Raw genomic sequence first — 72,089 nt, 5'->3', positions numbered from 1 at the left:
GAGTCAACAACCTCCCTTAGCATCTATACCACTGGCCCACTATTCAAACAGTGAATAATTTTTCCCCCCACATATCCAATCTAAACTTACTTTGCTGCAGCTTCAAGCTATTGGTCTGCATCTGTATCCTCTCTCCTGCAAAAGAGAAAATGTCCTTTCCCTCTTTTTTTGGCAACCCTTCAAGTATTTGAAGACTGCTATTATGTCCCCTTTTAAGTGCCTTTTGCACTAGCTGAATATGCCTAGCTCCTTCAGCCTCTTCTCATATGAGCCTATCCTCATTCATCCTTTCTTGTACCTTTTTGCCTTCTTCATTTCTTTAGAATTTATGCTCTCATGGCCCAGGACTTTTTCTTACTTTGGATTTATAAAATAAATGAGTCTTATTAAAAATAGAAATTAGATAGGTCATGTAGAGAGGTTATGATTTGTTACTCAGAAAATGAAGGGAACTATTATAGAACATCTAGTCTGTCATGAGGATTCTTGCTTCTGGTTATATTTAGAAAGCAATGTGATAAGGAAGCTCAAAGTAGCATTTCAATATGTTATCAATTAGAATTGTATACACTAGTTCAAGCCAAACAGTATTAATGATGCTGCTGCTGCTTTAAACAACTCTGAACTAGACTGTTCAAGACAGGCATTTGTAGGGGGTTTCAAATTGTTTAGCTATTCAAACATGGGACAGCTAAGACAGCTTTTCAGGGACCCAGGACTGAATTAGAGGAATAGAGCACAAAGGAATATAAACAATATCTCATAAAGTGAAATTGGAGATAGTGTGCATATCTAGACAAGGCCAGGAAAGGATGCAACTTATTAGGGCCAAGAATCCAGAAACAGGGAGATGGGTACCAGATTAGGAAGCAAGGTGGGTCTGTTGATTGAGTGGATAAGACTGGAAAGTAGACCAGGCCATGCTGTACACTACTATCATTATATTACTACATTATTGACTGGATGAGTAGGGAGAGTTAGGGCCCTAGAGGCTCTGGAGGATGAAGTTAGAGAAAAATAAGTGGTGATGGGAGAACTGGTTCAAAAAGGGGCTGATGACACAAGAAGAATGGAACACTTGCCCATTAGCCAGCCTTGAAAAAACTCTTTTTTTCTGAAGTGTCTGCAGAGACCAGACTGGGATGACACAAAATTTGTATCTGAACCCAGAGAACTTTATGACCACATTGGAGAGTTTTTCACAGAAACTGCAAATCATCACCATGGTTAGTCCTGGTTGTGTTCACATATAACATAGGCTTGTAAATAGCTCGGCCTTGATTTACATGGTATTTTTTGCACAGTTTCAATTATGCATGGTCAATTAACTGTGACCCTTTATTTTTGTACATGGTATGGATTCACTTTTACATGGTGCAGTGTGGTCACCAAGATGCACAGATGCATCTCGAATCAACTGGTCACTTCCTGCCCCCCCCTCCCCCCATCATGCTGCTCTCAGTGTAGCTAGTAAGTATGGTGTGTTGTGGTGGAAGGGGAGGGGGGAGGGAAAGGTCATGGGAAGCAGATCAACCCTCCCTGTGGTGAGGGAGGGAGTGGGGTAGGGGCTGGGGCCTGTGCCCCTACTGGCTGGGCAGACCTGGCACTGAAGTTAGTGCTGAGTTGCATCTATACATGCATTAATGTGCTTTAACTAATTGAGCCTAAATTTGATACTTGAACTTGAAGGTATCAAATGTAGGTGTGCTTAGCCTATTTTGACCATTGTTAATCCACATTAAGGGCACACACACGTAGACACATGCCCATAATTTACATTAAATTAATCTAACGTATTAATGCGTCTCGTGTAGACACACCCATTGAGTCTCTGGAAGCTTGCTGACAGGTGGTAGAAGTGTGGGTATAAAAGTAATTGGAGTGGCCTGTGGGGACTCTCCCCTACTCATCCAGTCAGTAATTCAGAAATCTGAAGATGGTGGGTACAGTATGGCGTAGTCTATTTTCCAGCCTTATGCACTCAACCAGCAAACCCATCTCATTACCTAATCTGGTGCCCATCTCCCTGCTTCTGGATTCTTGGCCTTAACAAATTTCACCCTTTCCTGGCCTTGTTCAGCTATGGAAGCTTTCCCTAATTTCTCTTTATACTTGGATATTGTTTATAACCCTTTGAACTCTACTTCTCTAATTCACTCCTATGTCCCTGACAAGCTGTCTTAGCTTCCCCATGTCTGAATAGCTAAACTGTCTGAAAACCCCTGAAGTTGCCTGTCTTGCACAGTCTAGTTCATGATTGCTTAAAGTAGTATGTGCCCTTTGACTGTTTGGTGACCTTGGGTCTCTTTAAGTGGGAACCTGGTGTGTGTGCTGCATGAATTGATGGATGTATTTGGAATCAGCTCCACCTGAAATGACCTGGAAAGGGCTGCTTTGTGAACCCAGAGCAGGCGTAGCTGTTTGATCTGTTTTGGGGCCTGAGGCATGGTTCAGCCATTATTCAGTATCAGTTTGGATTGTGATGTAGCCCAAATGAGAGCTATGCCTGTGGGATTATGATTTGGATTGTGACCAAAATGGAGATGCAGACACTGTAAGTAAAATGCTTATGGATTTGTTTAGGCATAATAGGAGATTTGTTAGAAAGGTAATTGTGTTATCAGGTTTTCAGGCCCTAGAGCTGTATTAATTAGATTTCACTTGCTAGTAGATACTTAGTCACCTAGGATTAGATTTTATTCCATCTATTACAGGTGTAAATTAACTTAGGCACCTCAGAGTGATTTTATTCCATCCTGCACAAGTCTCCAAAAAAAAAATGTTAATACAAATGGTAGATGAGTCCTTTCTCCTCACTGCTTTTTTGTAATTGAGTCTTAGGTGTAAGATGGTGAATGTTACAAAAATAAGTACATTAATGGCTTTTCAGACTTAAGCAGGGTGGAATAGAATTGTGTTTAGGTATCTAAGTTCACTTACCTGCCTGGTAGCTGGAATAGAATTTGGTTCCTAAATACCATCTAAATCCCCTTTAAATGCAATCGAGCTGAGTTATGAGGAGCAGAGCCTGGCAGCTTGGAGTGTTGCGTGCAGCTGCTAAGTCTGGTGTGGTGGAGGAGGAGGGGAGAAAAGAGGGTATGGAGGGTAGATCAACACCCTCTGTGGTGAGGGAGGAGTTGGGCAGGGGCAGGGCAGACTCTGCTCAGTCAGGATGGGGCAGGCACAGGACAGAGCCATGGCTAGTTCATGGCACATTATATTATTTCTCCAATGGTCAGGAGATGATGGACAACAAAGGTGACCAAACTGTGGGTTGTGAAACCCACGTGGCCCCGTTGGACAGATCTAGAGTTGTTCCACTGAGAAGCAGGATGAACACATAATGTTGGGGCTGTAATATGGGAAGCATAGGTGTTTCTGTCACCAATCAGCCCTTGGCCACATGAGCGAGGGACAGAAGTTGCACATAAACCAGTTTAATTGATCAGAAGCTGGTTTAAACCTGTAACAGAACACAAGTTCATTGCACTCGAACAACTTTCAAAATGGCCAAAATTGTTTTAAGATAAACCTGGTTGGATATAGTATCAGACTTAACTGATTTAGGTGAAACCAGTTTATGGAACTTCTGTCCCAGACCTCTTCCTGATTCAAGTTAACTCACAGTCCCCCAGTATCTCAGGATGCTTTGTAGCTGTGGGCTGTGCTGTCTGCTTCAGCAGAGCAGGGTTTGCCCCACCCCTCTACTCCCTAGCCAGAGCACTGTCACTGATCCAGCTGGGTGAGAAAGGGGTGGGGTGAGAAATCTGGTTCTAAACCCCAGCCAGGGTCTTCCTGGCAGGGGCAGAGAAGCCCTTCAGTCTTTTCCTTTATTCCATACTTGAGTGGAGGGGTGGGTGGCATGACCAGATGCTAGCCAGGCTGGCATGCTGAGGTAGAGAGGAGGAACCTTCCTCCCCTACCCAGCTCATCATGCTGGCTTGGCTGGTGTCTGGCCACACTCCCCTCCACTCCACCTGAACAGGGGAAAAGCCAGGCAGGGGTGCTTTACTTCTGCCAGACGGACCCTGGCTGGGGTCCTATGCAGGACTGGGAGGGGGTTTGACATCCCCATCAGTATGCAAGCCCCAGGCTGGGGTGTGGCTGCATGCCCCCTCTTCCACTTGAGGTGGGGGGACAAAAGCCTGGCGGGGACTGCCCCATCCCAGCGGGGTGTAGGGGGGCAAAAGCCTGGCATGGGCTGCCCCCCCCCCCCACAAGTAGACCCCGGCTGAGGTCCCCTGTGGCCAGGAATGTGGTTTAAGCTCCTCCTCCTCCCCTTTCAGCATGGTGATCTGTGCCCAGAACAGGGAGTGGAGTGGGGTATAAGCCTGTCAACCCCCACCCTCCCCCACTGGCACAGACAGACTCAAGCTGCCCACCTCAGCATTCTGGCCCCAGGCTGGGGCCTGGCCATACCCCTTCCACTCAAGCAGGGAAGAGGAGGAAGCCTTGGAGGGCTTCTCTGTTTCCTTCCCTTTGGCAGTGGGTGGGAGGCATGCTCTGGCACCCCCCACCCCCCAACTTCTGGCATCTGCCACTGGAGGCATGTGGCTGCATTTCCAGAATCAGAAGCAAATGTCTGTTCACTTGCTTCTCAGTTCAATCTATGCAGTTGACTAACCTGCAAAGACTGAATCAATTCAGCCTCTGGCTTTTTCGTTGTCTGTACTTAGCCATGAAGATTTTGGTAAGCCAAGCCTAAAGATGGGATATTTGAAAAAAAACCAAACAACCTCTGGCATATACCTTGAATCATGTTTGGCATCTTGAAACTGTCTAGAACTCATGAAAGGAAAAAGAATTAATAGATTTGCCTCTACCATTCAGCCACATATCTTTAGGCAGCTACTTCCATATCTCATCTGAGGTACAGGTAGCCTGGTCCCACTAATCTGTTTATAATTTAATCCATCTTGAACCCTTTTTTGTCTCACCTGTGTTCAGTAGCAGAGCACTCCCAGAATTATTATGCTGCTCATTCTCCCTGAGACTAGGCCCTAGCAGGCTAGAGCTGTGTAAATAATTGACTTTTTTTGGTTCACCAGCTAAACAAAAAACCTGGAAAAAGGAGATTATTTCAGGTCATCCTATCCTGCAATATTTTCTTTCTTTCTTTTTGTGTGGAAAGAAAAGTAAAACAGGAAAATCAGCCTTACATCAAGCCCGCAGACTATTTGAGAGAGGCTAATGAAAGGGAAGAGTCTAATGTCACGAAAGACTTGGGTATTGCTACTCTCTTCAATGAAATTAGCCCCAATATATTTCTAAGGGGTAATAAAAGCACTGGTTGGAAAGAAAAGTCCAAGGTACAATAGTGGAAATTCTGGGAGTGCTGGTAGCTGAGTGATTCCTGGGAGTGCTGGTAGCTGAGTGACTGCCTGTGTCTGACAAAAGCCTTAACGGGGGGGTGGAGACTCCCCAAGTAACTAGGGAGTGAGCAAGCAGGGGCAATAAATTGCAAGTCAGTTTGCTGCACCCCTTTTTGAAGGAAAGCCTTTAAGGTAAGTTCTTTCTTTAATTATGACTAACTAACATATATTTAGCATAAGTAGCTAAAACTCAGCAATTAGACTTAAGCCCGATGTTTAACTAAAGTCCAGAGTAAGGGGAAGTTTGCTAGAGAGTTTTCCTTGAAACTCTCTCATCTTCTTTCATTGTAAGCTTGGTGATAAGAAGCAGGTTAGCCTGGAAAAAGGGAACTTTTGGGGGCCAAGAAGCAGTGAACAAGCAAGCTTACAAAGTAGTTTGCTAAGGAAGGTCTGCTTGGAGCGAGGGGAAAGAAGAGAGAGGCAGAGGATTAAAAGACCCAGAGAGATGAGTGGAGGATTTTGTAATGCCAGAAGCACTGCCAACTCTTCTTCTGCTTGCACCTGTGAGATGTCTTTCCAGGCACAACCACTCACTATTGAAGCTTCTACCCATGTCCTGGTTTGGTGGATTCCCAGGAAGGTGGCAGCAAGTAGAAGTCTTCATCTCCACCTGCAGTGGTTTGCCTGGAGAACAGATGTGGAGCTGTAGCAACAGAGGAGGAGGAGCATGTTCTTTTGGTGGAAGATGCCAGGCCAAGCACCCCAAAGTCTGGGAGGATTAAGACCATGCCACCAAGAGAAAGTGACAGTTGATGGTGGTTGGAGATTCTTTTGCAGGGGATGGAGGCATCTATCTGCTGGCCTGACCTGGTGTCTTGGGAGGTCTGCTGTTTGTCCAGAGTCCAATATGTCAAAGAAGGGTTACCAAGATTCATCCAGCCTTCAGACTACTATCCCATGCTGCTTATCCACATGGGCACTCATCGTACTGACAGGAGCAACCCTGAGCAAATTAAAAGTGACTACAGAGCTCTGGGTGCAAGGGTAAAGGGGACAGGGCTCATGTAATTTTCTCCTTGATCCTTACGGTCAAGGGCCTGGGCAAGAGTGGACACATCCTGCAAATCAATGTATGGCTGTGTAGAGAGTGTAGCCAGAAGAGCTTTGGCTTCTTCAATCGTGGATATTGTTCCAAGAGGAAGGATTGCTAGGAAAAGACAGGATTCACCTGACAAAGAGAGGAAAGAGCATCTTTGCAGACAGGCTTGCTAACCTGGTGAGGTTGGCTTTAAATTAGTTTCACCAGGGGATGGAAACCAAAGCCCTGAGGTAAGTGGGGAAACATGTGACCTGGAGGAAATACATGCAGGAGGGGAGGCCTTCTCATTCTTGCTGAGAAAGTAAGACAATTGGCTAGTTACCTTGGGTATCTGTACATTAATGCACAGAGCCCAGAAAACAAGCAGGAAGAATTGGAAGTCTTCCCACCGTCACAAAGCTGGCATGTGATTGGACTAACAGACTTGGTGGGATAGTTTGCGTGACTGGAGTACTGTCATGGATGGGTATAAGCTGTTCAGGAAGGGGAGAAGAGGCAGAGGAGTTGTTCTTTATGTAAAAGAGCTGTATGATCACTCAGAGCTCCAGTTTGAAACTGGAGATAGACGTGTTGAAAGTCTCTGGGTTAGGGTCAAAAGGGACATCAATGGGTAAAGTCATGTTGAGTGTTTGCCATAGCACATCAGACCAGGAGGATGAGGTGGATGAGGCTTTCTTCTAACAGTTAGTGGAAGTTTTGTGTTCACAGGCCCTGGTTCTCATCACCCTAAACATCTGCTGGGAGGGCAACACGCAGTCCACAGGCAATCCAAGAAGTTTTTGGACAGTGTTGGGGACAACTTCTTGGTGAAAGAGATGCCAACAAGGCGCTGTGCTCTTATTGGTCTACTGCTCACAAACAGGGAAGAATTGGTGGGAAATGTAGAAGTGGATGGCAACTTGGGCAGCAGCAACCATGAGATGACTGAGTTTAGGATTCTGAGGAAAGGAAGGAAGGAGAGCAGCAGAGTAAGGATGCTGGACTTCAGAAAAGCAGACTTTGACTCAATCAAGTAATTGAGGAGCAGGATTCCTTGTGAGGCCAGTCTGAGGGAGAAAGGAGTCCAGGAGATCTGGTTGTATTTTAAAGAAACCTTAATGAGGGCACAGTAATGAACATCCCAATTCAACGGAAGACTTTCATGTATGGCAGAAGACCAGCTTGGCTTAGCAGGGAACTCTTCAGTGAGCTAAAACACAAAAAGGAAGCTCACAAGAAATGAAAATTTGGACAAATGAATAGGGAGTATAAGGTTATTACTCAGGTATGAATGGATGAAATCAGGAAGGCCCAGGCATACTTGGAGTTGCAACTAGCAAGGGACATGAAGGGTAACAATAAAGGTTTCTAAAAGTATGTCAGCAGCAAGAGGAAGAACAGGGAAAGTGTGGCTCCTTTACTGAATGGGGAAGCAACCTAGTGACAGATGATGTGGAAAATGCCTCAATGCCTTTTTTACCTCAGTCTTCACAGGGAGGGTCAGATCCCAGACTACTGCACCTGGCAACACAGTTTGGGGAACAGATGAGCAGACTATTTAGAAAAGCTGGACACATACACGTCCAGGGGGTCAGATGCAATGTACCCATGGGTGCTCAGAGAACAAGCTGATGTGATTGCAGAGCTGCTGGCCATTATCTTTGAAAACCCAGTGAGTGGGAGAAGTCCTGGACAACTGAAAAAGGCCATATATAGTACCTATCTTTAAGAAAGGGAAAAAGGAGGATCCAGGGAGTTACAGACTGGTCAGCCTTACCTCATTCCCTGGAAAAATCATGGAACAGGTCCTCAGGGAATCCATTTGTAAGTACTTGGAGGAAAAGTGATTAGGAACAGTCAGCTTGGATTCAGCAAGGGCAAGTCATGCCTGACCAACCTGATTGCCTATGATGAGATGACTGTCTCTGTGGATGTGAGGAAAGCAATAGACATGATATACCTTGATTTTAGCAAGGGTTTTGATACGTCCTCCCACAACAGTCTCACAGGTAAGCAAAGGAAGTACAGGTTGGATAAATGACAGTAAGGTGGATAGAAAATTGGTTGGATTATCAGGCTCAAAGCATAGTAATCAATGATTCAATGTCTAGTTGACCACTAGGGGTTGGTCCTTGGGCTGGTTCTGTTCAATATCTTCATCAACAACTTGGAAGATGTGATGGAGTGCACCCTCAGCAAGTTTGCATATGATACCAAGCTGGGGGAACTGGTATATATGATGGAGAGTATGGCTAGGATTCAGAGAGACCTTGACAAATTGGAGGATTGGGCCAAAAGAAATCTCACGAGGTTCAACAAGGACAAGTGCAAAGCCCTGCACTTAGGACAGAACAATGCCATTCATAAGTACAGGCTGGGGACTGACTGGTTAAGCAGCAGCTCTACAGAAAAGGACCTTGAGGTTACAGTGGACATCAAGCTGAATATGAGCCAACGGTGTGCCCTTGTTGCAAAGAAGACAGCAGTATACTGAGCTGCATTAGTAGGAGTGTTGCCAGCAAATCAAGGGGAGTGATTCCTTCCCTATATTTGGCATTGGTGAGGCCAAATCTCAAGTACTGTGTCCAGTTTTGGGCCCCCCACTACAGAAAGGATGAAGACAAATTGAAGAGAGTCTAGTGGAGGGCAATGAAAATGGTTAGGGTGCTAGGGCACATGATTTATGAGGAGAGGCTGAGGAAACTGCGTTTATTTAGTGTGGAGAAGAGAAGACTAAGGGGGAGTTTAATAGCAGCCTTCAACTACCTGAATGGTGTTTATTGAGAGGATGGAGCGAAACCATTCTCAGTGGTGGTAGATTACAGAACAAGGAACAATGTTGTCCAATTGCAGCAAGTTAAATGTAGGTTAGTGTAACACGCTCTTGCCTGGATTATCTCAGCACAGCAGCTCAGGTGACCAGGCTACAAACAGTGCATCTGGCACTCTTCAGCCAAACGGCCCACTCCCATTCCCTATTGGTGTGGATCCCAGAGGCCACATGTTTAAAACTGGCCCAGAGGCCAGGAGGAAGTGGGGGATGTGTCTTGACACCAGAGATGGAGCTTAATGTGGTCCCCATGCCCGGAAGCAACCTGATGCTTCCCCTGCTGGCTGGTGAGCCTAGAAAAGCAGCACAGGCATGGATTAGCCAGGAGGCAGCCGGGACAGGAGAACACACCCTCCTCAGTCAGGATGCAGCCAGGAGAAAATCAGGCACAACTCCTGTAGCCAGCTGGGAGCTAGCTTTATGTACCAGGAGTGAGCAATCCAGACTGAGCCAGTAGGTTCCACCAGCCCATGGAGTATTGAGGTCTAAGGGAAAAAAAACAAACCTCTTGATCCCACTCATAGACAGGCTGGCATGCTGAGGAGCTCATACACCATCACAGTGGAAGGAACACCCAGAGTATCAAAGGTCAGATTCTGATGGGAGAGTGCTGCCTACTGGGCCTGTGGCACCCAAGGGTGAACCCTGGAGGGACGGCCCATGAATCTCACACACCCCTGCAGTGTGGCTGCATGCCCAAAGTGTGCCAATGGGGACAGTGATGATATTCAACCCCGAGTAGGCCTGGCGGGGAACACTCTGAGGCCCTAGTACATTTGGCCATCTGGCCAACTGGGAAGGACCCGAGGAAAAAGGGCCAAGTAGCCTGAAGGGGATGAGGAGTTAGGGGAACAGACCCTCAATCCCCAGCACTTGAGATCGAGCAGCTCAACACGGTGGGCAATGGTGTCCTACCCACCCCTCAAGACTAAGCTCTTTTTTGTTTATCTTGTTTTGGCCTTTTTCTTGGAGAGCAGCAGAATTGTAAGGAGATCCCTGTAGCACCTTTGCTCCATCAAGACATTGAGTCAGAAAAAAACCTGAGACTACATCAGGGCATGGCCTGGATCTACAGTAACACCCAAGTGGAAAGAGGTGTGGTATAGAGAAGGAAAACTCACCAAGGAAGGCATTTTTGAGCCCATGTAGGAACCACTGGGCAATACCACCAGAGGTATCAGGAACAATGAAGTCATGGTGAGTGAGTAGGCTCAGGTGTGGTCCTCCGTAGGTGGCAGGGCAAGGGCCTGTCACAGTTAGATATTAGGAAAAAAACTTTCTTACTAGTAAGGTGCTGGAACAGGTTACCCAGAGATAGGGTGCCCATATGACCCCAGTTTTCTGGGATAGTCCTGGATTTTGGAGGCTGTCTCAGTGTCCTCATCATTGGTGAAAATTGAAGTCCTGCATTGGCAGGAACCCACCCACCCATGCAAGTCCTGTGTTAGGAGCTGGGCATATATGGGCAGGTTCTTGCCAATCCTGGAATTTTGCTTCAATTTTCTCCAGGAAGCCCAGCCAATGTGCTGGTTTATGGTATGGATCCTACTAGGCTGCAAGCAGAGTGTCTTGTGAAGTATAATAGGAGTTGGGAGAGGGTTGCACGTAGGGAACTGTGGGGTCAGGGCTCTGTGCTTGTGCATGTGTGTGGTTGGGGGGTGTGTGTGTGTGTACACTGTGTGTCCTGCCTGGCCCCACTCCTGGGAGTAGCAGGGTTGTGTGTTTGCCACGTTGTCTTGCCTGTCCCCTCTTCTTTGAACCATGGGGTCAGGGCTGTGTGTGTGTGTGTGTGTGTGTGCGTGCGCGTGCGCGTGTGTGTGTGCGTGTGCACACTCTGGTGCTCCCCATCCCAGATTTCCTTACCCCATCCCAAATTTCCCACAAATTATTATGGTCACCCTATCCAGAGAGGTTGTGGAATCTCCATCCTTGGAGGTTTTTAAGACCCAGCTAGACAAAGCATTGGCTGGGATAATAAAATTGGGGAAGGTCCCACTTTCAGCAGAGGGTTGAATTAGATTTCCTGAGGTCCCTTCTAACCCTAATTTTCTATGAATCTATGTTGTTCTGAAGTAGCACTTTTATTAGACTAATATAAATGATGCTTATTTCCCATCTCTAACTTTTTATTGTGGTTACAGTAATTAATTCAGTCATCGTTACTATTACTACTGAAGGATATGTTAGTTATTTTCATTTTTCCTTCCATTATTTTATTGTAACAATATTTGCACCATTTATAGTACCATCATCATAGCATTGTCACAGTAATGTAGAATACAACTCTCTTCTCTTAGAGCCCCTTTATTCTTTTATTAGAATGCAAGTTTATTAATCATAACTCTGGCAGTTTAATGCTTGGATTGTAGCATAAAATGTAATTTATTAAAATCTGTTCCAGGCAGCCTGAGTCAGGCAGTAAAATATTTATTACTATTTTCTGCAGTTTTGGCTTAAAGAAAACTGAATTAAAAAATGAAAAGTTGATATATTTCATTGACCAATGAATTGAGAAAAACTTATAGAAATATGTGATGTATGTTGTAACAAGTCAGCCCTGCTCCACTGCTCTTGTATTTGTCATCAACATCTAGATTTACAAGAACTGCCTTATCTTATAAAGAACCTATCTCTCTCCTTCTCCAAGAAGGTGTATAAACTGAGGTCTAGAACTAAGGCACCAGCTGAGGTTGAAATTTTTTAGCTGTCAAAAACCTGTTGTTAATTTATGATGTGAAAAGATACCTCTCCTTAAGAACAAAATATGCTCATGTGTTTGTGATGCATATTATGTGCACTAGTTTTGAAAACTCAACATTTTTATATAGAGATGAAATGATCCAAGTGTAAGGATATTTATAAGTCCTTACAGCCTACTTTGCCATTAATCTGAGAAACGTGTAGCCCGGGTGGTATGCGTCTGGTATCCCCTCTGCAATTGAAGAGATGTCTAGAGGTGTGCATGTGCCATGAAATCATAGCTGCTTAGCCTAGGCCAATTCACTGTCCTCCCCTACAGAGCAGAGCAGAGCAGAGCAGAGCAGAGCAGAGACTGTGGTCACACGGTAGGCTTTAACTATTTACAGAACTTTATTTACAGGACCAATACACTTAGTAAACATATACATATATTCAAGAACTATTTACACATTTATATTACTAAAGCAGTAAATTGTATTACTCATTTACACAGGCAGAAACTAAATGGATATGATAGACAAAGGCGTTTTATTGGCATGAACCTTGACTCCCAGTGGTCGTCTTATTAGGGTACAGTCCCTACATTCCCAGGCCCTAAAGGCCTGGCATGGGAACAAACAATGGTGGCACCAGGTTCAGCAGTGGTTCACTAAATCAGACACAACAATAAAAAAAAAAGTGATTAGAGCATTCATAAACAAAGTAGCAATAGCTCAATACCCCCCTGCCCCCACCCCGCCACAGGCATAGCAACCACTTGAAACCAAAATGATAATCACCAGGCTCTCCACAGCATTTTAGCAGCAGACCACTTATCAGACAAAACAAAGCAATACATAAACATCTTATAATACAATATCAAATTAAATAAATTCACAGAGACAATACAACATATGGCCCACCCCGCATATATATGGACCCAGGGCAATCTTAAATGTTTACATGAACCTTAACAGTTACATCCATCACCAACAATACACACACATAGAGGAGTATTACCAAGGGTAAACAGGTAACCCCTAAGGGACAATGCTAACTACCCCTAGTCCCTCTGACTAGGTAGAATTTGGGGGGCACAATAGCTCCCCTAGATACTGAGGCCCCTCCTCCCCTGTGGAGACCTTGGCCTCTCCCCCTGTGGGGACCCCAAATCCCCCCTACCCAGGTGCTCACAGATCCTTAGCACTCTGGTGGGCCTTGGCTCACCTCTCTCTTCTCTGTAGGTGGAGCTGGTCGAAGTTCTCACCTTGCTGGGGCTGTGGCTTCATCCAGTTGCTGTTCACAGTGAAAAGGTCCAAGGTGCCTTGTGCAGCTAGCAGAGCCTGCCCACTCTCTGGGACCTTCTGTGCACCCTCCAGTGCCCCAGGACATCTGCCACTGGTGGGGATGTGGGCCTGTGCTGCCTCATGCAGCAGTGGAGTTTTCTTCTGCTCTTTCCAAGCCTCATGCACTGATCCATGCACTGTGGTACCTCTGCTACTTGCAGAGTCAGGGACCCACACTGCCTCATGCAGCCTTGGAGCCCCTTCAGCTCTTTCTTGGGGCTGTGCACCTATCCATGCACCATTGTACCCCTGCTGCATGCAGGGTTGGGGACCTGAGCTATTGTGTAGAGTCCTGGAGTCCCTTCAGCTTTCCCAGCCCCTGTGCACTACTCTGTGCACTGAGGGGCCCCTGCCTCTCACAGGGATGGGGGTCTGTGCTACCTCATACAGCCGTGGGGTGCTGTCAACTTGAGCCCTGTACACCAACCTGTTCACTGAGGGGCTCCTGCCTCTAACAGGGGTTGGACCCCTGGTGCCTCATGCAGCCATGGAGTCCCTTCAGCTCTCCAGCTCTGTGCACTAACCTGTGCACTGAGGGCTCCTTCCTCATGCAGGGTTGTGGACCTGTGCTGCCTTGTGCAGCTGCCGAGGTCCCATCTGCTTTCTAGACCTTCTCCAGCCTTGTGCACTGACCCATGCACTAAGGACTCCTGCCTCTTGCAGGGTTGGGGACCCACACTGTCTTGCGCAGCCACCAAGGTCCCGTCTGCTGCTGGACCCTCTGTGCACCAGTCTGTGCATTGATGCCACAGCTCTTCCCATGGTGGGGCTGGGATGCGGCCAACTGCTGCCTCCCACTCCCCAGAGGCATCTTCAGGCCGCTTCTGGAGCAGTTGCTCTGCCCCACTGGTCAGCTCTTGCTAGCTCTTCTGCAACTCTCTTCATTGTCCCTTGTTGAAGCTGCCTGTCTGCTTGCCACATGGGCTTTTATTCCCTCTGGAGGCTCTTCCTGCAGATTGGGAATGGACCAATGGAAAGCCTAAGGGTTTAGTTCCCTCTCAGGTCTTCTTTTGCACCTTACCCTTAGGTCAGGGCAGGGCAAGCCTCTCTCCTTCTTCTGATTGGTGGAGAAGGGGAATGCCCCCACCAATTAGCCTGAGCCATTTGGCTCAAACCATCAAGCCGAGCTGCCACCAGCAAGCCTGCCACACAGGTATTTATTTATTATCCTTGAAATGAACCAGATTGTCCAAAATATCAAGTTTTGTGAACAATGGTCCAGGTGAGGGTAACCTCAGCCTTTATTTTTTCTATTGTTTCCTTCACTTTCATATATGGATATTAGGGCTGTACTCTATTCCCCATTATTCTAAAAAAAATGTGACTTTAAGTCCAATTTTAATGTCTGCACATTGACTATCTATACTTCACATAAGTAAGCTATGCAACAAAGGTAGAAGATTATAGACATGTCCTGTATGTAAGAGATAAAGAGAATAAGGAGTGGAGTAGATGTCTGGTGCTTGAATAACTACTTTTATACTACCAGTGAGCCTGGACCATGAAATCTGCTATGGACCTCCAAAGTTTTGCATATTTTCTATTCTGATCAAGGTTCTAATATCAGACCTGGAACACATCTTTAGTATACATTTCAGCTAATACAGAAATTTTATATTAAGCAGATTGCCTAAAATTCCTTGTTATTGGGGACTATTACTTTTTGAACTAAAGTATATTAGATATGAAAACTGTGAATATTCCCACCTATAAGCAATATATGTTCAGCAGAACTGGAGACAGCAGTCTTCAGGAAGACAATGAGTGTTTACAGAAGTTATAGAAAGACACATTAATCATTCTGTAACTTTTTGTGCTTTACACAAAGTGCTTAAACTTAGTGTCATCAAAGATACCAGGATGTTCAGTATTTGGTGGGGGATGTGTGCCTCCATGCATTGGCTGAGGCCAGGAGGCCCCTTCCCTACCTTCCGGCTGGCTGCAAAAAGTCAGCCAGAATTCATTCCTGTGTGTGTGTGTGTGTGTGTGTGTGTGTGTGTGTGTGTGTGTGTGTGTGGAGGAGTAGTGTGAGGGCAGCTTGGGGACTGTGCCCTTCCCTGCTAGAGCCATGGGGCACCGGAGGCCCTCTCCTGCTGGGGTGGGGGGCCCCACTCAGGGCATCCCTACTTCCTATCACTGCCCAACTGCTTCTCCTCCACTGCCTGCCAGCTGGCTGCACAGGAAGGAGGGGTAACTTTTGTAGGGAACTGTATACAACTTCCCTAAGGAGCTCTAATTTAGAGCACTTTCATTTACTACCTGGTTTAATGAGGGTTACCTTGTCACATGAGTGGCCATTTTAAAAGCGCTCTGCAGCTGTGCATGTGTGTTATGACATGACTGCAGAGTGCTTTTAGGGACCAGATTGCACAAAAAATGTCACTTCTGTCTACACCCAACATGAGCTTCTGGCCCTTGTGAGCCATCTGCCTGCCAGCTCGCTAAATCTGTTCCCTAATTTCTTCTCACTATTATCTGAAGGAAACAATAGACATGGAAATAACATTCCATGTTATAGGAAAACAATAGACATGGAAATAACATTCAAAATGCATCTATTTTAAAAGTAAAAACCGAGCAGCAGGGAACCTTGATGCTGAGAAAAACTAGTTGTAATATTCACCTCTTTTTCCTTTCAAATATATGCACTCAAAGTAAATATGTACCTGTTAGCAATATCAAGTCTAAATTTATGTTCTGTCTCTCTCTGAATGTGACTTCATATAAGCATGGTAATTATAACAATAGGGGAACATTTCTCATGCATTTTTCTAATGCTGTTATTTCATAATATATTTTTTTCGAATTTTATGGAATACTCTGGTGCTGTGAAAATGTAAGCATTCACACTGTTGCTTGCTGGTACAGCCTTGATGGATATAAAACCAAAAGATGGAACCCTTAAAATCAGTGGGCATTTTGTCATTGACTTAAATGGGAGTGGACTTGGACTAGTGTCCATAAGCGTACATTGTTTAATCTTTTGATAAGAAAAAATATTGTAAACTGGATAACTACAGGATTTTATACATAGCTCATTTGAAATTAATGAGGGATTTGCCATTCCAAGACTTCAACCATAGATTTTGGAGGCTAGACCTGCAACTTCATCACTTTTCCTAGGAAAAGTCCTCACAGGTGTCCTGCCAAGCAATGTCCTCTGTGAGCCATATCCACGCATCTACCTGCTGGTCTTCTGTGGCCATCACTAGTCAGCTAAAGAGCAGGGTCCAATCCTCTTGCAGAGCTGATGCATCCCCAGGGCCCTGGCTGTGGGTGGCAGTGACCCTGAGGCCACATCCTGGCTGCCAACTGTGGTTTTTCCTCAACATGCAGCTGCAGGGCCTGCAAAGAAGATGTTTGTGAGAGTTTGCAACAAGCCTGAGATAAGGTTCTCAGTAACAAGGGCTATGCACTGCCTGGCCTCAGATCAGGGATTGAGCATGCACAGGTGCCCAGGGACGCTGGTAAGTTTGCTGGGCAGGCCCAGGCCCAGGCAACCATTGGCTAAACCCCCTCATCCCCATTCACTGCCCTGAAGCCTCAGGGCTGCTGGGTGCTGGCTGCAAACAGCCTGCCTCCCCCACCCTGTTACTAGGCTAGGACAGGCCAGGCTCGGCTGCTGGCAGCACCTGCTGTGATAGTTCTAGACCACCCTTCTCCTTCTATAGACTAGCCTGTCTCCTGTGCTGCCACCTAGCCTACAGTGCTTGGGCTCGGGGAGTACCTGGCTCCCAGACAACTAGGATAAGGAGCTGTCCATGCCCCCACCCTCCCCACAGGAGGCTTCTCCCACTGTGTGTGCCCCAGGTGGTGCACAAGGAGCTGCTTGCACAGACTGAGGGATACCTGACCCACTGTGCCCTGCTGCTGCTGATTGCCATGGTGCCCTAGGTGTATCTGTGCACCTGGAATGGGACCCTGAACATCAATGGTGTGGGGAGCAAGCCGGGGCTGCCCCTTAACCTCTGCCACTGCCCGAAGGGCTCCCTGTTGCTGCACTATGTATGCCTGCCCCCCACAGCTGAGAAAAACATCACTGCTGACATTGATGCATGAATGTGATAGGTCTATGCACACTTAGCTGCTGGGGCACAAGCTGCTTAATAAAGTTTTGCTCTGTTTCCTGTCTCCCTGCATGCTGTGGCGGGGGGAACATGGGGACCAAGGGACCATGGAAGGCCTAGGTGGGGAGTGGGGGGTAGGGGTGGAGAGGGTCTTCCCCCTCAGTGCAGGGCTTACCAGGTGGGTAGGGCTGGCACAATGGCTTTCAGCTCTTGGCTGTGTCCTTGGGCACCAGGATGCCATCTGCAGGTGCCTGGCCAGAGCCCCACCTGGAGAGGAGCTGGCACTGCTAATGGCCAGCAGTGACATGGCCAGCCACACCTTGTGTCTGGGGCTGAGGCTGTGGAGCTGGTGTGGCAGGCACTGACCTGGGCTTCCTGAGCTGCTGATGGAGTGTGGGGGTGGGAAGCTCAGTGGGACACACTGCTGAAACCTCCAAAAAACCCTCCCACAGTGACACATCACTGTGGGAGCCAGGCCAGGCCAGGGTCTTGGGCAGGTTCCCCATGCTTCTGTACACAGCACAGGTGTGGCATGGGTCCTGGGGTGCAAGGATCTTAGGCAGCTGCTGCATAAAGGGCATGGACTTGCAGGAACTCCCTGACTGAGTATTGCAGTTGGTGATGGTAACCCACTGTGCCCATAAGACCTTGACTTTTATGTGGCACTGCCGCACCAGTTTTGCCCATGCTCCCACTTCCGGCCTGACAGCCCCTCATAGATGTGGGCATTGGAGTGCCCACCCTATGAGAACTGCTGTTGGACTTCCATTTAGCCTCACAGCACCATGAGGTTGCCAGTCCCCTCCTTCAACCAGTTGGGGCCCTGGGTAGTGGCATCTGACACCAGCAAGGCTGCCACTGGGGCTCCTATGCCATATCTCTGAGCCATTATGTGGCTGTCTGTGTGGTGCTGGACCTGGGCAGCTGTCTGCAGTGCCCAGTGCAGGGGCATAGCATGAGACTGGGAGCTGTGTGGTGAGGCGATGCCCTGCAGCTCCTACAGACTCTGGGAAGGCTGCTGGGGGTGGTCTGAAGGCAGCTGGTGCTGGCCTTAGGGGCAGGAGCTAGCTGCAGCTGCACCTGGGGGCTGGCAGTTCTGGCAAGAGCCTGCAGCAGCCTGCAGAACTGGGTGATGTGGGCCTGGCAGCTGTGCAGCACTCTGGTGCCAGGCAGGCTGGCACAGGTAGCTCATGGCCCAGTGGCAATGTGTAGGGTGTGCATAGGGATGCACATGCACCCCCTGGGAACGCTGGTGCACCCCCTGACAACCAGCATTCCCCATTTAGGCAGGGCAGGTGGGAACACTGATTCCCCCTCCCCCCCCCCCGAGAGTGTCAGCTGGGGAGTGGGGATGCCAGAAGAAGCACTGCTAGTACTTCCGGGCGTGCCCCTGGCCCTTCCAGGCACACTGCTGGCACTTCTGGGTTGGAGCATGCGACTTGGTGGGGGGATCTGCCCCTCCCTGTCACTGACTGGTCACTGTGGGGGCAAATGCCCCCCTCCCTCGGACTCAGGAGGCACCAGTCACCCATGCTGTGGCCTGTGCAGGGGCAGAAGAAGTCAAGAGTGACCCAGGCTACCTGTTGTTGGGCCCGAGGGCTGAAAATGTCTGCAGGCTTTTAAAGGGTGAATGGCTGGGGCTGCCACTGAGGCAAGTCAGCCCTGGGGCAAGAGAGGCTCCCAGCTCCAGGGCCCTGGAAATTAGTTTAGTCTGGTCCCCTATGTACTCCCAGGTGGTGTCTACATGAGCATTACTGCATCGTAAGTACTTATTAGTAAATTTTCTATTTGCATGGGCAGGTAGCAAATTAACTCATGAGTATCAATTTTTACTGTGTGGTAAGCATGTTCATGTATAGATGTGCATACTTACAGGGCAGTAAACTAGGCTACTGAGCAGTAAAGCATCTTGTGTTGATGCATCCAAGGACTGCAAAAGAGAGAAGGTGAAGGCCAGACACAGGCATGGGAGTACCAGGCGGCCACCTGAGGCCCAGACAGAAAGGGGGCCCGAAAATGGTAATTTTTTTATCATCATCATTATCTCTGGTGAAGGGGGGGCAATACTAAAAGTTTGCCTGGAGCCACCAGGAATTTCTGTACAGTGCTGGATAAGATAGAACAATAACATCACTGATGCTGACTGCAGCAAAAACTATTAATTCAACTAATCCCATATCCATTTTTTAGTTAAATAAGGAGCATGTGGCTCAATAAAGATTTTTTTCATGTATGAAGCAAAGCTATCTGAATCAAGTTGCTTCCATGCTAGTAAACTCTTAAGAATTTCAGAAACATGGTTTTCTATTAATTATACCCTATACTTATACAAAGTACATGTTAAATTCTGCAAAGCGGTAAATACCTACAATAAGGTGTTTGTTCCTTTGTGATTCAAAACTTAAAGCTATATTATAGCATTCTAGCTTTTGTTTTGTTTCTGTTGTCTGATGACATATCCTTGTCCTAGATCTTTACATTATACTTTAAAAACATTATATTGTGTAGCCTCTTCCTTAAAATCCTTCCCCTTTTACTAAAACATGAATGCCAGAGAACCTTGTTATCTATGAATTCTAAAAGTATTAGAGACAAAAAATGAAGTTCTTTAGATATTGGGGTCCAAATCATTGAACCCACTGAAAAGCATAGAGAAACAAACATTCAATTTTGTCCCTAGGATGACTGCATAAGTATATAGTAAGAATAATTTTTCTTTAAGGCATATTAACCAGCTGGGTATAGTTCATAAATCTTCTGTTATAAGTGCTGAGTCAAAATTCACCGCAATTATGACATGAAAGCTAATTTACCTCAGACCCAAGTAGAACTAATTCAACAGCCTTGCTTTTATATGTGCATGTGCACCTTTATATTGTTACTATGTAACAATAACATTATATATCTATATATTTATAAATACTTCTTTCTTTGGAATATGACATAAAAAGCACTGTTTGGGGATTTAGTACTGTTTTTGGACTAGTCATTATTTAATATTTTTCATGTCTGATTCTGAGCTCAGATTTAATTGAATCCAGACATAGGCCAATTAGAATTATAGATGGGCCAGTTTCTCAGCTGCTATGAACAGGAAAACTCCATTGACTTCAATGTCAGCCCTCTAATCTGCTTCAGATGAGCATCTGTAATCTGTGTGAAACACTGAACCTACTTAAGTCATTCAGAGTTTCACCATGAACTTCAAGGGAAGCAAAGTGCAGCTCACTGGGTGCATCTACATATGCACTTTACTGTGCAGTAGAATAATTAGCTCCACAGTAAAGTGTCACCATCTATATGTGCACCAATATTACATCTCAGGAAACTAATTAACTCCACCATAAGGTAGGACTATTTTATGATGGAGTGATTTACTGCACTGAGATAAAAATGAAGATGATGACCACAGGCAAAAATTGTTCCTGGGGGGCCTGCTCCACCCGAGCTCAAATTGCTGCTGTCCCAGGTGCACGTGTAGATATTGCACCGAGGAGCAGTTTATGCTGGCTCAGACTGCTCTTGAGTTTGTTGCATCACATTAATTTCATGTGTAGATGCACCCACTGAGCTTAGTAAGTGATATATAAATAGAGTTTGCTAGCTAGAATTAGTTAAAAATAAAGAACATTAGAATGGAAGTGTCATAGTGGGGCAAACCAGTGGTCCATCTAGCCCAGTCTCTGACAGCAGCAGAAGTGGATGCTATAGAGAGAGAACATTGAACTCGATATCTCTCAAGTGATCCATACGCTATTTAGTACTCTCTCTGGCATTCACCATGATAGATTTAGAGATGCCAGAGGAAACATCTCCAACTGTTCTGTTTAATAGCTATTAATAGGTCTATTATTCATGAATTTATCTAGTCCCTTGTTTAATTTGGCTATGCTATCTGCCTTTATGAACCTTTGTGGCAATGGATGCCACAAGTTAAGTACACATTACATAAAAAGTGCTTTCTCTTGTTAGTTTTAAACCTGTCATCTACTAATTTTAGTGAGTGTCCCCTCATTCTAGTATTCAAGTACTAGTATGTCTTTTTCCCTTATCTGCTGAAATAGGACTCTGAATATTGGAAAGCCATGCCTATATTAAATGTAGGGAGGTAAGCCAGCCAGAGGAAAAATAGGCAAATCTTCATCTCTGTCATGAATCAAAAAAACACTCTATGAATCCTCTCGGGCTAGTGATATCATAAAGGTTGAATATAACTGAGGACATATTATGGCTTCATATATTTGTCGTCTTTTTTTTCTAACCTGGCTCATTTTTGTGGCAACTGTTCAGAATTAGGCACCATATTGTTCATAAATCAGTCAGTGCTCTACTCTCACAAGGAATATTGCAAGTCAGTCGTGATTGCATTTAAATATAAAGATGTAGCGCAAAAAAGATGAGGACAGATTGGAAAATAAAGAAAAAGTTGAGAGAGGGAATGAATGAGAGAGGAAGCTAGAGGTATATAAAATAATAAATATAGAAAAAATCATGTAGGTGTTCCATTTTCATTATGTAGAACAATGGCAAGAGAAAACCAATTAGATTGAGAGGTATCAAACTCACAGATGCTTAAATAATGTTTTTTAACATGGCCCATTCTGAGAAATTCATTGCTGTAAAATATAGAAGCTAAGAAGTTAGTTGGATTCCAAGTCATTTGGAAGACTGCATGGACCATGGAAACCTCCACATTAATATTAAAATATAAAAAGGAACAAAGCCCTAACATTATCAACTGAAACCTAAATTCAGTAGCGTAACTTAAGGTAGGGGCAGCAACCTTGGGTGCTGACTTGATGGGGATAGTGGAAAGATGGAAAAATAATAGCTCTTGCCACAGTTGCACAGGCATACTAGTAGCACCTTGTGTCATCACTGCCCTGGTTCCCCAGCTTCTCTCTCATGTTCCTGCTTATATTGTAAGCTTCTAGGGCAGTGTCTATCCTTTTGCTCTCTGTGGATGCATCTGTATGAGGTGCTTACTGTGGAGCTGTTTAAGTAGCCCCTCAGTAAAGTCTCAACATCTACATTTGTGGCCCTATTAGGCTCGATTTATTAGTACTAATAAATCAAGTACTATGCGGTGGAGTTCTTTAGTGCACAGTAATACATGTGTAGCTGCTGATGGGGCTGGCTGGGGCATGAGGGTGCCTCTGTGCAGGGGCTGCCTGCTGGCTAGCATCACACTGGAGAATCCTTGTGCCCTAGCCAGCCCCTCTGCAGCATGTTGAGTCTAGTTAGAGCAGCCCTGGGCTGGCAGGCCAACTCCCCAGACCCCTTACCAGTTGGAGCTGCTCCAACCTGGCTCATTGTGCTGCAGTCCCAGGCACATATGTAAACGTGGTACCCAGGAGCAATAAACTCCGGCACAATATGTGCCAGAGTTAATTGCTCCATGGTAATAGCACATGTGGATGCACCCTGTCAGTACAAAACCTAGCACAATGAATCAGTCTGTGGTTTGAGTCAAGAGCTCCTAAGCACCCCTGCATTGCAACTATTAAGTAATAATGTAAAACCTCACTCTACAGGCACAACCAACTGCATATTAGCTTAAGTTAGGAAGCAACTTTCTCCTGAACTTTCTCCTTTCTCCTTTCAACTTTCTCACTCTACAGTTTGGGGTTTTCTTGAATCTTGATCTGAATGATCTTGTATTGGCTGCTATGTAAAACCAAGCTGGCCAGCTAATTTAATCTAAACTGCTAGATTTAAAAATAAAATAAATAAAATAAAGGCATTTCTCATTTTTTGGTGTTCCTACTCCTTGGCAATAACCCAGTCCTTTTTGCAAGACAAAATATTATATTTATCTCTCAGTTTGGTGGTTTACCTTCTCAAGAACTAGATAATTGCCTTGAAAAAGACCCCATCCTATTATATCTTTAAGATATTATTTTTGGAGAGAGAGGATTTTTTATAGAACACAAAAACATCAACTCCAGTGATCCATTTAAAAATATGTCACTGCCGAGAGTTATCGGCAGGAGGTGGGACCCTGATTCATCTTTTTGCATGGATTGCCTCTCATTCTGTAAAGCATCATTTACAGTTCAAAACAGAGATAAATCAACATGGCTATGCTTCTGCAGGCATCCTTCACCTTCAAACCATATTATGCTGTGTTACTTTGGCAGCAGAACACCCCACAGTGATACACTGAATGCTGGAATATAATTCATGCTGTTTAGATATTAGTATGAAATACCTGACAGAGTTTAAATTTAAAAAACATGAATATTCACAGTACATTCTAGACAACACTCACTGACTTGCATGCTGTAGTAACAAACCAAAAGTATTTGAATTCAGAGGAGTACACATAAAATATAACTATTCTTTCTTATAGTGCATTTTATAAGTCTTAACATAGCATTCAGTATAATAGTTTATTAAAACAAGCCCCACACCACAAATTGGATCTGCTCCATCTTTTAAACTTCAGAGGAACCCATGTTTGGTTCTGAATTTGCATCACAGACCTGCTGTTTACAAATAGGGCTCATTTCACTTTGGTATTGAAAATAAACCAAATGGTGACTGACAATCCCTTTACAATGGAGCTGTAACTCCTCATCCTGTAGTGGAGCTGAAGTTTATTCTTTGTGATTTGGTTCCTTTGATACCCTTCTCCTGTAAGCTGTTACAATACACCCCCTCCCTCACCCTGCATGAATTGCATATGTAACCCTAGCACACGGTGCAACCCGCGTGCCACATCCAAGTGTTGGGATCCTGGGGTGCCTAAGTAGCATAAGCCTCACTTGGCTCTCCTAGGAGCCAAAACACTGCTTTCCAGCAGGGAAAGCCCTTTTACATTTACACACCCTTTGCAACCACCGATATAATTATTTACAAATATTTAATTATATACAATCTAATTATATACAGAGTAAGCTATAATTACCGCAGATACAAATGACAAATTGCTACCAAAGTAACTCTATATACAGTGTTCAGAAGGAGTACTAGTGGTATGGGGATAGTCACTTGGGTTCCTATGGGGTTCGCAAACTGATAGCCTTTCAAGTGTGATATAATTTAAAGGAGAATTATAAACAATAATTAAATGTTAACTCCCTAGTAAATAAGTTGCCTAATATTTGTTATTAGAGCTATTAGATACTTATTTACAAACACTACTAATGATCTTTATGTACAATGAATTTACATATATACACTTGTACACTGAGTCAAGGATTGGAGGCGGGGTGGGGAAACAACCAATTCCCAGCTCCTCCCTCCACACCGTGGCAGATCTTTCATGGCTGGGGTCCTCCCACATCGGCCCAGGCATTGCTGTACTGCTGGCAGCTGCTCCCACGCCTGGGTCCCTGCAGCGCATAATGTTCACTGCGCTGGGCTGTTGCCTCTGCACAGTGGGATGCACAACTTGGGCTGCAGGCTAAAGCAGATATACTTCTCCCATGGGTGAACACACAGGTGCACTGGGTGTCGCTTCTGCAGCCTGTGTCCTTCTTTTAGGTCACACGTGCCAATGAACTGGGGCTAGTTCGCCAAGTCTTGCCTTCCTTTGTCCGAGCACTCGGATGAGCTGGGCCTGGCTTCCGCAGCCATGAATTACACACACGCACCCCTTGCTTGAATTACATACATGCACACTAACCAGGGGGCTTGATTCCCTACAAGGAAGCTCATGTGCTTCTCAAGCAGCTCCTTCCAAACCCCAGCTTGGGTCCTGGGGCTGTGAGTGCTCCTGTGACCACTGAGGCTGGGCTTGCATGCCCTTCACCCTGCAGTGTGATCCCTTCTCTCCCCCTCTCCTTCTCTCTGGGTGGGGAACCCCCCCCCCCCGCTTTTAAATAAACCTCTCAGCCAATCTAGAGGCTGGGATTTTTGTGGGCTCTCCCTAACCGTCCCTCTCTGATTTCAACCCCCTACCAGTGGTTATTCCAATGTTTCCTTTTATCAAGATGTCCCTGTCCAGGACAGCTTTATTTTGCCCTCAGTACAGGTTCCCCATTAAGATGAATTTCCTTTGCCCTAATACAGTGTCTGACGGGACAAGCCTCATCGTGGGACACCCTCTGGTCAGGTAAGCAACCTTTCAATGTCAGTTACACATAGTTTGCAATTTAAGTGGTTATTGAAATCTATTTATATGTTTCTTTCTCCAAAAGAAAAACTTCAGTCTTTAGACAAAGTCTTCTTGGATGTTTGGGAGATGTGACATAATTCTGCTCAACTAAATGAGAGAGCATATGTAGATAGATCACAGAAAATTGCTGCATTATTATCTGTGTAGAACGGAGTTAATTTTATTAGCTCCTAAAAGGAAAGTAATTATAATTCTTGGTATTGATGTGACTAGATCAATGAAGATCCATCCTCAGCCTTCACAAAAACTGAATCTTAAGCCAAATATTTGGGAAGAATAAATAAAAATTGCATGTATATTTGTGCTTCCCTGTGTGAGCCAGAACCAAATTTGGGTTGTCTGAATTATTCCGGTTTGGAGTACAGTGAAATAATATGATTTTTTTGTTATTGTTGTTTTTTGTGCTAAGGTGTTACCTTGGAGGTCTAAGTTGTTGAACAGGTTTTCATTGTACTAGATGCTGCACAAACATAGGGTAAAAGCTTTTCCTGTTGGGAAGAGCTTAATATCTAAATAAATTAAATAAAACTAAACTCCCTCCACTCCACCACCACGTTTCTGACTCAGAGAAAAAATAACAAAATACTGGGACATTAGACATTTCCAGACAAACTTCAATGTATTGCATGGTAAATTCAGATTAACTTTCACTAGGCCTCGAAATCTTTAGACTCTCACTTTAATGAGATTTCTCAGTCATTACTATTCATCATAAGAGGGATCTTCCAGGGTACCCTGCAGAGTGTCCTGGGATATCAAGAAAACTGGCTCTCTTCTGGCTTAGCCACTGGTCTATTGGATTAACTTGAAAACTCCCTTCAGTTCTCTGTACCTCAATTTCCCCTTCCTCACTTTAGCCACTTTAAAAGGGGATAGGGAGTTGCTGCTCAAGAGCATACAGCAGCTGTTACAGTCTGTTGCATCTTCATAATCCTGTAGCCTACAAGTTAGCTAGAGTGCTCAAACTTCAACCCTGAATGAAGCAGGGTTAAAGGTGGAGCACTTGCATCATAATAGTTTTTACCTGTATCATTTGACATTGTTGTAATTATTTTGTATCACCCTTAACAGCGATTATAATACTGACCTCCTCTGCTTACCTCTTTAAGATCTACTAATAAAACGCATTGTAGGTTTGTATTAAGGTATCGTATTAGTATTATTTTTCTTGTACTCTGATCACTTTAACTAATTTACGTACAGCCCCTACTATATTCATTTTATCTTTTTCATTTTATTTCCAAAAGACATCTTGCTAGACTACAAATGACCTGACAGATCTATAGAATAATTGAGAGTAGCCTGTAAAAGGAGCTATATTAGTATGGATTATTTTGCAAGAATGGGTACTCCTGAATTATTTTAGTAGGGGATAGTCTATAGTGAGAGAATTTATACAAATAAAGGGTTTTAACAGAAGTCCAAATTCAACTTTAATGACATTTGTCTGCTATTATAATATGGGGAAATTATATTGGGAATATCTATATTTTGGACAGGAAATGTTTATGTGCACAATAGTTATTTTCATATTCTGTAATATGGGAGGAATGTACTAAAATGCTATGGGGTTTACAGTCTCATGAAATGCTTGATCAAAAAGCTGCTTCTCTTAAATGGGCCTGGTGGGGGGTTCTGCAGGAAGTACAATTACCTCTGAGCTACTGCTGCCTACTTTTTTTAGTCTTTCATCATACACGTTTATTGACCTTCATGGTACTCTCCAAAACCTATTAGTACTTCCAGGCTTTCCCATAGATAAGGGGCAGAATAAAATTTGAATGAATGAAAAGAGAGAATTATTTTTGTGGACTGGACATTTGTTATAGCTGTGGATCGATGTGGATTTTCATTTGGTTTTATAACATGTAAATCAATTCAAACTCCTAGATTCAGTATGCACTTCATAAATCAGAATAAATGATAAAAAATACTGCATGGAAGACATTTACACACCTCACATCACAGCTTTTCCAAATGCTCACATAATGGAATGTATGATAGATTACTTTCAGAAGTAATGGAGGTAACAATAACCAAAGGTTATACCCCTGCTGGATATAGTCATATATTAGAAAGAAAAAAAAAAGAGAAGTTATGTTAAAGACAATTCTACAAAACTGAAATCAAACAACATTTTGCTATTGACTTTTTTTTAGGAATTTGATAAGGTTCATCCTGTGTATAAGGCTGAAGTTTAAAAGTTATTAGGATGATCTGTTGTGAGTGAGGAAATACTGAATTGTATTAGCATTTAATAGACCTTCTGTCCATCCTGAATATAATAATCACAGAGTCTGCAAACAGTCTCAGTGAGGGACAAAAGACAAGCATATAGACAGATGTCCTTGCTGCTTACTATGGGACAAATCTCCAAAAATGTTTCCTCCCTGAGACCTACTAACAATTTGTGCCACATTATCATGATGGTTGTCTATAATATGGTTCTTCCATGATAGTCTTACTGGGTTGGTGTATCAGTCTGTCTTCCAGGTATCCCACAGTGAACTGCTTCAGCCTCAATCCTGACCAACTGACATAGCTCCCAGTTGTGGGGATGACCCATGCACCCTCATGCCTGGGAGACTTCAACTACTGGCTGAGAGCCTGGGTTGGTCATGGGAGCTTGCTTCTTTCCAGTGCAGGGGGAGCTGTTTCATGGGCTGGGAACTGTGATTGTGTGGATCATACATTAGATCCCATTGAGCCTTAGCCTGCACACGTAGAGGGGTCCTCAGAGATCTGGTGGGATAACTCTTATGACTGGAAGACCAACATTGAGGGCTACACTCTGTTTTGGAAGAAGAGATTTGGGTTTTGACAGGGCTGTGGGTAGGCTTGTAAATCATCTTGAATTGATCAGTCTTTTTGCATCTGGTGTATTCTTCATTAGAAACAATGTATCTGAAAACAATGAAAATAGGACCTATTCTGCACTACAAAATGTTGCTAGTATAGCTATGTAAGGTACGGGTGTAAAAATATCACACCTCCATGCCTTTAAAAAGATGCCCTTATCTAAAAAGAAAAGCATTGCATAATCCATACACACTACCATTGCTTTCCAGTTGTTCAAGGTGTTTATTATGATTATGATTACAGATGAAATAATGCTGTCATTATCATGCACCTATCCTTACTGAGTCAAGGTTAGGCATCTAAGTATTTATTTTAACAACTAGAGAGCATTAAAAATACATATCAAACTTGAGAGCAGTTTCAAGGAGGCTGAATAATTGAATGCTAGGCTTCCAGTTGTCTACTTCATTTTTTGTGCTTACTCATGTTTCTGCTGTTTCTAGAAATAATCATGTCTTTGTGTTCCCAATATATCATAGTCAAAATTTTCATCATTTTTTAAAGAGTAACAGCAAATAGTGTTGCTTTTCTTACCTTCCCAACCCTCACAGCACAAAACCATCTCTTCCCATTATATAGTTAGAAGCATAAGGAACCAAAGAAATCAACTCTCTGGGCTGAGCTATATTATCCCATAAACAGAACTAGGGAATAAAATAGGTTTTGCTTAGTTGTACAGTTCTGCACTGCTGCTTTTGATTTATTTTTGAGGATTTATATTATTTCAAAGCACTTTTGATGACTATTTTTGTATCAGCAGATAGATAGTGATTTGCATAATTCAAATATAGTTTTCCGAAGTAAAGAGAAAATAGATTAGGTAAAATATTGAAAAAATGGTACCTACTTCTGCAAAAGGCTAAGTATATTAAAGAATCATTGAAGGGTTTCATGTGGAGGGACCCATATTTTCTTTTCCTTCAGGAGTTTCTCTTTGAAAAAATGTGATTTTTTTTTTCTTTAGCTAAATAGGTCAGTTTTAACTTAGTATCTCAGCCCATAGCTTTGGGCATAAGTAAACACATGTACTGCATATATTACTTTTGCAAAATAAGAGAAACTATAATTTCATTACTTCTGACATATATATTAATGGGAGTGTCTACACATGCATATTAATGTGACTTGATAAAATTATGTGCCAGAGTTTATTGTTCCTGGATTCCATGTTTTCAGTCATGCCCAGGATCATAGCACACTGAGGAATTGGGTCAGAGTAGTCCTGGCTTGCATGGAGCCCTGGAGGGTCAGCCTGCCAGCATGGGGCTGCTCTGACCTGGCTCAGTGTGTTTCAGAGGGGCTGATTGGGACATGAGGATGCTCCAGTGCAGAGGTAGCCAGCAGGCATCTCCCTCCCTGAAATACCCTCATGTACTAACCAGCCAGGGCACTGTTTATATGTGTGCTTCTGTAGAGTGAAAAAATCTCCATACCAGGACAGTACTTGTATTTACTATGGAACGTATTATTTATTAACTGTGGAGTTACTAGTTCTTAGTTACAACTCCAGCCTAATAGCCCTGCATGTGTAGACAGCAACACATTTAATGCGGAGTTAATTAGCAAATGTCTCATGTACATGTGCCGAATGAAAGCAAAAAACTTCATTATAGTTTTTATGTAAAGAGAAATTTATGTTGTTTTTCCCTCCTGTAATTTTATTTTTTATTTACAAATAGTAGCAATACTAGGAAAATCTTTGAAAATGAGTGTCGCAGGGCACTAAGGTGTGCCTGCTCCTTCAAGAGCAGAGGAAGCTTAGATAGTGAGCCCTGAGAGCTAGGTAGGACTCCACAGGTGCAGGTTGCCTTGGCAGCAGGCTAATGAGGACATTATCTGGTACCAGAAGGAAACAGGGCCCTGGGCACATATAAGCCCCAGGGCTGGGGCTGGCAGGGGGTTAGTTCTCTGTCAGCAGCCAGGGGGAAGAAGCTCTTGCAGAAATTCTACTCAGAGACACTTGGTTGCCTGTTCTGCTGATGGTAAGACTAATGGGTTGTAGGAGCTCCTAAAGTGTCTTGGACTAGCAGGCACACATTGCTGAGAGAAGAGCTTGCCTCCTTAAAGGGGAAGAGTAGAAGCTCCAATGTTATTGTTGTTGTTATGTTATAGCCCAGTGGCTCGTATTAGCCTTATCCCAGTCCAGAAAACAAGGTAATTGGGGAGGAGGAGGCCTTATTGGGGCACACTACTGTGTAAAGCTCCAGTGCCAGAGGGCACCGCTACAGGGGGTGAAGAGACCCCAGCACCAGAGGGCACAGCCAAGGGCCCAGTGACAACAGGAGGCTGAAGTAGACTGCAGCCTTATCAAAAGAGACAACATTAAAATATAACCTGTGAGGCATGGGTAGCAGTAAAGGGGCAGTTTTGGAACCATGCATCTAGCCCACAAGGCTTAGGGTGTCTTGGAAGGCACTGACTATGAGCGAGACCCAGCAAGAAATCTAAAATCAGGAGGGTCTAGTGGGATTCAGCAGGCCAGTGACTACACAAACTTGTAAGCAGCCTCCCAGCTTATTATTTCAACCAACAAGACATGGCAGAAGAGACTGGAAGGCACCCGCAAGGTGGAGCAGGCACAGTCACAGAGCCCTAGGGTCATCATGGCTATCCCTGCGGACACCATGCTGTGACAATGAGGCCAGACCACGTGCTTGTGTGTGTGTGTGGGGCATGCGTATACATGCATGCGCATATGTGAGTGGACATGCATGCATGTGTGTAAGCATTGGTGAATTTCTAAATCTAATATTTTAGATAAAGAGCCCCATACAATCAAACTGAAAATAAACATGTGTGTCCATTAAAAATTAGAAATATGTAAAATATGAACAGGCCACAGATCCCTTGACAATTAGTACAAACTAAATGTCTATAGTGTATAGTGCTACACTATATACACTATCACGCTAGCCTTAAATGCTAGAAAACACATTGTACACAATTACAGTGCAACTTACAACTTGTCAGATCTTGACTTAGCTAAGCTTGCATGCACACATTCTATAAAGATATATATTTTTCATGTTGGCACTGGATTTATGACCCAGACACCTTGTTCTGGGCCGACTCAAACTCTCAGATGGAACACAATTTCTTCCGTTTGATAATAGGCAAATGTTACTGATACAAAGTGATTGCAGATAAGAGTAATGCAGGCAAGGCAAAGAAAATAACTCCACACCACTCCAGATTCTATATCTACCAGTTCCAGGGTTCACAGAGAGAAGGTACATCTGGCTAGTACATGAGCTACCTGCTGTGGTTCTTTCTTGACTGTCAGATGTTGCTTTTTTTCAATGTCTTCATCAATGACCTAGAAGATGGCTTGGAGTGCACGCTCAGCAAGTTTGCAGATGACACTAAGCTGGGGGGAGTAGTAGATATACTGGAAAGTAAGGCTAGGATTCAGAGCGACCTAGACAAATTGGAGGATTGGGCCAAAAGGAATCTCATGAGGTTCAAAAAGGACAAGTGCAAAGTCCTGCACTTAGGACAGAAGAATCCCATGCACCAGTACAGGCTGGGAGCTAACTAGCTAGGCAGCAGCCAACAGTGTGCCCTTGTTGCAAAGAAGTCTAATGGCATACTGGGCTGCATTGGTAGGTGTGTTGCCAGTAGGTCAAGGGAAGTGATCGTTCTCCTGTATTCAGCACCAGTGAGACCACATCTGGAGTACTGCATTCACTTTTGGGCCCCCCACTACAGAAAGGATGTGGATAAATTGGAGAGAGTCCAGTGGAGGGCAAGTAAAATGGTGAGGGGGTTGGTGCGCATGACTTCTGAAGAGAGGCTGAGGAAACTGGGCTTACTTAGTTTGAAGAAGAGAAGATTGAGAGGGGATTTAATATTGGCCTTCAACTGTAGCAAAACCCCCAGTTTTTCTTTTTTAATAGATATATATATATGATAGATATGCATTCCCTTCCCTTCCCCAATTATTTCTGGCTTTCCTTTCTCTCCCTCTCTATTCCCTATAGACAAGCATAAGTGAGCTCAGACTTAGGATAAGCTTTAACATTTTTATTTTGGTAGCAAGTTTTTGGTTTTGGATATCCACTGTTTTATATTGTATTAGTATTAGGTTTGTATTGATTTTTATTGTTTCATATGGATATAGTATGGTTTAGGCCTGTGTTTGTAAGTGAACCAAAGTAATGTCAAGTCTCCATCTTGTGTTCTTTGCCCGGGCATCCCCTGTGTTGCAACTGTATGAGTCACGTACCCCTCTCATGTAATTTGGTTCCTGGATGAATGAAAGTGATTGGGAATGATTGAAATACAATGGTAGCAGGCCTCTACTGAATGGCCTGTAATGATTGGGCCTCGCATTGATTCATCCAGGAACCACAGACCTCGCCCAGGAACAGAGACAAGAACCCAGCATTTGAAAGACAAAAGACCCTGCAGAACCAGCAACTCTACCTTTGTACTCCACCATTACAGACACCTGAAACTGCACATCCCTGAATGAAGCACACATGCTCAGTATGCCAGGGGTTGACCCTGGGCATGCCTCCTGCCACTAGGGTCACACAAGGTCTGCCCTTATAAAAAGGGGCAGTGAAGACAGACCCAGTGGGACACCCTCTCCATCTGGACCAGCACCATGCCACACCACCTATCCACCCAGAGGCCCTGCCGGCGACCGCCGTCTGGACAACACCTTCTGGACAAGGACCCCTTTCCAGCCTGGATAGGTAGCTATCACACCCACCCCCTCTTCAACCAAGGACTTGGACTCTGTTTCTCTTCCCTACCTGGACTCCAGCCCTTCCACTGAGTCCCTTTCTCCTGCTGCCATTGTGTGTGTGTGTGTGTGTGTGTGTGTGTGTGTAAGAACCAATAACTTCATAACTTCATGGGGCTGTGTAGTGTGTTGTCTGTTTAATAAAACTGTTATTTGGACCTGTAAATTGGGTTTTACTTTAGTATGGTTCCGGCCCTGCTCCAATCTCTGCTCCTCACCCCTCTAACTTCTGTCTCATTTCTCCCTTTCCTGCTTCTGGCTCACTGCCACCTCCAACACCTGTCCTGAGCTCCTCTCTGCCTCCAACCCCCCTGTTTCTTTGCCACTGTTTTATCCCCACTGCCTTTTCCTTTTCCCGTGAGCAACAAGGTTTCTACCTCAGTTTCTTTCCTGGCTGTCTCCTCCTTGCCACCACTTAGCTACCCTATCCCTCCCTATATCTCAGCTGTCTGCCTCAATATCCAGCACCAGTCTACCTTAAATGAACCCAAGCCTCAGTTCCTCAGCCTGCTTCTCTGTAGTCCACCAGTTCTAATCCTGGTTCTGGAAACTTTCACTCCCTACACTTTAACTGTCTCTGTCACTTGAACCTTCCCTCAAGTATCCCAGGTACCCCAAGCACACACATACACAATGTATCATCCAAGTTAGGAACTTACCTGTGTGTATGTGTAGGTGGGTTGTATGTGTGTGAACTGGTGAGTGTGTGTGTGGGTGGGTATATATATATGTCATTGTGTGCATGATATACGAATTAGTGATCTGTGTCTAACTTTTGGGGTGTATAGTGTGCTTGATGTGCTTGAATTGGTGATAGGTATGCATGTGCCTAGGCTGGTTTGGATGTGTGTGTGCCTGAGCTGGTAGTGGGTGTATGTATGCACCTAATTGATTTGTATATTTGTATATGTGCAATTGTGTCACACCCTCCTGTCTAACAGTGCAATATTGAGATCCTGAGAGTTGGCCTGACCCCACAGGTCAACACAACTACTTGAAGGGAGGTTTAAAAGAGGATGGAGCTAGAGTGTTCTCAGTGGTGGCAGATAACAGAACAAGAAGAAACAGCAGCAAAGGAAGTGTAGGTTAGATATCACAAAGAATGTTCTTACTAGGAGGGTAGTAAAACACTGGAACAAGTTACCCAGAGAGGTGGTGGAATCTCCATCCTTGGAAGTTTTCAAGACCCAGCTAGACAAAGCTTTGGCTGTGATGATCTATTTGGGGATGGTCCTGGTTTGAGTAGGGGGTTGGACTAGATGACCTTCTGAGGTCCCTGCCAACCCTAATTTTCTATGATTCTATGTCAGCAGCTTTGGAGGTCAAGGGCAGAGGCCCACCCCAGCATGGGATGGGTGAGATGGGCTGGGTATGTTCCCTCTGTCCGTGGTAGCCTCTGGTTCTCCTCTTAGGAACCCTTTTGTTACTCTGAAATCTCTCATTTAGTATTCTTTTTCTCCCAGTGACTCTTCATTTTTGGTCATCCTTGATTAGCTTCCCTGTGGTCATCATACTGCCCATGTTCTGTCCTGTAAGCATATTGCTTTGTTTCCACAAATCCATCACATGCATACATCTTAATCTGGTCATTTACAAGAGTTAATTTGGGAATGCCTGGCCTCCTAATTTGATCTGTCCACCAAAACCAGAAATTTCATAGGCTCTGAAGCTGGTCACTGGCTCCAATGCAGTAAGCCTATGTTTTGTTATGGATTTTCAGGGAACACTGCAAATTTCCCACCCTGTTTGTCCATTGGCCTCAAACAGTGTCTGTCTTAAAGGTTGTGAAACTTTGTCACAAACAGGTGTTTACAAACCAATTAACCCTTGCCATTGCCCTGAACGTTTGTTCTAATGCATATCTACTTAACCTACAAGCCAATTCCTAAAAACAAATCTCTAAATATCATTTTCTAGACATCAAATGCACACCCTACAAGCATGCATGTGTAGTCTTGCATATACTATTCACATATGGTCATTATGATACCAGTCTATATGCTGTTTTGAGCAATTACTGGACCTATGTAATGATCAGGTGAGGCCCTCACCCTTCTCCACAGCACCAGTTGTGTAGTCAGCTGGCCACAGAGGAATATATACAGTTGTTCAGTAAGCATCTGTCCTCCCCATAGGGAGGAAAAAGGCAGGGACACACCTTAGAAACTGACTGGTTCCAAAGTTATTAGGTAAAGTAGTATGTCATCTATGAAAGCTTATGCTTCTCTGGACCAGTTAGTCTCTAAGGTGCCAACCTGCCCTGCCCTCTAGATTACTTTAGACTAATATTACTAACTCTGTCTCTCCATAAGTAGCATCTAGGTAGGTCATAATCTACAGCATATGTTTTATCATTGAAAATGATGCCTCCTTTATTACTTTTTAGCTACAATAAATTTGCAATACTTGTACTTTGGCTTCCTTTTGTTTTCATGGGAATAAAAAATATATATTCAGTATTTAGTATATACTATTTCCAGGTCATCAAATGTCAGTATTGTGAACTATAAAAGCAAATGTGTCTCTTGCAGATGTAATTTTTCCTTTTCTCTCTGTATCTCTTTTACCCTAGTAGGCACAGCTGTTCCTAGGCTGAAGTCAATTGCAGTTAACCTCTACAGGGTTGGATGGGCAGAAAGTGAGAAACATGTAAGCAGCAGCATGTTGTGTTTCACTTTCTTGTGACAATGTAGACTGGTGGTGTAATGCACAAAGATACTGATAAGACTGGTCTTTATTTCTTGGCCATTCATGTGACTAATCATCTATGAAAGGCTATTACTGTCACATGCCAGTTTCAACTGCTGCTGAGGTACATTATAAATAAAGCCAAGGCTCTGATTTGTAAATTCTTAGACATATGTCTACATTCCTGTAAAAGAACATGTACATGCAGGATCAGTACCTAGGTTTACATAATGTTATACAGTTTTATTCAGTGGCAGGCTAGCTCAAGTCAAAATAGTTCTAAATTCCAAATTAGTCCTAAATGTGACACATTTTTGACTAAAGAGCATAAAATAGAATTAGATGTTGGATAACCAAAGGAGATGGTGGTAATTGGTAGATTTAAGTAATATTGTGAATTAATGGAATCCATTGGAATAGTACACAAGGCTGACCTTATTTAGCATTATCACTGAAGACCATGACACAAAGAGCAAGAGTTATGATGAGACAAAGCTAGGAGGAACCATCATCAATCCAGATAAGAATCATACTGTACAAAAAGACAGAACTGGGACAAAAAAAATTGCAAGGGTATATATTTAAGGACTAACAATAGCTAATTTTATTAAAATTGGGTAATTTATCAATTGGAAACAATTGAGGAAGAGAGAGACCACAGGGTTATCCTTTAGGAATACAGGATGAAAATTACCAACTCGGTGATGTAGCTATTACTTACATAAATACAATCCCAGGATGTATCAAGTGAAGTATTTCCAGGAATGATGGAAGTATTAATGCCTTTGTATAATGTACTACTAAGACCTTATTTGGATTTTCTGTACAATACCATTCAAGTTCAAAACAAACGAACTCAAAAGGAACAAAATTAGAGAAGGGCTACTACAGTGATTACAGGAATACAGCAAATGTACCAAAAGAGCCTAAAAGAACTTAATTTTTTTAGACTAAGAAAATGAAGACTGAGAGGAGATATGGTTACTGTCTATAAATACATAAACCAGCAAACACCAGGGAGAAAAGAGGCTTTTAAGCTGCAGGGCAAAGTTGCTAAATGGGTGCAAGTTGTCTGTGGACAACAAATTAAGACTGGAAATTAGAAGGCTTTTAACTGTAAAAGGAGTGAAGTTGCATCAACCTTCAGTTAAAATAATGGTAGCAAGAAACCTAACCAACTTTAAGATGAGCTTGGTAAACTCATGAAATAGATTATATGATGGGGTGTCTAATCAATAGCATTGATTTCAGAGTTTAACTCTGGGTAGTTTCCACTTAAGAGTAGCTCCTGCCCTGTGTAAGCCTCAGTTGTTTTTAGCTCCATGTCATTCAGGGTCTATCTCCTGAGCTGGTTGCACAGAGGAAAGTAGCTTTGAAAAAAGAACATCATGCTCCACTTCATTAACAGCAGCAGGACTGCAATGATAAGACAGGATTTGTTCTGTCTTCTTTTGACCCATGTTCTCACATCATTTCAGCATATATGCATCAGTGCTTCTAGGACCTGACACAATTTATGGTCCTCTGATCAAGAAGAAATGTATATATTCCTGTTTTTTGGGGTTTTTTTCTGTCAGACATGATGAACCATAATGTATTTGATCAAGTTTGCCTCCATCTTGTTGCACTTAATAAATGTATGCAGTTAAATTCCTACAGAAATATGCTGGCAACATCAAAAGTACCAGAGAGAACAATACTTGGATATCAGGAGCAATTCATCCAAGTGATTAAAAATCTCTTTTAAGAAAGTCAACATATTAGAGTTCTATGAGGTTTTCAGTGTTTCAGCCAAAACATTTCATCTTATCCTTTCCCAAAAGCACTGCAAATTGATTCATGCTGAGTGCTAATAGAGATAATTAGCTACATAAACTAAAGGTCCTGTGTATATATGCATTTAAAGCATCAAGCATTTAGAAATAATCTTCAGAAGCAAGTTGCCTTCACAGGGTGCTCTAGATTAACCCCAGCTATTTGTATATACTTTTTTGAAAATGTTAACCTATACTTTTACCCTTATAATCTCTTCCCCTTCCATCCTTTTGTCACATCCACTTATTTGAGCCTTGCCCCTGAATTAAAGGTTGAAATCTTCAGGGCTGGGGCTGCCTTTTTATTTGTGTGGGTCCTGATTGGGGTAAGTAGGTGTTACTACACTACAAATAACAATTGCATTAAAAATAAATGCCTCCACACAAAAGAAGTAAGGCTGTAAAATCAATTGATCATGTAAAAAATGATAACAAGGTTGTTCATGCGATCTTAATTTTTTTTTTTTTGTGTGAGTGTGCATTCTGAGACAATTCAGACTTACGTTACACAAGAAGTTTGTGGCAGAGTGTACAATAGGTCCCAATCCACAAGAGACTATTCTGTTTCAATTTACAGCACTTTGATTCACCATTCGTTTTGTGTGTTGAAGGAGGCAGTGAGCTTATACAACAAATAGACTATGATGTCATTACTGAAGACTATTTTTGGTTCTGCAAGGAAAGGTGGTCTCCTGGTACCTGAGAGCGAAGCCAAATGTACACCTATTATGCATGCCTTTTGAAGAACAATGTGAAATAGCTACAGATGAAGGAGGGATATATTTGGTAGCCATGTTGGTCTGAGACAAAAAGAAACGCAAAACTCTAGAACTCTTGGTTCAGAGATGATACCTTTTATTAGACCAACTAACAAATCACATTTTTTTTTTGTGATTTCTTAGTTGGTCTATTAAAAACTATCATCTTTGAAGCAAGATTTCTAGAGTTTTGCATTTCTTTACAGATGTGGGAGAACATTTTTAATAATGCTAACAAGTGCTACATGTTCCTAAGAACATGGACTATTATATACTAGTCTGAAAACACCAGTTATGAGATTAGTATTTCTCAGTTGTATTTACAAAACATTCAAAGTCTGAATAACATCTGTATGTATAATAGCATGGGTAGATTGTGATTTTTTTTGTTTAACCAGGATTGCCAGTAGACAGGACAAGAGGAGGTATGTTGTTATGAAAGAACTCAGAAGAAATATTGCCCAGTTCAGCTAGCATTCCCTCCAGTGCTTGCTCCAATGAGTGGCTGTTGGAGTGGAAGCTCTGTCAGTCTTTGACTAGACACAATATGTGCTGCCCTCCATGACAGGCAATTCTACAACTTTAAGAACTGAATGCCCTAATAATTATTCCCATGGTCCCAATTTCTGAAACACTTACAGTGTTTTGTAATTAATACCTACCATGTAGTTATGTATATGTTTTTTTCCTTCTGATTAGGCCACCAGACTTCAGTCAAGCTGGATCTATGTCTAATAAACAATCCAATAAGGATTTTCATAGATTCATAGATGTTAGGGTCGGAAGGGACCTCAATAGATCATCGAGTCCGACCCCCTGCATAGGCAGGAAAGAGTGCTGGGTTCAGATGACCCCAGCCAGATGCCTATCTAACCTCCTCTTGAAGACCCCCAGGGTAGGGGAGAGCATCACCTCCCTTGGGAGCTCGTTCCAGACCTTGGCCACTGTAACTGTGAAGAAGTTCTTCCTAATGTCCAGTCTAAATCTGATCTCTTCTAGTTTATGGCCATTATTTCTTGTAACCCTGAGGGGTGCCTTGGTGAGTAGAGCCTTACCAATTCCCTTCTGCACCCCCATATTGAATTTATAGGCAACCACAAGGTTGTATCTCAACCTTCTCTTGCGGAGGCTGAAGAGGTCCAGGTGCCCTAGTCTCTCCTCGTAGGGCTTGGCCTGCAAGCCCTTAACCATACGAGTGGCCCTTCTCTGGACCCTCTCCAGGTTATCCATATCCCTCTTGAGGTGTGGTGCCCAAAACTGCACACAGTATTCCAACTGTGGTCTGACTAGTGCCCAATAGAGGGGATTTATCACCTCCTTGGTTCTGTTTGTCATGCATCTGCTGATGCATGATAAAGTGCAGTTAGTTTTGCTGATGACCTCGTCATACTGACAATTCATATTCATCTTGGAGTCCACTAGGACTCTGAGATCCCTTTCCACTTCCATGCTACCGAGCAGGTCATTTCCTTGGCAGTAGGTGTGCTGGATATTTTTCCTCCCTAGGTGCAGCACTTTGCATTTCTCTTTGTTAAATTGCATTCTATTGTTTTCCACCCATTTGTCCAACCTGTCCAGGTCTGCCTGTAGTTGTTCCCTGCCCTCCGGTTTGTCCACTTCTCCCCACAGTTTTGTATCATCCGCAGATGATTAGTCAGACATGATCTACCTGCTATGAACCCGTGCTGGTTTCCCCTCAGCATAATTTTTCCTGCTGGGCTTTCACATATATGAGCCTTAATAATCCTTTCAAAGACTTTGCCAAGGATGGAGGTGAGACTGACTGGCCTATAGTTGCCTGGATTTGTGATGGAAGGTGTCTTAAGTGGGGCTTCCCCAAGTGGCATACTATCCATCTGGTGTGGGGCCCCTCCCCTCAACTTGTCTGCCACGACTTGGTGTTATTGGATAAAGGGAGTGTTCAGTGGAGATCTTCTTCCTGGGGGACCCCGGGGATGGTAGTACTCACAGTTCGGGCACTATGTTCCACGGGGCTCTTCCTCCCCTACACCCTGTCCACTCACCAACTGGATGGGTGCCACTGGTGTAGTTTGATCATGCTCGGTTGACCCCTGCTTGCCTAGGGGGGAACCCGCGTCAGCGTGGGTTCGGTTGGGACCAGTCGGGCTGCCCCGACAGGTAGCGTTTCCACAGCAGAGACCAGCAAGCTAGGCTCGAGTAGGCTGGCATCTTCTTCAGCACCTCTGGGCAGGGCACTTCTGGTTTCCTTTAATTTTTTTGTCTAAAAAAATAGATGAGTGGAGAGGAGAGGGGTGTGGGGTTGCCTCCTTCCTCCCAGCCTGCCACAGGGGACTCAACTGTCTCCCCTGCTCTGACTGCTAGTATCGAGCCAGCTGTACTCCTCCGCCTGTTGCAGGAGCCCAATCACATCTGGTGCGCTCCATGCCAGTGTGCTCCCTCACTCTCTGTCCCCCCTGGGTCCCGGTGGGGCTTTTAAACCTTCCCGCAGTGGCCGCGATTGGCTCGGCTTTTCCCCACCCAGGGAACAGATGATTAAACAGCCAGCATAATGCCAGCTCGCACGGCCGCAGCTGCAGTTCCTGCTCCGGCTCAAGCTGAGACCCTGGAGGTGAGTTTCCCCTGCGGGGGGGCTGCTCGTGTGGTTTGGGGCCCACGGGGACTGCCCTCTCCCCTTCAGGAGACTCTGGGGACATCTCGCTGCCACAGGATTAAAAGCAAAAACAAACAAAAACACTCAAAACAAACAAGAAATGTAACTTTTACTTACAATTAACAATCACTTAAATGAAATATCACTCCTTTTGTTCTGTTCTCTATTGTGAAAGCGTGATGTCTGATAAGAAGTACCAGCCAGAAAATATAAGTTATCACATGTACTTGAAAGTGAAAATTGTTAATTACAACTGGATTTGGGGTTTTTTGGCAATTACAATCTTTTGGAAATGTAACACAATTGGGGATACTCAGCTAATGGTAAGACACTCTCAACCAGCTTTCATCCCACGTAAATCTTGAACAAAATTTAACATAACATCATGGTTTTTAAAAGAGCCCTGTTAGCAGAAATGCCTTGGTGAAAAATGCAGTCAAAAGTTGCCAAAAAACAGAAGAAGAGATTATGCTTATGTGGGTTCTTTGAGAATACTTGAGGTTGGCTATTTACTGCTGCAATGAACACTCCCTTCAGCTAGTAATAGATGAAGAAAGGCAGGATAGAAGCTTTGTGCTTGTCTCTGTGGTATGTCTGGTGTCTAGTGGCAATTCATAGGGCCTTCACGTGCACCCCATGAGAGTGCTGGTGCACCCTCTGATAGGCTGTGCTCCCTGCTTAGGCAACGGGCAGTGGGGGGGGGGCACAGGTAAGAGCATTGGTACACCCCTACGAGCACCAGCTGGGGAGTGGGAGTGCCAGATGAAGTGCCATGGCCACTTCTGGGAACACCGTGGCCATTTCCGGGAGTGCCATGGCCATTTCCTGGTCAGCGCAATTGGCTGTGGGGGGACTCCCCCCCAGTCAGTGATATTGAGCACAGGGGCTCCCCCTCCCACCAGTTGTTGAGATTGGTTGTGGGGGGGACCTCCCTCCAGTCACTGACTGGTCGCTGGGGGGCACATGCCCCCCATGCTGGTGTCAGTGATGGTACTAATGCTCTCGTACCTTGTGAGCAAAGAATAAAAGCACTAAGAGTCTGACTGTCCTTATACAGGAATTATCCCTGTGCCCTCATTTCCCACCCATCTATTCATTAATAGCTGCATTCTTTCCTCACGCACCTTATTTTAATATTTATTAATAGCATTACTTCATATTTATATATCTAATATATATAATACAGTACATAAATATAAATGACCTTTGGGCAGTCAGCATTTCCTGACAGTTAATGACTATCAGGAGGAGTTTGGGTCCTTAACGGAGGTGGTCATTAACTGTGAGGAAATGTTCATCTCAGAAGCCATTACTGCTTTTACAAACCATTCAAAATTAAGAATATATAAAGAACCATTTTTTTCTTTCTGCTTCATCTTGTTCTCTGTCTGATGCTGTGGTAGTAATTTTTAGTAGTTAATAACTGATATAGTGACAGTAGGAAATCAAGGTTTCATCTTCCACATGCCATTAGTCTTATAAGAAACAATAAAGTTAATCTTCTCTCCCCCTTCTTCTTTAGAAAATATTTACCATTTGTAGACTGAAAGCGCCAGATAGGTAATATGAGCGACCAGGTTCTATGCCACCTACTAAGCATATAAGTGGACTTGGATGAGAAGTGCCATTCTTATTCCGTGTCACTTGAGTCACTGAAACACTTAATGGAAAAGTAAACAATGTAAAGGAAAGTGAGTCCTGTTCCTGCTTCCTCTTTTTTTGTGACTCAGTCTTGAGGAAAGATGATGGTGTATTAAAAAAACAGGGGTCATTAATGAGAAGTGAACTAAATTTTCAGGACTTAAACAGACTTACATTTAGGTCCCTAAATCTACTTATAATATAAGCAAGTCTTTTATAAGTCTTACAAAAAACTAGAACTCTTGGTTCCAAAATTATACTTTTTATTAGACCAACTGGAAAATGGCAAGAAAATTGTCCATTTGTACGAGATTCAATAAAAAATGGAGGCCTTCACATAGCATAAAATGCGGTGAACCTCTGTGTTATGAAAGATCAACACAATTCTCCTTTACTTTGAAATTCAACCTTGTGCAAAATGTCTGTATGCACTCCAGTCCTATGCATGTCTTTTTTGAAAATTCCTGTGGGAGTCTTAAGTGATGCATGACCCCAACTTAGAAATAAATTTCAACCTTGATGTTTCAGCAAACCTCAATAAAATCTATTATGGTTGTGAAATAAATTGTTAATCCCTATTTCTTGTCCTGGAATATTTCTAACATTCACCAAGCATAAAACAATATTTCACTCTTATTGAACATGCTTAGTGTGAATCCAGTCCATTTGAAACTTTAGTCAATATTAGTACATGACATAATGCAAGCAGCTTCACCACACAGTGGTGCCAAAGGAAGTACTGACCTTCAGCATTCTTCCTCACTTAGGCCTTAGCTATACTATTAAAACTATGCCAATCTATGTAAAGCTTTTGTTATGCAAACACACTAGGGACAAATGTTTTTTTATCAGTTTGCAAAATCATCTCATTCCTCTTTCATTGGTGGAAGATGCTGACCTTTGGTAACATGAAGAGAGTCTTGAAGTTGGAAGTCTTTGAAAATCCCAGCATATTATCACCATATTACACAGTTATTTTTGTAAATTGCCTCTAGTCTTCTGCATACTATTAATCCAGTACAATAGCAGGGTAAAATTAGTCCACATTCATTCAGTTGTACTGGAATGGACAATGCATTTCACTATACATTTTTAATAGCTTTGTTCCATTTCCTTCCTTCTTTTTCATGATTTATTTGATGTGTATGCATGTAGGCTATTACTAGATAGGGGAAAAATCTACAGGTAGTTAAAAATAATCCATTGCACAGTGACAGAAAGATGGATTTTATTCATTACATGCTTTCTTGCAGACATGCCCTTTTAGTCTCTGAGAAAATGTACTCTTACAAAAATCTAAGGTATTTTAAAAATGAAATATATTAACATGTTTTAAAAAAAGAACATGATTATAGCTAGTGTTGAACCATCTATGTAATTATACATAAACAGCTCACTTCTCACCTATTATTTCTAATAGGTTTTTCTTACTTATTAGAAATAACTACTGATCAGAAAGAAACTAATCTGAAAAGAGGTGTTTGGGTTTGAATTACAGATTGTAGGTAAAATATATTATTTCACTTAAAACATTTTTAAAAATATTTGATGACATTCAGCATGTAGCTACATACAGAACAACATAGTAAACTACACTAAAAAAGATAAATCACAATAACTCATTTATGGAGCAAAAATAGAAATAATGAGGTCTTGCTCAGAGGATTTGGAGATGAATACTATCCAAATGTCTTAACAAACTCAGTCTTTGAAAAAAGACAAAAGAGTAGCTTAAATGGCAGAAAAATAAAATAATGTGATGTGAGCTGAGAAAGGTGCTGCTGGCCCAGTAAGACATCCGTCTGTGCCAGGATTTGGTGCTTTTGATGCAATAAGAAGAAAATATGGTTGTTGTTTGTTTTTTTTAATTGAACTGATGGTTTGATATAGCATGTATATTCTCCCTTCTTGTCATATGAACAAGTGCTAATTTACATCAGGATATGCTGGGAAGGCCCCTGGGGAGCCAAACTGATGCTCTTTATAAACTCAGAAGACTGTTAAAAGATTGCATTTTTTTCTGCAGAGGTCGATCCTGAGGAGGTACAGTTGTACCCTCACTTTGATTACTGGTCCACCTGAAGTTTAAAACCAACTGCCTAGCAGTGGCAGCAGCTTCTCTATTCAGGCAGCAGTGGGTGAGTCACCTGGCTTCATGGCTTTGTATAGTCTACCTGATTCCTTGTAAACCCTTCATTCCACAGGTGTGAATGACCCTCTCTTCTTTTTAATGGTCTTGATATTCCACTAATTTTCTATTCTTAAAATGCATGTGGATTTAATTCTACATGACTAATGAAACAAAAAGCTAATTTTTTTGCCTAGTTTGTTGTGTTTTCTTATTTGTAATATATAATATAGTAAGGTAATGCACAATTCAATAAAGTTGTATTTTGTTTTTCCTTCAGTCTTAAACAATAATATAGTCCTGTGCCCCTAGCTTATTAGTAAAACTTCCAGTTTATTTTAACTAGAGAAATATATGTGCTGTGTACGTATCTGCACCCTTGCTTTTCAAAATCCTAGATCCACCCATGTATTGATACATGGCAAACTGACTATTTCATGATCATCTACGTGTGGTCATCTTTGTAGTAGGCATGCCACAAATGAGTCTCATACCTGCCCATTTCCCGCTTGTTCTGCTGCTCTGAATTTTGCTTCCTTCCAGGTGCTCTGTGTCCAGTGTGTTACTTTGCTTTTTGTCCTGTCTGTCTCTGTGCTGCCTGTTCCCTCCCCAATCTACTGCATGCCACACACAGACGCTGCCTGTACCACTGATGGTACCCGTGCCACAGATTGACCACCCCTAATCTAGACACTCTGTCTACACCCACCCTCCATTGCAGATTAAGACTTGTCTGAGAGACTGGGTGTGTCTACATGAGACATTTACTGCAGAGCAGGCAAATTAGCTCCACAGTAAGTCACCATCTACATGTCTGACCCTATTAGATTGTGGTAGATTAATAAATACCACCACAGGGTAATCTGGATAAACACAACTACTACCATGTGCCAGTGTCATTTGACATGCTGCAGTGCACAGGTAGATGCTAACAGGGCTGGCTGGGGCATGAGAGTGAGTTAGCATGTGGCTAGCCAGAAGGCAGCCCCACGCTGAAGCACCCTCATGCCTCAGCTAGCCCCTGTGCAGTATGTGGTGCCCAGTTGGAGCAGCCCTGGACTGGCAAGCTGACCCCCTGGGTCCCTTGACAGCCCAGGACTGCTCCAACTGGGCTCCATGTGCTGTGCATAAATAAACTTTGGAGCAATAAAGCCCAGTGTTGATTTGTGCTCATTAGTGGCATGTGTAGATGCAGCTGCTAGGTATCAAATTGTGACAGTAGTTTTCATTTTTGCAGACAGATGTGTAAAGACATCTTCATCCCCACACTATAAAAGGGTCTGAGGAGTTTACATGTGACCCATATGTGGTAAGATATTCTTTGTTTCCTAGCCTAAGATGCATCTTACATGGCAGTGTTGCTATAAGTAAATATATTTGTCACATGATAAACACGTTCTGTCCCAACAGAAATTCATCATTTATGCATTTCCAGTGGCTTGTGTTATGTATTATTAAGTCATCAGACACCTACAGAAAGGGGGATTATGTTCTCAAATCAGTTACTTGATAAACAATTTAGGGGGGCACAAAGGACAGCAACAAAATATAGCAAAAAGGGCTAATGTAACCTGTGGATGTACAAACAGGGAGGTGGCTTCTATTTCTATATATGGAATTGCTGAGACTAATAATAAGAAAATGGTGATTCAGTTTTCATGCTAACATTGTTAAAGAATGGAGAGACTGCAGAAAGGAGGCTCAGAAATTATTGGAAGTCTAGTGAAAATACTCAAGTAAGAGACTTAAAAGGCTCAATCAGTTTAACTTATCACAAAGGTTAGAACAGTAGCATAAGTAGGGTGGGGTGACTGGGACAAATGTCCTGGGTGTCAGTTCGGGGAAGCAGAAAAAACAGCTGCTGCCACAGTTATTGGACTCAATACCTGTTTGACTGGATAAAATGTAATGGCCTGTGATGTACAAGGCTTCAAGTCAGATGATCTAATGGTCCCTTTTGGTCTTATTCTCTATGGATTTATGAAAATTTGGAAGTCCAATACCTCATCACTTAATAGACAGCCTGTTGTTTATCAAGTTCTTTCTTATTGACACCACAGCTTTAGGGTTTATTGCGCATCTGGATAGACAGGGTATTAAATATGACCCCTAGTCTTACAGAAATATTTTTCTTGTGGGTGAAAGAAACAGATAAGCCAATATAAGAAGGATTAGGCTCTTTCTAAATAGCATAGGAAAGTCCAGTCAATACCAAAACACATGCCACATTCTTTTGTGGTAACAAAGGGACAGTATTTTCCTGAAACATCCCAACTTGACAATAAATGTTGTTTCTGTGTCAGAAACTCTGGTGGATTCTGCCAGCCTCCGTAAAGGAGTTAACTTGTTTATCCCTCAGTGATAAAGAGGATTGAAAAGTTCTCATGGGAGAGAAAGGGTGAGCTGTCCTCTCATGTGAGTGAGAGCTCTCCTGGTGAGAAACTGCAAGAAAAATCAAATGTAGGAAGTTTTATCTGTGTTAATCAAGCTGAATACTAGGAATTTGAATATTACTTTATAAATTCTGTTTGTAGTGGCTGGGAGAAAGATTTGCTTACAAGGCAATTCAAAGCAGATGCTGAGCAAAATTAACTCTTGAACCTGGAAATCACAAGAAATTAATGTTTACTACATTAAGTACCTACCAAATTTAAATTTGGATTGTAAACTAGTTGGCTAGTGTACATTATTATAACTATGAAAAGGCCAGATGCACAACAATGCATTTTATTTTACTGATGTCTCATTTTCAACTATGCAAGAAGTCTCATATAAGCAGAAGCATCCGTCTAATAATCATGTTAAATTGCAATGCTGTTCTGTCTCTCAGCAACTGGCTAATTCAATCAGAGCACATAGATTTTTCATCAATCTTTAATTTGCTTAATTTTGGTGAGTTGTTGTTTTAGAAAATTTCCCATCTTTCCACCTTATGACTGTAGAGATGATGCCTTGTGCTATTCTTTCTCTCATTTCCATTTCAATATAGATTTTATAGTTCATTACCTGTCAATCAGTTTTAAATGGTGCAGTATTCATTTTATCATGTTCTGTAAAACAGTTGTATGCTTCTTTCAATGTTTTACATTTATTTTAGTCTAAGCTCTATTTATTTCTCTAAGCATTGAAGCCATCTGTAGCTACTCATTTTAACGTGTATTTATTTTAGCAAATGCAATATTTTGTTTTATATGACATTCATTTGGGATGTTTATTCAAGCAAGTGAATTTTGATTCAATAGCACTCTCTGAAAAATTCTTAGCGACGACGAACTTTTTTTTTCCCCACAGTATTTTTATTTGTCATTAAAAATTTGATGTTTGATTTTTTTCTAATAATCCTTTCATGTAGTTACTAAATTATAAAAACAAACATAAAGAGAAATATCTTCATTAGAACAATTTCTGGCTTTGGTAATGCTGGACATTTGGGCAGGGGGCTGGCCTGACCCTCAGCATAACTCTTACACTACCCTGGCAGTGCCAAATGTCCATAAAATTGCCCTACCATACAGAGAAGGCTGGATTTCCCTGGTGTGCATGACATCTTGGTTTACATACCCCTTTTCCCACTTAGTCACTCTTAGTACCATCAGCATCTTCATGTGTTGTGGAGCTTTTTATAACAGGGTTGTGTGAAATAGACAAATACATAGTTAGTTAACATATACTCAACTCAGAATCAAGAATATGCCTGTGCTTCTGCCTGTGCCTGTCATTACTCATCAGGCTAACATGGTTATGGCAAATACAGTCATTATGCAGCTAGCATCATATCCTGAATGAATGGGTATCCATTTCTAGGGGAGCTGATTGAAGAAAGCCTTCGGCATAAGTCTGCAGCAAGGCTTGAATTTATGCTTCTAAAACTACAACAAAATCCCTGAAAAGTGGTTATGGAAGTACCATGTTTATTCAAATATAAGATGATTCACCCAATAATTATATTCTATTAGATGAAAAATCTATAAATTTATTATAATTTTCTAGGTATAGAATCTAATTATTGGAAGTCTGCCTTGAATTTATTGCCCTCCCACTGCTACAACAGGGAAAATAAATCTGGGAGGTCAGATAACCTCCTTGCCTTCTTCTTTCCCCCAACTTCTTATCCCCAGAAGTCCCTTACCTCCCCCCTTACTGTTAGACCCTGCTCTCCCTGAGCACATGGAAGTGAGGAGAAAATTTGAAAACACTGACCTTGAATTAAACATAGCTGTAGTAATTTGCATGTAGAGCCTATAGACTTTAGTTCATTCCGAATTTATGTATGCTACCTATTTTTGAGCTGCTGTAAGTTTAAGCACAGGTATTCCATAAACACACTTTTAAGTAGCACATTGGCATCTACTTATATATAATAAAAAGTATGCATATTAATCAAAAGCCAAAAGGCTCATGATTTACCATATAGTTCATTGGGCTGGGTCCCACCAGAGTCAACAAGATTTCAAGCTGTGACCCCACAGCTCAGCACTGCTCAGTATGTGTATGTATTCCAGATACCCCTCACAGAGAACCCATGTACTTAATTAGCCCTTCACTCATGACTGGAACTGGGTGTTCTTGTCATGAGTCCTGGGATGCTCCAAAAAATTATATGCAGATGAGGTGCAGGGTAACATGGTCAGGCTTCACCTCATGGAGGGTGGGACAATGTTAACCAAATGCAATGGGATGAGAAAGGGGGCGAGAGAGGGATTCTGGGTAAACTGTTTGGGTCCACATTTTGTGATGTTTGCCAGGTATTTAAGGCTGGTAAAGAAACAGGAATCATCAGAAATGGGAAAGAAAAGCACAGCTCAGCTGTAGGACTGAAGAGGAAGTAAAAATACATTCATTGTAATGGCTCACCATGACTTTAAAAAATAGCCAATGTATTTAAAAAGGTTTCCTTGTATACAACTGTAAGGCAAGGGAATTTCCCCCCAATGCTAATTAGAGAAAAAAAACTTTGTCTTGTATTCAGATACAGTAAATAGGGGCATAAAACCAACTCTCCCCTCTAAGAATCATATGCGGAGTATGCTTTATTTAAATCTAAGCTTCCATGTAATTTTGGGATATCAGTTATCTGCTTAATACTCAGGCCAGTAATTTTTCATGCAAATCATTAATAGGTATTTTTAAATGCAAAAAATACCCAAACAAATGGAAAGAGTTGTATTTTGAATTGACCACTAACAAGGACCTTTGGAAAATGAAGAAAAACACAGTAATACCTTGCTATGATAGTACCTTCTGTTAGCACTGAAACTGTGGTATGTTTAGATGTTCACATTGATGTGTTACCAGCACAGGAAGATAATTAGACCTTCTAAACCTGTGCAGTTACAGGATATGCTCAGTTTGGGTACCAGCAAGAAGAACACTTTAATAGCCTTTTTGTTCAGCTCTGGAGCTGCGAAGATCTACTGTGGTGACAAACATCACAGAAGGTGTTCATCCCAGTTTACAGTGTGGGAGACTATCTGCTGAAAGCACAAAGGCCACATACAGACATTACACTTTTACTAGTCTAATTGATCTGAATCTGGCCTATACCTCTTACAGAACAGAAGTTTAGCACACAACTTGGTAACTATTTTAAAAATGTCAGTACCAGTGTAAAATTTGCTTCCCCCACTAAAAAGCGAATGTATGTTCTGTTCACTATTAATCTAAAGTATACTGCTTACAGAAAGCCACGTAACTTAAATCAAGTCTGCCTTGGGTCTTTTTAATGTCTGTACCTAGCCAAAAGGTCAAGAGGACTTAAGCTGAAAACTGAGTTATGATTCATATGTAGAATATCCAGAAAGAAGCACAATGTGGGGAAAAAAATCACACCAAATGACATTTGGGAAATTCATTAGCTGAGGTAAAAGGTTACAGTCTAAATGTGGGGAAATAGAGAGACATAAGTCTTGATACAATGACCTATTTAATAGATATATTCTAGTGAGCCTTGTAGCTTTGCAGACCAGAGCAGCATCACATAAAACTGTCTGTTGGCAATATTTTGGGAGAATTCTCTTGGGTACAGAGCTGCATACCAGAAAGGCCTTTTGGAAAAGGCAGGCAGAAATATGTAGTCTTTCAAAAGAAAGTTCTGTCTTATTTAGAATATTTCAGTTGAAAGATCTGATATTTAAGTACATACATAGATAAAATGTTCCAGAGAGAAGCATTATGAAAAAAGGATACCGCTTTAAAATGGATGGAATTTAAAATCTAATATAAATACTACTGGAGACCTCTACCTATGAAGAAGTTAAAAATTTTATAGGGTAAATCATGGAGATTTTACTGAGCACTGAAACCAGAAAGTGCTAACTCTTTTGGGGGCTGATGTTTTTCTTGAAGTGACAGCTCCAGAGCTTGGGATGATGATAGAGTATCAGCTTTCATTTTCTTAAAATGAAATGGTTGTAGCCAAATGTTTAGAAATAGCCTAAAATCTCTACCCCCCCCCTCCCCGGATTATTTTATATCTAAAATCTCATGATTTCAAACATTTTTGGAGGGCTTTAGTCATGTTTTTGAAACTCTAAGGTGTAATCCTAACCCAGCTGATGTCAATGAGTGTGCTGGCAATGTAGTCAATATTGTGAAATTGATCCATGCCTTATAGTATTTTAATAGATTTGCTTACAATCATTTGTATGAAAAAAGAAGAGTCTGAATGTTGGAAATTGGAGAAATTCGAATGCTCGTTCCTATGTAATCAGGTTCTTTCACTTGAGTAACTACAAGCTTTCCAATGATCATTTTGATCAGCTTCTGACTTCTCAAACAAGGTTAAAGAAACTTCCTTACAGGGTGAACTTTGACAACTACCTCTGCTTTATGAAACAGAATTTCTAAATTGTTTACTTACCCAGTGCTTATTCTTTATAACCTATTCAGGCTTAAATGTTACTTTTTACAGCAAGCTATTAAGACACTAGCCTGCAGTGCTATAAAAAATCCAAATGCAGACCTATACATATCTAAATGCATCTCCTTTATTCTCTCAAGGGCAAGGCTATAATTAATACATTCAACCACCTTAGCCCTTTGCAGAATATTAGCCTGCTTTAAGATATGTGGATACCTCTCTTAACTCTATCATTTCTACAGCATCCAGGCATCTAAGCTTACTAAAATATTTTGTTTTAGAAGATGATTTCTGTTTTATCAATCATCTGTGCAGATGACATATAAAATATATATAGAAAGATACAGAGTGATAACATTTTCAAAAGAACCTCTGCCCCTGAGAGCATACAGATGTCATGAGAGTGACAGCACAGTGAAAAATGACAAACAGTTGTAAGTAGTAAAAATAACCTTTTGAGAGTGACAGTGAAAGGGAAGACCTGTTTGGGGAAAGACCTGTTTTTCTAATTTTTTTAGCTGCTTGTATAAGCTGTTCTATGTTTCTCGTTAATTTCATTACAGCTATTTAATATTCGTTTGTCTGAGAGTTGGAAGATAAAATGAGACTGAAAAACAGAGAAAAGAGCAGGCACGTTCCTAGTAATACACATTTTCCAAAGAGATTTACAAAGAGAATGCTGAAACTGGGTGGTTCCAAAGAGCACTGCAGGGCTGAGTACAGACAATCAAAAATCCCGAGCCTGAATTGATTCAATCTTAGCAGGTTAGTTTAACCTGCATAGACTGAACCAATAAGCAAGTGAATACACATTCACTTTTGATTCCGGAAATGCAGCCACATTCCTACAGTGGTTCAGGCACAAGCTGGGGGGTGCTAGAGTGAGCCCTCTCTTCCCTTCTACAGTGGCTGCTGGAGGGAAGCTAAGCTGAGTGGGAAGCATGGACAGCCAGTGGCCTGGGCAATGCCTCAGGCCAAGGGGGAGAAGAGAAGGGAATTAAACCCCCCTGACTCCCCTCCCACTGGCACTGAACCCCAGCTGGGGTCTGCCTAGCTTTTTCTCCCACTGGCTGTTGGATCGCTAGGGATCTTGGCTAGTCACTGGCTCAGGCAGCAATAACAAGTTTAAAAAAGGAAGAAAGAGAGAGAGAGAAGTTTTTCAAAAGCAGCTTTCAGTGTGGCTTCAGACCAGGGGTAGGCAACCCCTGGCACAGGTGCGGGAGTGTGGCACTTGAAAGCACTTTGCTTAGTACATGTGCTTCTGGATGGAGGGTGAGGAAGGGGCCAGGGCTACATGGCCACAATAAGGGTTGAGCCCCTTGTGGTTCCCCTGCCATCTGCCCCTGGCACGCCAACATCTAACAAGTTGAAGTTGTGGGTGTTTTTGGCACTGCCCAAAAATGTTGCCAACCTGTCCTTTAGAGTATCATCTAAAACACATTTGGCATTGTAGGCTTTTATTTAACTACTCAAAATACATTGTTAAGCAGGAAAGGGCTAATAACAAAACCTAGCAATTCAATCTGTGCTTTCTGGAAGGTGAAAAACCAAACAAATCAATCTATTTACAGAAAAGATGAAACTTGTAAAACAGGTCTATTGCAGGGATTCCCCTTCCCTCCTCCCCCTCTTTCTGGAACAAGATGAGCATTTTTAAGCTTTTAACTGCAAAATCTTTTTTTTTACTTCAAAGCCATTTATAAACTTCTTCCTGTCCCCCTCCCTCCCCCTGACCAGTCACTTCCTCCAAAGCAGGTAGCAATGTAATGTAATGGACTCACCTGTACAATACTCCAGCCCAAAACATTTGACAGTATCATTCAGGAAAATAAACATGTCACTACAGAGTCCAAGACCCTCGTTCTTTCTTTTTTTGCCCCACTTGTTTTCTTTTTCTTTCTAACCTGCTTGTGGATCATTTTAATTCCCTGTTCTTAATGCAAGCATGATGCAGGCAGGCATTACAGAAGATTCCAGTGTATGTCTCTACTCAGACGAACGGTGGGAGGGAGGGATTAAACCCCCCTGCTTCCCCTCCCCCAGGCATCCAGCCAGGGTCTGGGGTGGGGGTGTGGCCATGATCATTTTAAAAAATATATATATATTTTGGGAATTTTTTTGTGTTCCAAGTCAAATTAGCCAGATCAGTTCTGAATCTTTTTGACTGACCAAACTCAATCATTCACCGTATGTGGCACTGCCACCAGCAAGTATCCTCCACCCCAGACTTCTCAGCCTGGGGCTTCAGATGCTTCCAAATCCATCAGCAGGCATCCTACATGTAGGCCCAAGCCTGAAGGCTTGGTGTTCAGATTCCCTCCAGTCTTGCTTGCCCTCAGCCAATGGCCACAGGAGCAAGCTAGGCAGGAGTCCCCCATTTCCAGAGTAAGCATATAATCAAGATCCTCCCACTGAAAGCTGGCCAGTGGGAAGCTAATTACAAGACTGTCATAAGATATCCTGTCTGTAGTGCATTTAAACAGACTACACAATGCCATTGAAATCCAGTTCAGCTCTGGTACCAAACCAGTGCAGCGACTACAGTTGATCTTAGCTCACCAGAAGCTGAGCACTTAAACCAGTTTATGTGGAACTTCTGTCCCTAACCCAGGAGCTTTTAAGTTATGCTAGGTTATAGTTGTGCAAAGCTAAAGCACTGCTAAAGGCCTTGGGAGTATCAGGGTCACTGGCCACTGGGTAAAAGATGCACTGAGCAAAAATACTGATTCTAAGTAAGGAACAGTAGCTGAACAAAATGAGGAGTAAAATGTTTGAACTCATTACTAAAGTTGAGATAACGAAATGAGCTGCACTCAGCAGCAAGTGAGCTGGAGATACTCAAATTCAGTAGGGCATGAGCTGGAAAAGCCTGAAATCAGCAGGTAGTGAGCTCTTGATGCCCAAAATTGGCAGGGGGAGAACTACAGTTGGCAGGGGATGAGTTGCAGGTGTCTGTATTTGGCAAAGAGATGAGTAAAAAGGGACACCTCAACAGAGGGAGAAATAAGAATTAGTATTGGGTGAGGACATCTTGGCTATAAATACAGAGGTTATGAGACTTGTCCTCTTGTACCAACTTAGGGGGTGTCAGTTGCAGTTTCTCTACATTAGGCTGATTGCTATACAGACCCACAAGTGTACTCTCCTAAGAGACAATAAACCTATCTGTGCTTTTGCCACCAAATTTGAGTTGTTGCATCTGGGCTCCAGGAGACCGGTGGCAGGCAAGTTCCTTAGAGCACACAGACCCAAGAAGCCTTACCACTAGATGCAATAGCAGGCAGGAGGCCAGCCAGGAACACTCCCCACACCTGCACACCTCAGAACAACAAGCCACAATAAAGAGAGGAGTGAATACAGTAACTGTGAAAGAAGGTAAGCAGGAGCATTGACAAGATGAGTTGACATTTAGATAAAACTGATTTATTATAACTAGAAAATACTGAACCTAGAATATCAGTGACACATACTGCCTTGTACATAAAAATAACCCTTCAACCCTTGAAACTTTGAATCATGCCAGAAAAGTAATTATAATCCTGAGACAAAGAAAAAGAAATAATTTCCTGGGATCAGATTTAGAATTGGAGCAAAAAAGTTATTTGACTGTTATAGGCTCTGTTTCTTTTCTGTTAACCACAAACTGACTCGAGATTTTACAAATGTGTTTATTTGGAACATTAAGCTAATAGTGAAAAAATGGCTTAGAAAAAAGGGCTAAGATTTTTGGTGTTTGTTTGTTTGTTTGTTTGTTTGTTTGTTTGAATGTCTGGTCAGCCCAATAAAAAACGCTTGCTATTTGTATTCATGAATGGATGACTTCCAAATGCAAAGAGCTTTTATGACTGTCATATGAACATCCAGGAGGGATTTGTATCTGACACTTTCTTTTTACTATGTACACTTTCCTAGGCAAAATGTTACTTTTATGGGTGACTGCTAATTAAGGACACAAATACCGATGACGTAAATTCATGATTTACTCAAACAATATTAGTGAAAATGTTTTGCAGTACCTGTTTCTAGTACTCCATTCCTTGTTTACATGTCTACAGCTACTGTTTTCAGATGAACACACATGCACTTCAACTCAGGGAGCATTGCCATTGAGCTGAGAATTTAAGCATTGATATCAAAGGAGATTAAATATATTCCTAAAATTAAGGATGTGATCATGGTTCAAGTGTTCTTAACTGAGTTCAGAAATAGTTGATTAGAAAAAGAGATCGTATTTACTTATTTCATGTCTAGCAATTTTAACTCATTCAAAACTTAAATATAATTTCCCGAAAACTCTCCTGAATTGTATGAATATGAATCACAGACTATAGAACTGAAAGGGGCCTCTTGGGTTATATGATCTAGACAAAGTTATCACAGGATGTATCTACACGTGCATATTAGTGCTACACAATAAACTCTGATAGATATTGTGCCAGAGTTTATTGTTCTGGAGCACCACATTTGCACTTGTGCTCAGGACTGCAACATATTGACCTGGATTGGAGCAGCCCTGGTGGTGAGGGGACCCTCGGGGTCAGCCTGCCAGCCCCGGGCTGCTCCAACCTGGTTCAACGTGCTGCAGGGGGGCTGTCTGAGGCACAAGGGTGCCAGCAGGCAGCCTCCACAGTGAAGCACCCTTGTATCCCAGGCAGTCAGCTCAGGATCTACATATGTGCTGTGGTGGAATAAAAAACTCCATAGGAATATAGTACTTGTATTTAAAAGTACTACCCTGTTGTGGAGTTTATTAGTTTCCTGCAGCCTAATAGGGCTGCATGTGTAGATGCCAAGATGTTTACTTCGGAGATAATTGGGCAACTCTACAGTAAATATCTTGTGTAGATGTACCCACAGACTACCACATCAGACAAACTCTTTCATAAACTCATTAAACTCCATAGTAGAAGGAGTAAGTTTCTACCATCAGTAGTTCTTGGAAGGCTGTTTCAGAAAATTATTATGTTTGTGGTTAGAAACTTGCAGCTAATTTCTAGCCTAAATCTATTCATGGTTATTTTATATCTATTTCTGCTGGTGCTAATAATATCCCTGTGCCTAAAGTGCTTTCCTGTCTCCTTTGTACCAGTACTCTTTTGCATTTATAGAGAACAATCGTATTCTCTTTCTCCACATCTACATGAGATGTTTACTGCACACGAGACTAATTGGCTGTGCAGTAAATGTCTTGGCATCCACATGTGTGCCCCTATTAAGCTAGAATAAACTAATTTACTCTGCAACATGATAGTACTTGTAAATACTTTGGAGTAAAAAACTGCAGCTGCACACATTTAGATGCTGGAGGGGCTGGCTGGGACACAACCATGTTCACTGCACTGAAGCACCCTTGTGCCTTAGCCAGCCCCTCCATAGTACTTTTTGCTGGGGGAAGCAGCTTTGGGCTCATAGGCTGCTCCCTGAGGCCACCTGCCAGCTGGGGATGCTCTGACCCAGCTCAGTGTGCTGTGATCTCAGATGCATGTGCAGACGTGTGCCTGGCAGCTATAAGCTCTGGAGTGATAAGGTTGATACTATAACCAGTCCTTGGTGAGCTGTATTCCTGACAGATGTTTCTCTTTTCAACTCAGTTTGTGGTAGTTTCTTATTTAGCTATTTCCTTCCTCACATTAACCAATTCTCTTAATTTTCTCCAGGTTAACAGTAAAAGAACGTGTGTGTGTGTGCGTGCGTGCATGTGCATGCATGTGCGCATGCACGCACATTGGTTTATGTCTGCATGGATGACATTATGCTACTCAAATGCCTTGCTGAAGGTGAATGGATTAGATCTCCTGAATTTCCATTGTCTAAAAAACCTCTTTAAAAAATAGGCTTCCTGCTCTGGGTCTGTCCAGCCCCACTGTTTTCAAACTCTGACTGCTGGAACCACCTGGTCACCTGAGTGGGTTGTAAAAAATCCACAGGGAGTGAGGAGCTTGCTCTTCCTTTATCCTGAGTTTCCTGCTGAACAACCTGTGAGACCCTGGTCCCTCCACTTGGGGATGCTGATGACTTTTAAAAGGACTGGTCTGCATCATATAGTCCTTGTTTCTGGTTGGAACATAGTGATGAGGTCAAAAAAGGTTATAAAAGGGGTCACTCCATCTTGCAGTCTTTTTGGGAACAAAGACACAGACAGAATCATGGTCCTCTGGAGCTCTCTCAGTCTCTGAGTGAACTTGTGAGTAATTTACCTGGAATTTAGCCAGTAATTTAGGATTAAGTAGTTTTAGTTGTGGATCAAAAGGGCCATCAAGCCCATTCTGTTTTGCTTAAGGTGGTTTTCTTGTCATATACCTTTGTCTTGTACTCGTTCCTCACCCTCTCCCTCTTTGATCAATAAAGCTATCTTGTGGGTGTGCTCCAGGAAGAGGGTCAGCTGAACATAGGCACCCCAGGGGAGACACCTGAAGCAGGGTTTTGGTCGGGCACAGTGAGGCGGGGGGCTCAGCATAGTAGTCCCCCTACTGACCTACAACAATGCTTGCCTTCCAAATTTGTTCTAGAGTCTTGTATGATGTGTGCTGAAGTTAAACAAACAGGTGTGCAGTGCCTTCAGATAACTTTTCCAACCCTTTCTTTAATATCAGTACTTAGTTTACTGTTTGCCAGGAATATGGGAAATGTATGCACACTAATACACTTTTCAAAAAGCCTTAGTACTGCACTGGTAATTTTGTGCACCAGAGTTTTCTTTTTCTGTAGTTTAGGATGGAAATTATTCAGTTCTCCTAATTTCAGTACATTAAACTTTTTGAGTTTTGCTTTTACTGTTATGCTAATCTCTGCTTATGTTCATTCCTATTAGCCATCTTGTCTTTGCACCCACATTCAAAACCTTTGTTCTTATTGAAAATTGAAGCACGCTCTTCCTTTTTTTTCCCCTATCCTTACTAGGTTGTATTGAACCTCTATCCAGTTCTCACTGTGTAGCCATTCTTCTTTGTTTTTTTATAAAGCTAATGAACCTTTAATATTCTTGTTTAATGTCCTTTGCATGATCTAATTTAGCTTGACTTCAAAGTTGTTGCCCTGGACTAGGTCCACAAAGGATGTAAATCCAAAATTTAAATCATGAACATTCACTCCTTTTCCCTCTTCCTCCCTATCCCCAACACACAAACACTCATTTTCTGCCTAACCCAGGAAGCAACTAAGGCTTTGACTTCAATTTTTTCAGGGAACTAGGAGCTTAGGTGCATGCCCAGAAGCACTTCAGAGTCTTGACAGTGCTGAGCAGCCTGGTACCTAACTCATGCCTAAACCCTATTGAGATTCACAAGCTAGTTGTTTCTTCACCTGATCCAGTAGGCATTCTCACAACATGTTGACTGCATAAAATACAGTGTCAACCACAGTTGTCCTTCAAAACAAGGCTGGTGACATCCTTTCATACAGTAGATCATTGGTTAGAGCTTTAATGCATGTGAAGGGTCTACATTCCAGCTCCTATTCTAAAAACTTTTTTTTTTATCCAATGACTGTTTCCATAGGGGGTGCACCCCCTAAGAGTGATGGTGCCCCCCCTGAGAGTGAGCACTCTTGGCTTAGGCAATGGGCGGGAGGGGGACAGACGGAGCACTGGTGCCCCCCCTCCCCCGAGAAGTGCTGTTGGCATTTCTGGGCATGCCACTGGCAGTTCCAGGCTTCATGTCTGACCATGGTGGACCCCCCTCCCTGCCACTGCCACGGCCTCCTGCAGATGGTCCCTGCTCAGCAGGGGTGATGCGAAGGGGGTGTACACAGATGCACATGCACCGCTGAGCATGGCAGTGCACCTCCTGCAAAAAGGAGGCTGGCAGAGGACACTGTTGGTGGCACTTGAGGGTGATCGCCACTCACCACGCCAGTGTCAACAGTGCCGATGGCATCTGCAGGTGGTTGCTGACCCTTGGTTGGCACTGGACCCCCCGTCTCTGCCTGATATGTGACTTCCCTAGCCAATACATTTTTCCTGTCTCTCTTTGGCTCAATGAATGTATAACTCTTTTATGTAAAATTAAACAGTTTCAATAGGAGGGAATTCAAGTCCTCTCCCATACACAAAATGTCCAATAGCCTGATGGCTGGCCTTGCTCCTGAGATGATAGTGATGTAGGGTTCAAGCCCCTCAAAGAAAAGATAAAGTCACCATTACTTCTTCCTCCAATTATTACCTGAAACAAAGAAATAAATGTTTTGGTTCCTGAAGGAAAAATGTTAGATACTTATTTTCTAGAAGATGGGGGATTGAGAATTTTAGGTGAAGGAAGGGATTTTCAGTAAGACTATCACTGTTCTTAAACACTGCAGAAGTACTTCTTAGTGGCTGTCTGAGGAAAAGCTTTTGTGGATATTATTTGAAGGTGCCTAACTCTGCCCAGGCATTTTACATGGAATGTAGGTTTATAATCTGGGGCTGTGGATTTCCCCACAAAGGCCAGGCCCCTAATAGTTGGGTATCACAGTGATGAGCTTTATGATGCCTAGGTCCTTTGTGGATCTGGCTTTTTACATGTACATTTTCTGACTCGATATGTAGTTTTCCTTGCTAATCGGTCCCTTTGTTTTTCTGTTTCTTGTGGGATCTATACTTACACCTGACATTCTTTCTGAATGATTATTCATCCACTTAGATCTGGACTTATTATTCTGAATATTTCCCCCCATGTTTGGGATTCACATTCCAGGTAACTTTGCACCTCTTTGTAAAGAAATTATAAACCTTCACATTTAAGTCCCTGCCACTTTTGCCCAGTTAACTTCACTAATTAATTACATTTATTTTCTCAAAGTGTGCCATTTCCAATTGTAAACCTTCATCACATCACTGTTTTTGTTTCTCCTTCCATTCAATTTAAACAGGATGAGGTTATAATCACTTCATCCAAAGTCATTTTCTATGATGAGCTGCTGTCTTATGCCACCCTGCTATTTACTAAAATCAAGTAAATAACAGTGTTTCCTGTAGAGACTATTTAGGGAATAAATTTCTCAGTTGTTACTGTCAGTAATAAGTTATCCCTGCAATTTTTAGGATCATTTGTTCTGTAGGCAACTTTTGGGAAGTTTCAAAAAGTGAAATAGTTCCCATTAGCATTTTTTGCACTAACACTGAAGAGATCTCTATTCTTACACAGATTTGGCCCTGACAGTCCAAAGAAGACTCTTTGCTGCACTCTAGATTCTTACAATTCTTCTGCAAAGCTATCTTGACCCACATCAATTCTGTTTTATCCATTCTGCTATTATGTATTTTTCTACAGCTTATCACCTCTTCCCCATTACCATTATTTCTACCTTTCCTGAGTAGCGCATATCCTTTAATACCTGTGTTCCAGTTGTGGTTGCTATTCTTCTAAGACTGTGTTACCGCTATAATAGATGTTTTCACACCCTGAGCCAATAAATTCTAGTGCCTTTTTTGTTGCATGCATACTTAAACCTCATTTATTTCTTTCTGATCTCACTTAATTTGCTAGATTAGGTATAGTCCTTTTCACTGACTTTATTGTCTCCTTGACTACTGCTTTTATCAATATTTTTTTCTTTTTTCTCTCCATACTCACTTTAAGGTATTCCTTGAGTAGTTACCGTATCTCATTTACTAAGTTTTTTCTTCCTATGCTTTAAATATATAGATAGAGTAAGAATGATGTTGCAACCATGATGGTCCAGAAATTATGCAAGAGGGAAGGATTTTTTAGGTAGTATCTTTTACTGGACCAACTGTATACCTGGGATTAAGTAAGACATGCTTTTGAGTGCAAGACATTCTTCCTCAGATTGGATCACAAGGAGCTAGGCACAACATAGTGAAAAACAGCGGTGTTGAGGGGGTGAGAGAAATCCTAGGGGTAGTAGTCACAAAATTAATGGAAGAAAAGAAGCTGATTACTGGGAAATCAAAGCCTATCAAGAAGGAAGAGGGTCATTCTTATCTTTCTTGTGTAGAAAAAAAGTCAGGAGTTAGGTAAAACATAATGTGCCATAAAACCAATATCAATGTTTAGTCCATGGTTCTGTGTGTCTAATCAGCTTAGGAATTTTTCTTCCCAAGTACCACCTTTTAAAGGTGTTTAGGTAGATTTGTTTTGAGTATGTGGATAGTGAGATCAGAAAAGGAGTAGGTGTTCTGTGAGAAATGCACTCCTAACAGTGTGTGTGTGAGTGTGTTTGTGTGCATGTACTTTGTTTTTTCTATGAGGGCTCATTTTTGTCTGCATTTGCTGTTTAGTTTTACCCACATAGTTGCCATAAGGGAACTTGCTACATTGGATCATGTACATCACATTTTGGAAATGGCATGTATAGGAACCATGGATTCTGCTGTGTTTTTTATGGGGGGAGTATTGCTAGTAGTTGCAGCAGAGAGATGCTGATGGGTCATCTATGTAATACAGGTATAGTGCAGATTTGAGGGTAATGTTTTCTAGATATTTTCCCTCCAGGTGGCTTATGAAGATGTTGGCATATTGAGGGACCATCTTTATGCCCATAGCTGTGCCCATGGTTTGGAGGAAGTAACTATTGTTGAAAGTGAAGTTTTTGTGGGTGAGGATAAAGTGGATGATTTATACAACATGTTGCAAATGAGAGTCTACTCCAAGGTATGTGAGACAGGCAGCTCTGCTTTCATGGTGTGGGATGTTAGTGTACAGGCTGGTGGGCAAATATGTTTGCTAGTATTGCCTTTTCAGGGAGGTGGTTGATGTTCTGGATTCTGTTTAAAAAATAGGTTGCATCATGGAAAACTTGCTGTTTTTGTGACAAATGGTTTCAGGATCGTTTCTATGAATCCTGATAGCTCTTCAATGAGGGTACCACACTTGGATCTGATGAGTCTGTCAAGGTTAAGTTGGTTGTGGGTCTTTGGGAGCATATAGAAAAAGCCTGGGGTGGCAGAGTAGGGGATAAGTGGAAGCAGTTTTTCCTAAAGCTGGCATGGGAAGAATTTAATATTTTCCAGTTCCAGAGTGAATTCTTGTGTGGTGTCCTCCCAAAGTTTTTTATGGTATTTAGTGTTAGAGAGTTGTCTGTCAGCTTCACTGATGTAACATTGATGGTTAAAGATTACTATTTTTCCACTGGTTTGACTACTATTTTCAGGTAGAATATTAGAGTGTTTGTACATGTTCTTCATGAGGCAGGGGGTTAAGGGGGTTCATTAATTAAAGTGTCTCTGAGAGCCACTCTAATTAAAGTGCCAAAGCTTCACATGTATTAGCATCACCACACTGAAAAAATGGTGGTGGGGGTGCTTTAACTAAAGATCGCCGAATGAGCTTTAGTTAAAGTGCCCCACCACCATTTTCAGCATGGGAACACTGATACATGTGATGCTGGAGTCTGTTGGAGCATGGTAATTACCATGCTCAAGCAGATTCAATTAATTGAGCCTGCTCTGACATGCTGTAATTGCAGCGTGTTGGAGCAGTCTCACCACATGTATATAGGCACCCTTAGGGACTATATGGCTTTTTCCTCTTAGGTTGTTGTGGTTCTGGATTTTGTTAAATATTTCACTGTTAGCTTTCTTCCTGAATCAGTTGATGTAGTAGTCCAATGCCTGGTTATGCCCACTGGGAGGTGTCTGGTGCAGTGCTTTATTATTATTTGTTTTCTCAGTTGTGGCAGGAGGGTTGTTACGGATACTAGTGTCCTGGTTGTAGGTATTTGTTTAGGTGAAGTCTGCAGAAGAATTCTTCTAATTCTCCACATACAAGTATCTTGCCAGGTTTATTCTCTGGGCAGAAGTTCAGGCTTTTGGAGAGTATATATATTTCAGAAAGAGATAGTGGGTGTTGTGATAAGTTGATGGTGCTGGTGTTCTGAGTGCTGCTGTCCTGAGTCCCTTCTGTGTTGCTGGTGTGCTGTCTGTGCAGTGGCTTCTGTTGTGATAGCTGGATCCACTTTTCCTTCCTATGCTGGATGGCTGTCATCAGGTATTTTTGGTAGTCTGCTGTATAGAAGTCTGGTATTTCTATAGATTAATAACGTTCAGCTTCGTAGCATAGGTATCTTCCATTTAAATTGATCCATTTGGAGTAGGTTAGATGAAGTAGATGGTTTCTCAGTTTTTCCAAATCTCTACATAGTTGTGTTCATACATAGAGTTATGTGTGTTGATTATAGGGTTGCAGAGGATGAGTCCCTTTGGGAGGATGTTACATTTCTTGCACAGGTTAAGAAGACATTGCTGTGTAGTTATCATCTATGTAATTCAGGTTTGATGGTGCAGTCTTCTAGATTTTTCCTCCAGATGGCTCATGAAGAGGTTGGTGTATTGAGGGGCCATTTTTTGTCACCATATATAGAGATCATATGAGTCTTTTCTAATCTTCCACCTGCTCCCATATCCTGTGAATCATGTCAGTCTTTATCCTGGAATGGATAACTCAGGTACTTGGATGGAGTCTTTGTGTGAATACTTCTCAGTTGTCCAGCTTCCTGAAACCTTCCTCAGAGCCTCAATTCTTGAGTTGTTTGCTGGTCGTTAATTTGTCATACACTCACCTTCATACCCTAAGCTTTCATTTTTTCACCATTTTGGTGTGAATCTCTAGCTTTCATTCATTATCCTCCTGTTCCCTCCCACACTCCCCTGTATATCAGAGTCGTACATTGTTGTGTTCTATTTCCTAGCAATCTCTGGCATCCCTTCCTTTCTTCTGCTGAGACTGACATCCTTTTGTTTCATTTCTGCCACTCTACATTTATTCAAAATACTTTAATTACTAATGAACTTTGAGTACTAGTAAAAACTATTTCTAAATTCTAAGAAATGGTTTTAATAAATGACCCCTTACTGCCTTCTGGGTTTTTTTGTTGTTGTTAATATTCCCAACCAGGAAAGCATGAATCTACATTATTAGGAATCACACACTGTATTGCATTTATTATAAATGACAGTTATTAAAATTAACTGAAGCATGATAGGAATTTTTATTTATAAAACTTGTAGCAATTGCCAGCTTTATAACTTTCAAGAAGTTGTAAATTCCTTGCCAAAGACACGCGGGGTGTGTGTGTGTGTGTGTGTATTATTGATTTGCATACAGGGTAAAAGTTTGAAACTGAGATCAACAATTACCAACAAAGAATGTTTCTGTGTTCCTCAGTCATTCTCAGGAGGATAATAAAACAATATTATCAGGAATGTTTTCAAAACTGGAAACACTGATTTACTGGCACTGCACTATCTTGCCTGGTAATACTGCTAGAAAGCTTCAGAGTTGAAGATTCATGTATATCTTCAAGTGTCACAGATAGGTATGGGTGACAGTTACTGAGAGGCCCTCATTGCTCTGTCAAAGGACTAACACAAGATTAAAGCAGTAAAAAATGTGTCTTGCTTCTGAATTTCTCACAGCCACAGGTTCACACACATTAGTTGTCCTTAGGTGTTTTACTATTCCAAATTCATCATTAGTTTCACTTAATTATGCAGAGGAGGGCAAGGAATGCAGTAGCCTGGCAAAAAATTGCCACTTTCTGGGCAATTACAAACAATAGACACCACATAACAGCAAGAATGTACATGTTTTGGTAATAACTTTGTATAAGAAACAGGATCCTCATTTATGACTACTTTCTGGGTTATGTCATGCTAAAATAGCATTATGTTAGGGTAATGCTAACAAGACCATTAACCTTTACAACTGGAAAAAATGATAGATTCACAAAACAGTGCAAACGGGAATAGAAGAATAATAATTTTGGGAACATTTGAATATTCACATATATTTTGAAAGTTGTGCAGAAGACAACTTTTTTGAATCTGTGGTTTAGAAGGGGAAAACTGCTTTATTAGATTTGGAAGAACTTTTTTCCCCCCTGATGATTTACAGAGCAGAATAAGAGGATCTACTTTCCAGTTGTTCAGAAAACTGCTATAGTTTTATATTTTGCTCATTAGTGAGTTGTTTAAAAAGAAAAAAAAAAAGAACAGAAAAGGAAGAAAAAGCAGGTGGTATAAAGTCTCTGTCTGGATAATGTGCATCAAGCTTTTTTGTGGGCTTAAACTATATTTGGACAGTGGTAAAATGGTCTATGCACTGCTCTTTATCCTTGATTCTAGGTTTAAGTTAGTCCAGCAACATCTATCCACAGCATAACTCCATCCAATGTGGTTTATCTCTGCTTATTCTATGACACTAAACAAATGGTGTATAAGCATGCACAAGTAAAGATTTGACATGCGAGTTACAGCAGTATGTTTGTTCCCATGTTACACACAGAAAACTGACACTCAGAACTATTAGGTATACCTTTTCTATTTTTAAATGTGTCCTCTGATTTTGGCTCTTCACCTATTGCTTGTCTAACCTAGCACCTAGTCTTTAATTTTAAAATGAATATAGAATTGCACCTATTTGATTCCCATATAATTCAGATTACTCAAACCCTTAGTCATCCAAAGCAAGAAGCTACTTTTGAAAATTGTCCATGGCCTGTATGAGGTCATGCAAGACACGTGTGATAGATCAGGAGCTATTTCTGGTGTTGTGGTGCTGTTTTACCCACTTCCATATCAATTAATCTGAAACAAAGGTTTAGGAGAGAAAATGTCTTTTAAGGTAAGCTAGTTATGTTTCATCCACAGTTTGGGAAGAGTGGTAAAAAGGAGGATGAAAAGCATTTTATGATCATCATTATCCTTTCTTCTCTCTGTTCTACTTTTATCCTTTACTCTCCCTTCATTTTTCTGTGCTTAGTTTCTCTTTCTTCACTTTTTTGTTACAGTTCTTATTTTCTTGTTAATTCTTCTTTTATTTTCAATGTATTTTTGCCAGGGGTGAATGACTTGAAATTTTGGCAGGAAGAAGTTAATGAAATCTGCAACCCCTTACTGTCTGTATCACTCCATTTTATCCCACCCTTTTCTGAGAGCAGGCTGTAAAGAGTCATCATTCTGGTCCCCACTCTACCTATTCATGGATCAGCACCTATCTAGCATCTTCTCAGTTAATCTGTGTCTCCCTTTTAGTTCCTTGCTGTGCTGCACTGAGCTTAAAGAAACAGCTGGAAGGCTTACCCTTCTCCTTTCCAGGGCAGAGAATTTTATTAGCAGTTTATAAACCCTTTGTCACATAAGTAAAAAGCAGCCCAGACTTTTTTTTATTATCCTTATTCCCCATTTTCACTTGGACAGGGGTTTCATAGAATGGTTTACTGAAGCTGGAAAGGCAGAGAGGCAATGGTACTGCAGTATTTCAACTGACAGGGGTGTTCTGCCTTTATGCTCTTGCAGGACCCTATAGTGAATGAGCAGAATAGCTGAATACTTTGGATATTCGGATACAAGTACTAGCTCCAGTCCTATTGCGGATTTTGGTTTAACAAGATTTTTATTTTCTCTCAGTGAAATTGGGTGAAAAAACCTGTAATATAAACTTGAAGCATTATTTGAATTTTTTCATGACAGTTTGATGAAAAATTGATTGATTCAGGCAGAACTGTAAGAGCTAAAAAATCACTCTTCTTGGTAATATTTCACTCAGTTATCTCAGTTATCTTTGCTCCCCCTCACACCCCTTCTACAAGCATTCTGAAACAGTCTTGGATGGATTTCCTGCCAGCATTGTTGCTCCTCATGTCCTGATTCCTAGAATATCAGTTCTGCACCAGTGTTGATAGAACATTTTATAACTTTTCAGCCATAGGGCAAAAGGTGTACAGCTTGCTTGCCTATGTACCCAACACCACATTAAGATTGCTTGGGCATGTCCACACGTGTGCTTTAATGCACAGTAGCCTATTTTACTGAGTATTAAACCAGCACTTAAAAACCGTGCCCATTCATTATTACTCGTTAAGGCAACCTAATGTGCACTTGTATAGTACCTCACATTGGAGGTACTGCTGACAGGGGAAAGTCCTTAATTAAGCAAATCAGGTCACCCAGACCTTCACCCTACATACACAACTTCAAACACATGGAGAAGAGTTTGGCCCCCCAGGCCCTCACTCACAATCCCATGGGGTTGTCATTCACACCGTGTCTTTGGTCTCCCAGGCCCTTTAGACTTAGACACACATTTACATACATACCGGTCATGTCTGCACATTCATTAATGCTTTTTAGAGACTGCACATTTAGTTTAGTACTTCCTTAATGAAGTACTAACTGAATGTGCAGTACCTAGAGTTACAGCACAGTTGCTCTGGTGCATGGCTTTTTAGTGATGCTTACTGTGCATTAGCCTAATAACACTGTGCAGTAGGCTGTTAGCATGGTTTTTGCTGTGATACACTACTGCGCAGGATTAGGCTAATGCGCAGTAAACGTCTTGTGTAGATGTGCCCATAGACTCACCAGTACCCACATGCAAGGAACATATTCATTCTGCTGGAGATGCAGATCCCTCAGATTTGGTACCTTTTATAACCTTCAATCACGCCACCTCTGTCAGTCATACTTTGGACCAGTCATCCTCACAGATGTGCTGTGAATCATCAACCATACTAAACCACTGCTCACCTCAAAAAAGGTAGCTGTCACCTCTCTGCCATTTTCATGCCAAAATTGTTACCTAACGTAGAACAAACCAGGGATGCTCAGGACTAAAACTGGATCATTACCTCATGTTGGTTTAAAGGTTCACAGACTTCTGTCTTACAGACTCGCTGAGCATGTGCTGCTATTAGGTAGGCCAGGGGACGTTTCAGCCTGTGGCTAACAGTACTAAATTTAATGTGCATTAGGAAAAGCGCCTTAATGCACATGGAGATGCGCCCCTCTTCTACTACTCATTTGGGGGTAGTGTGAGCAGAGTGGGTCCACTGTGTCTCAGTACAACATTGCACGCACAGCTCAGCGGCTTACATATACCCTAAGTGGGGGAAGGCAGACAAGTGACTAATTTCACAATGCATCAGCTACTCTTCTGTATCAGCCTTTGTGGCCTACTTTTCCTTCTGATAAATGAAAGCTGATCTTATAATGCCTACCATGTGGTGAATTAGGGATAAGCTAACAATTTTAGCTTGTATTTATTGGTAAGAGCACACATGCAGACCTTTATCATACAGTAGCTAATGCATAATAAATCTGTTCCCTTTTTTCTCATGATTATTTGTAGGTGTGCCTAGGATCTCGGGTTATCACCCGCAGTTACATAAGGCAGTTGGAGAAGAGGCCGGCCAGATGACAAATTATGTCCTCATTGAGGAATATGGAAGGTTTCTCTAGGTGTACTTACTTTCAGTACCTTTTAAATTATATAAATGCAAATGTGGACTATCATAATCCCAACAAATTTATTAACATGTCTCAGTTTCTCACATCCTTTTGGACAAGGGTCTCAAACATGGTCCATGTGCTATATTTGATCCATGGAGCTATTCCATCCAACTCACTGGACTACCAGCAGGTTACTGAAAGTAGGGAGGGTAGCCAGGAAGTGGTGGAGCTTGCTGGAAAATTCAAGGTTCCTGGGACCTGCTGGACATGGTTGTCATCAGCAGGAGGGTGAGTGAGGGCTATGCTGCCACAGCCCCAATTGCCCAGCAGCTGCATAACCTGCTGTTGGACCCACTGCCCCATGGCATCAGGATAGGAGGAGTCCTATGGTCCAGATCTGACCCAGGGACTGAGGTGAGTTTGACACATCTGCTTTAAGAATATCAAGATAGTCAACAGTGCAGCTTCGTTTCTCCCTAAAGCAAAAATTTAGCAGTTACTTCAGCAGTTTTAAAGGTTAAGATTTTATTTTAGAGTGCAAATTTGATGAGAAGGATATACATTACATTGTGGTATCTGCAGAAGATGGAAATGAAAGTTCCCTGGAGTGTTAGTATGAATTATAGCATACTGGGCAACATGAAGATGAAAACAGTTTACAGGTCTTTCACCTTAATCTATTTTCATGTGGGTGGGATATGTCTTGATGCAATATTAACTGTCAATATACATACTTGTTGTTTGCTAGTGTGTTTATTCATTCAATCTAATATACAACTCAGGAGTTGCAAACACATGTGAATTGAGGCCACAAAGACTTTTTTTTTTTCAAACCCTCTGTGAACCGTATCTGAATTTCTTATTGGTTTTCTTTTCTATCTATTCTTACTGCATATGGGGAAAAAACAAATGTGAAATATCAGTACTATGATTCAATAGTTCTGACATATTACAATTCTTAACTGTACATCCTTCACAATATACAGGCACTTGGAGATGAGAAATCTTCATCCCCTGAACATGTGATTTGTTTGCCATATTACTGCTATCATCCCTATAAAGGCTGTAACAAAAAAGTGTCTGGACTCCTTGTACAGTGCTCTTATTTTCTGGATGATTCAGATTCAAGCATTGCCTCCAGATAACAGATGGCTGAATGGTGATTTAGGATGCTAAGTAGACTGTTGCATTTCCTAGCTAACCTTAGGTAGATACAGTCCTTTGAGAGATGATTACCACTATGCCATTTTTAAATGCTAACAGATACCTGCTAAAACCCTTGTAATGAACGCTTTATAAACAATAAAACCATGATTAACACTGGTATAATGAAACACATGATAACAGCAAGGCAGTAATTAAATGCACTGTGGCATTTTAAAAGAATGATTTACATCTTTTAACAGTTAGAGAAGTAGTGGGGGCCATTCAAATGGAACTTGGAAATGATCAGAGAGATTCATGGGAGACACCATAGTATGGTAAAGCTAAGGAACATCCTTCCATGGGGAGAGGTTTCTCAGGAGGTGGAGAAGAGGGGAAAAAGCAAGGTAAAAGGAGCTAGTCATTGTGAATAAAACATAGACAGCTGGAGGGGAAGAAAGAAACAAGATCTCTTTGAAAGATATATGTTAGGTAAGAGCTGTGATTAAATCTATGAATGCATAATGTAAATTTCTCTTCCTACAAAAGGGGATTTATTGAACTGAAGAAACTATTTTTCTATGTGGATGGGACATAAGCTCCAAAAGGGTAATTTGCATCTAGACCTCATTAAATAAACTTATTTTTAACTATGTAAGAAATACTTAAATGTCTAAAGAGTAAAATGGCCAAGTATGTTGAATTCATATGTATATTTGTGGAGAAATGTAAGTTTCTGTACATACTGAATGTTAGAAAGACAGAAAAGGGAACACTGAAATATGTGTTCCACTACTGCAATCCTTCTGTTGCATATTATACATTTAGGTACATCACATAAGAATATGGATATGATCTCCAATATATAGCTGCCACTCCTGAATGATCAGGAAGTGACAGACTAAGCACTGCAGTATGCATGAATTTCACATTATCTAAAGCAAATGCTTACTTATCTTTATAAATGATACTGCTATGCTGTGTACTTTACAATTCTTTGTGGAATTGCTTTGTAATAGCAGCAGCAAGTGCATTATGATGTTTGTAGTTGTGACAATAAGTACTTGTCTCTATACTGCTGTTCTGTCTTTAAAAAAAAAGAGTAACTGGCAGTTTCTGACCCTAGATGCAGCTAGGTGTGCCTCTGAGACACATTTCCAGGGTGTTATCACACTTCCAGGGATGCCCTTCAGCCTCAAACCCCTTTCTGTTGTCTGCTGTTTGATCACTGAGAACTGAATGAGATGCTGCAAAGGTCATCTTCTAGATCTATGGTGTCTCAGTTTTACCTGCCTCACATAGGTCTTGTCAGCTTCTAGCAGTGGGTATTTTGCCAGCTAGAAGAAACATACCCTTATCTTCTCAAAAGAAATAGCTCCCACCTTCCTTGGAAGAGGCCTGCTTATACGGTCAAATGCTCTGAGTTCACAGTTACCACTGACAAAAAATATGCCATAAAAGATAACTAGAAGATTTAGTATGAAAACAAGAGAAAACAAGAAATTAGTAACCATATGTTGAGATACGGACATAGTTATAAAAATAAACAAACAAAAGAAAATATCAGAATAATAATTTGAACTTTCTTTGCTTCTTAAACCCAAGAATGCAGTTGCTATCCAACTCCTGAACTCCAAGATGAACATGAGTCGTCAGTGTGACGAAGTCATCAGGAAAGCCAATGGCACTTTATCGTGCATCAGCAGATGCATGACAAACAGACCCAAGGAGGTGATACTTCTCCTCTGTCGGGCGCTGGTCAGACCACAGTTGGAATACCATGTGCAGTTTTGGGCGCTGCACTTCAAGAGGGATGTGGATAACCTGGAGAGGGTCCAGAGAAGGGCCACACATATGGTTAAGGGCTTGCATGCCAAGCCCTACGAGGAGAGACTAGGGCACCTGGACCTCTTCAGCCTCCGCAAGAGAAGGTTGAGAGACGACCTTGTGGCTGCCTTTAAGTTCATCATGGGGGCACAGAAGGGAATTGGTGAGGCTTTACTCACCAAGGCGCCCCTGTGGGTTACAAGAAATAATGGCCACAAGCTAGCAGAGAGCAGATTTAGACTGGACATTAGGAAGAACTTCTTCACAGTTCGAGTGGCCAAGTTCTGGAATGGGTTCCCAAGGGAGGTGGTGCTTTCCCCTACCCTGGGGGTCTTCAAGAGGAGGTTAGATAGGCATCTAGCTGGGGTTATCTAAACCCAGAACTCTTT

The sequence above is a fragment of the Alligator mississippiensis genome, chromosome 4 (genome assembly GCF_030867095.1).
Source record: "Alligator mississippiensis isolate rAllMis1 chromosome 4, rAllMis1, whole genome shotgun sequence".
Taxonomy (NCBI): domain Eukaryota; kingdom Metazoa; phylum Chordata; order Crocodylia; family Alligatoridae; genus Alligator; species Alligator mississippiensis.
Note: the sequence above shows the minus strand (reverse complement) of the source record.